Below are 71,458 nucleotides of genomic sequence, written 5' to 3'. Positions count from 1 at the left end.
CAGCCCCCATGGTCAGGGCCAGGGTCGCCCGCTCCTCTATCCAGCCACAGCCATAGGAGCCTCGCCGCCCCATCTGCTGGGAGGGCAGTGAGGACCAATCTGTCCCCGTGCCCAGGGTCTCGCCCCTCCCGATCTGCACCCCAGGACAAGCTCACCCGCTCCCATGGCTTCCTCCTCAAGAGCTTCTGCCTTCAGCCTCTGTCCCTCTCCCTGTCTCCCTAACACACGCCTGCCCTGGCTCCCTGGCCACCCTGCTCACCTACCCGGCTGCTGCATCCTTCCGGACGCCACACAGACATCCCTCTCTCAGAGGATTTTTCTGCCCCCCAATCCTGGGACAGGTGCCCCAAGTTTCCCCCTCTTCACGTCAATCCTGCTGGGCTGGCATTGCCTGCCTCCCTGGACAGAACACCGCTTGGGAGCAAGACCACTGGATGTCCTGTGCCTGGCGCATGGTAGATGCCCAGGAAATAAATGTGAAAGGAACCAACTTTCCCAGCAGAGAGCAAACGCCCAACCCCCAGGGTTAGGGACTGGTGAGGAGCCAACCGGAAGTATAGCAGTGTCTCCCAAGGGCTGCTGGGGAGAAGGCCCATCCCGCAGCCACCCCATCCCCCAGCCCCGCAGCCCCTCCCCCCAGCCCCTGCCATCCGCAGCCAGCCAAGCTCACACTCCAAGACAGAGCTGGAGGCTGGCGGCTCTGCCATCATCTGAGGCAGGCTCGTCAGCCGTTACCATGGAGACCAGCCAGCAGTCAGCTCCGTGCCCTCCTGCTGCAGGGGCCGGGCAGAGCAAAGGTAGAGCCAGCTGCACCCAGAGAGAAGCCACTGAGAGAGGGGAAGCCTGTGTCCCTGTACCCAGACAGGTCTGTGGGGACCAGTCCCCACCCACTGCTCCTCTTTCCTGTAGACGGGTGACCTCAGGCGAGTCCCTTTACCTCCCTGAGCCTCCTGGAGGGAATGCAGATGAGGCTGCCCACCTCACAGTGGCACAGGGATGAATTGACCTGTTAGGGCACCAGACTGTCACCCTGTCATCCCAGTGTGTTAAGCTCTGCTCTGCGCTCGTTTTCCAGGACTGTCATGAGGGTTTCTGTCCACAGCCCTTGTGTCCAGTTCCCCCACCCCACCCCTAACTTAGGCGGGGCTGGAGGAAGGAAGAGAGGCTCTGTCCCAAAATAGCACAAAAATATGATATTGTGTGACATCTGAAAACAAAGGACACCTACAGGGCTGCTGCTAACCAAACGACGAAGGTGGCCTGGCTCTGAGGGTCACTACCTTGCTGCCCTGGGTGCCACCCTGCCCGCTTCCTGTAATGAGCTAATCTCTAAGGGTGGCAGCCCTGCTCCTGAAGGACTTCAGGTGGCATTCCACTGGAAGAGCAGCCTTCGAGTCTCAGGGAGGTTGGGGAGGGAGGACATCCTGGCTACGGGTGGCCTTAAACAGCCACTTGTCTTGGTACCAGGGAGGACAGGTCAAGGTGCTGCAGCCAGCCCCGAGCACGAGAAAGCTGCTCTCCGGCTCTCCACAGCCACATGAATCCTGGTGTGGCGCTGCTCACCCGTGTTTCCTTCCCCCAAATGTCACCTCCGTCCAGCTCCTGGGCAGGGGGAGCTCAGCTGTGTTCCCAGTGGGAGGACCTGCAACCCGTGCAATGGTCAGCTGTTGCTGCCACCATGCTGCATAACAAGCCATCCCAGAAGCCTCCGGGGCTTGGACAACAAAGCCGACTTGTTTTTCTTATTCCCTGCTCCAGGTGCCTCTGCAGGTGGCATGGTCACACACAGCAAAGGACACAGATGTGAAAATCTATTCCAGGGAGAGATGGAAAGAAGACTAGGAGACAAGAACCCAATTTGCCACAAACTATCAAATGGAAGAAATTAAAAAGAACATGTCCCTTGCAGGGTAGAATGTCTCTAGGGACAGGTGCATCGAAGGTGTGCTGTCGACGACAAAGCACAGATAAATGCATTATCCTGTGTCTTCATGACCAAATGTCCCCTCTGCTGCGGCCACATGGAGACCATGAATGCTCTCATTCTTGCGGAAGGCAGTAGGGTGCTGGGCAGAGGGGCCCCTGAGCAACAAGTCGGGGGACCCACCTACATAGCTCCTGCAGCCCACTCCCGCCCTCAGCAGCTGCTCCTCAGAGAACCACCAACTGGGGGCCAACTGGGGGCCGGGAGAGGCCGAGGGAAGCTGGCACCAGCCCCTCCGAATCTTCTAGAATACAGGAAAATGGGGCTGGGGTACTGTAGCCCCTCAGGTTCTGGATATGGGTTTGGGGACTGGAGTCATGAGGATTCTGACTCTCCCCCCCCCACCATCCCCACTTCCCCTACCCTAGGGCTGCTGTCGGTGTCAGATGAGAGAGTGCCGGGGACAGTGACCTGAGTCGGGGACCCCCTTTGTGAGTATGTTGCTCTCGGGAAGAGGACATTCTTGCCAGCCAAGCGTGTTTTCAGAAGTTGGTCAATTTTCCAGTTTCCTTTTTTCTCCTTCCAAAGCTCTGCTCACCCGAGAGGATATCGTAAACACTTGTGACGGCATCTCAATGGCCCCAGGGACATGGATCATTACTAGGACTCCAAAAACAGCTGTTATTAATGTTCGACAGTGCGGGCACGACACACGTCCCTAAAACCTTTAACTGAGAATGCTCTTATTTCCCAAGCACCCTCTCCCCTGTTGTCTCCTGGGGAAGGACTTGTTCTCCCAATTAGGGTGATCTGAAAGCAGGGGTCAGGAAGGGTCAGACACTCACCCTGGGTGAAGGCGCAGGAGGCCGGCTCAGGCAGCCTCTGCTCCCCACTAGGCGGCTCCCACATGGGGAAAGCACTGCTTCCCTCTTGGGCTCCATCCCTTCCCTCCCATCACTGAGATGTAAGGTTCCCACCCCCTGACCTGTGTCCTGCCCACCTGTTCCCCCCGCTCTCACGCAACACCTTCTGCATCTCCTCCTGCCCCTCTGCACAGCAGCTATCCTGTCTCTATGACAGACACAACCCCAGCCCCAAACCACCAACTGCAGACAGACAAACTCCCTGCTGCCTTGGCTTAGTCCCCTCCAAAAGCAGAGTCTGGGACCAGGCTTGGGAGCAGGCACAAAGCTAAGAATCTCTAGTGGGTCAAATTGTGTCCCCAAAAGATCATGCTCAAGGTCTAACCCCTCCGACCTCAGAATGGAACCTTATTTGGGAAGAGGGTCTTTGATGAGGTCATCAAGTTGAGATGAGGTCATGTGTAGTGGGGTGGGGGACCTGATCCAATGACTGGCATTGGAAAGCGGGGCACAGTGTTGCACACGTGTAATCCCAGCTGCTCGGGAGGCTGAGGCAATAGGATCTCGGGTTCAAAGCCAGCATCAGCAAAATGAGGCCCTAAGCAACTCAATGAAATTCTGTCTCTAAATAAAATATGAACCTGGGGCTGGGGATGTGGCTCAGTGGTAGAGCACTTGCCTGGCATGTGTGAGGCACTGGGTTTGATTCTCAGCACCACATAAAATCAATCAATCAATCAAAGATATTGTGTCCATCTACAACTAAAAAAAAAATTATAAAGGGGAGGGCTGGGGATGTGGCTTGGTGGTTATGTGCCCCTCGGCTCAAAGAAGAAGAAAAGGAAGAGGAAGAGGAGGAGGAAATTTAGATACAGACACACTTAGGGAGACCAGGAAGGCCGAGTCGGAGGGACGCGGCTGAGGCTGAGGCAGGCCAAGGATTGCAGTGAGCATCAGCAGCAGGCAGAGGCAGGATCATGCTCCCCAGAGCCTCAGCAGGAAGAGCCCGACCACATCTTGCTCTCTAGACCTCTAGAATAGTCAGAGAATGAGCATCTGCGGTTTTAAGCCCCCCAGTCTGTGGGGATTTGTTACTGTAGCCACAGAAACCAAACACAGCGTCCACCTCCCGAGGCTCCCACCGTCCCCAGAAGGAAATGAGGCTATGGACACAAGCGATGAGTTTTTTCAGAAGCACCGTCAAGGGGCCAGTGTGGACCGTGGAGAAGGCACGACTTGGAGCCAGAGCCCTGCGCAGACCAGACCTCTGTCCCTCACCTGAAGGCAGATGCTCTGTGGGCTCTTCAGTGACCAAGTGGTGGTCCACCTCGCCCTGCTCGGACTTCATTAATGCCACTCCTCACCCTCCAGGACAAGTCTGGCCGTCCCGATCAGATGGGCTAACCACGGGGAGGCATCTAGAAATGTCCCTACACAGCAGGCTTCCCGATGGGGCAGCTCGGACAGCTGATGCTCTCAGACAGCTGGTGGTGCTGCGCCAGGCGACAGAGGCCACAGCCCCGGAGCACCTCCCGCCTGGTGGCCTCAGGCCCATTCTCCTGCCCCTCTTCCCCGCGAGACCCTCTCATTCCTGGTCAAGGGTCTTGTCACTCCCTCTTGACACCTGCTGCCGCTTCGCTGTCACTCTGTCCTGAGAGCCCCTTCATCTACCCCACTGTTCATTCAACAGACCCACTCTGAGGCCCTGGGCTGTGCCTGACACTGTGCCACTACGGAGCCCCAAAGTGACAAAGACGCTGACCTTGACAGCACAAAGTTTGCCCAGCACCCCTCCAAGGGACACCCAGGCCTCATCATGTCCCCAGCCCCACCTCCTTCCTGCCACCTCCCAGGGATCCCTGTGCACCTAGGTCCCTCCGACTGGGGTCCCCATGGGCCAAAGGCAAGAGGCTACCAGAGGTCCATGGTTGAGGGCGTCTTGCTGGGGTCTTCATCTTACCCAGCAAGGGAGGAGGGCGAGCTGAGTCGGTCGACTGGTAAGTGTCTAAAACCCTCCCTGTTCCGCTGAGACTTGGAGAAGGACGTTATGGGGCAGGATGGATGCAGAAGTCTCGTGAGATTTAAAGACAAGCCTCAGAGGTCACCAACTCCAGTCCTCTTCCCCTGCGAGGCCAGACCCACGGGTACCAGCTCTTCTGCTGCAGGAACACCCCGCCAAGCAGGGTGGGAAGGTCCTGGCCCCGGGGAGGGGGGGTGTGAGTTTGAAACAGGAAGGACCGGCTCGCTATGAACCTCGCCTCATGCACCAGGCTGACAGAGCACAGGACGCCAAGAATCCAAAGGCTTCCAAGGAGGACGCAGGTCAACAGAGACGTCAGTGTGAGCAAATGGCCTCTCTGATGTGAGTTCCCAGGGGGCCACTGTGGCCCTGACAACAGGGACCTTCCCAGCCACACCCTCACCATTCCCTCGCAGCCACATCCCCTCCTCAGGGTCCTGTTCCAGGCGTGGCTCTGGGTGCTGAGCATGGAAGGAGAAACGCAGTGTCTGGCCCCAGGGGAGACCCGTGGGGTGGAGGGAAGGCTACCTGCAAGAAACATCTCAGAGAATGGAGATAAATTATGGGATGGACCCGAAGAGGTCGCTAAGACAGGGATGGAGGCCCGCCGAGAGGTGACGGTCAAGGTGACATCTGATCGGGGTCTTGGTGGATGAGTAGGAGTTCTCCAAGCAAACAAAGGGAACCTGAATGAACTGGCTAGAACATGGTGGCCAAGGATGAGAGGGTCAGTCCAGGCCAGCCCCGAGCCATGGAACAGCACTAGACACTGGGCTTTGATGTGGACAAGGTGCCTCCTGCTGCCCGCCAGCTAGAGAGGGCCCCTGCCTGTTTCCACGCCCTCCTCTGGGGGCCACAGCCAAGGGCTGTGGGTGGAGAGTCAGGGCTGACCATCACCGCACAGCTCCCAGGGCGTCCTACTCCAGGGCTGCCCCTGGCACGGTCCAGCCCCCTGTTCTCTAGGCCCAACCATCCCGCAGGCTCCGTCTGCCTCCTGAGAGACCAGACCTGCCACCCACCAGGGGCCAAGGGGGGGCTGTTGTCTAGAAACCCCCACTGGAAACAAACCTGTTCCGGATTCCCAGCACAGACTTATTCTGCTCCTAACAGCCCCTCGGTGGAGAAGGAGGAGCAGGCCAGACCTCCCAGGGAGCCGCTGGGAGTTCTGGGTGCTCCGCTCCGCTCCCCGTGGTTCCCAAGCCAGGACTCTGCACACGACGGACAAGGCCTCAGGGTGGAGAAGGTGAGTCCAACAGAAGAGATTGCCATGGGAGCCTGCCTGCCTGCAAAGCCGCTTTGCTACAGTGAAGCTAAAGTCAGTCCTGGGATCCTGAGAAAAGGCACCTGGGGTCCTGAGCAAGACAGGGGGGCTCAGAATGTCTCAAAACCAAAGAGCAACGGGCTGTGAGCATGCCAACAGGTGGGACTCCAGCCCACAGCCTGCTGCCCCCTTCATCCTGCTGGCTCCAGCCACAGGCCAACCGAGCCACCTGCAGAACGGAGGCTCAGGGCAGGAGTCCCCAGCTCGCTTCCTCTCCCCAGATCCCTGCGGAGTAATCTGCCAATCTGCTGTGAGGTGCTTGAGTCTGTTAATTACACTCTCCCTCCCAAGCCCATTTCCCCTCTTTCCACACCCATCGCGTGCCTCTGTGGTTGAGCACCGCCCTAATGCCGGCTCTGGGTGCTGGGAATCGGGCCTGTCCGCTTGTTTATTACCGGGAAGCTTAGTTGCCAGGGATTTGTTAAATAAAACGCCCTGGTATTCCCTTCACTTGTTTTGACCTGCCTGACTACTTTCATTTGCAGCTTAGAGAAGGAAGCATGCCGTCCCCTGGTTTTCTACCGTGGAATGTGACAATGGCTTACAGATCCTAGTTAGTCCCTGCAGGGATCACCTGTTTCCATGACAATGTGCAGGTGAGCAAGCATTTTCCGCTTCCTGCCTCCTGCTCTTTGTCAGACCTCAGGGGACAGGAGGCCAGGGACTGGCGGAGTCTTAGGGGAGGGGGGACCAGGTGGAGCCCCACCCCCTGAGCTGGGCCTCGAGGCTCTTACCTGGGCACAGAGCAGCTTGGGAACTACAGCCAGGCAGCTGTCCTTACGGCTGGGTGGAGGCAGGGGGATGCCCCTCCCGGGGCAGCCCTGAGCTGGTGGGCGGCTGGCTAGGAGCTGAAGGAGTCTTAGGTGGTTTAAAGTAGCAGCCAGTCCCCCTGAAACCTGAGAGCAAGGCCAAGAGGAAGCGGGGAAAGTAACTGGGAATAAAACAGAGGGTCACGGGGACCAGCGGAGGGAGAGTGGGGAAGCATAGAGTGGGATAAGACAGGGAGAGCCTTCTGTGACAGGCAGGCAGAGCCGCAGGCCTGGGTACGCATCCCTCAAGTCACTGCAGGAAGGAGCAGTAGTACTGAGCAAGTAGGGACTGTAGTACTGAGCAAGTAGGGACTGTAGTACTGAGCAAGTAGGAACTGTAGTACTGAGCAAGTAGGAACTGTAGCATGAGCAAGTAGGGACTGTAGTACTGAGCAAATAGGGACTATAGTACTGAGCAAGTAGGAACTATAGTACTGAGCAAGTAGGGACTGTAGTACTGAGCAAATAGGGACTGTAGTACTGAGCAAGTAGGAACTGTAGTACTGAGCAAGTAGGGACTGTAATACTGAGCAAGTAGAGACTGTAGTACTGAGCAAGTAGGGACTGTAGTACTGAGCAAGTAGGGACTGTAGTACTGAGCAAGTAGGGACTGTAGTACTGAGCAAGTAGGAACTGTAGTACTGAGCAAGTAGGGACTGTAGTATGAGCAAGTAGGGTACAGCAAGGGAGATCCAGGCACAGCCCTCATCCAACACGGAACCTCTGCCCACCCAGCAGGCCAGGGACTAGGGACAGCAGGAAACCCCGGCCGAGGGCAGTGGCCAGGTTGACTCCCATTCCCGTGGACCTGCTGGGGCCAGCCCAGGGCAGGAGGAAGAGAAGAGCAAGGCTGGGACGTCAGCAAGGCCATGAGGCTGGGGACAGCTTAGGTGGCTTCTCACAGAGGTTTTGTGAAGGTCCCTTCTCAGTCACTCCCAGCTGTAGCCCCTCTAAACTCCGGGTGTGGGGTCTGTTCTAGGGGTTCCTAGGTACACTCGCCTTGGAGAACCAGAGGTGACCAGCCTGAGCCCCAGGGTCATATCCTGGTTCAAGCTCTTCCCTCAGGCGCTGGGTGCCCATCTGACCTGTCCACTGGCCTGAGCCTCAGTGTCCTTGTATGTAATGAGGAAGCCAAGTGATCAAGGCCACCTTAGAGACTGCTGGGGCCACTCTGAGAAGCAATGTGCCTGTGCTGGGCACCAGGCCAGACAGTGAGTGTTCTTACTAGTTACAACTCCAGTCCTGCCACACAGGAGGGCCGGGACAACACGGCCACCTTCTCTTTGTCATGCCAGAGCAGAACAGCCTGGAGGGTCACAGGTGGCCATGACTCCAGCTCCAAGGGGCCTGCAAGAGGAAGGTGAAGGAACAAGCATGATCCCGCCAAACCCAGAGACTTCCAGCCCCTGGGCCACTCCAGGGCACAGGCAGGGACCAGGCGGGGGCTGGAGGGGCCAGGACGGCAGCACTGGGTCCCACCGGAGACTTCTTTTCCTTCCCAGAGAAGAGGAAACCGCCCAGGGCCGTCTTTGGGTGTCCCTGCCCTCCTTCTCCACACCTTGGCTCTCCATCTCACCTTTTGGGGACAGAGGGAACCAACCATTGGAGGTCCTTCCCACTGTCACTTGGGCCTGTTCAGAACCAGCAGGAAGGTAGGGCCCTGCTGGTCCATCTGGCCCACAGAGGGGAGGCGGATCAGCCACCCCAGCAGCCCACCCTCCTTGCCCCGGAGAGCCCCCCCGCCTCCCCCTCTTGCTGAGATGCCCCCTCCTCCCCAGCCCTCCACCTGCAGCTCCTAGTGGCCAAGGGGACTTAGCAGGCAGCCTGCAGACTCCCCTGGCTCCTTGGCCCCCATGCCTGGCCCATCCTGGGTGCAAGGGCAGACTTGGTGGCCTTCATTATAGATTATAGCACAAAAACACAATAAAATAAAATGAATGTTTTCTCAGCGAAAATCCATTAGATGAGTTACTGTTGTAATTTAATAATGGGGTGGAAAACGACAGCAAATTACCCAAGTATATAATTAAAGGAAATCTGTTTTAAAGTACTTTATGGCTGGTGCATCTCGGATCTCACTCCCCCATTTGTCTCCATCCCCATCCTGCCCCCTGTCCCTTTGGCTGAGTGTGAGGGGTTGGGGGCTGTGGGTACCTCTGGGACAAACGCTGTGCCCAGAGCTCTCCTCTTTCCAAAGCAGGACAGGGTGCCTGGCTTGGTGGGGCAGGGTGCCCGGCTGGGCAGGGCAGGGTGCCTGGCTTGGCGGGGCAGGAAAATAACAATGCTGTGCCAACAGAGGCTAGATCCTTGGGAGGTGGGGGCTGACTTCAGACCAAAATGCAGAGGAGCCAACCAAAGTGGGGAGGGGGTGATGAAGGGGAACAGGGAGGCATCCACCCTGAGAAATCCATTCACAAAGGACAGATGCCACTGACACCCTGGACCGCAGATTTGCTAAAAAAAAAAGAAAAGAAAAGAAAAATCATCTACTTAAAAATGGTGCTGTGGTTAGGGGTGAGAGAAAGCTAAGGCTCAGAGAGGTTCGGAGCACTCCAAGGGCAACCCAGCAAGAAGTGGCAGAGCTGGGATTTCACCTCATGCACTTGGCACAGGACCAGGTACTTCCACAGAGTAATGGGATTCCTCTCTGCGGGAGGCTACAGACTGGCTGCGATGAGCCACATCAGTCATTGCTGGGTTCAAAGGATGAAGGAGCAGAGGCTCACGCCTGAGATCCCAGCCAGTGGGGAGGCTGAGCCAGGAGGATCACAAGTTCGAGGCTAGACTCAGCAACTTAGCAAGGCCCAGTCTCAAAATTAAAAAAAAAAAAATGGGGGAGTGGCTGGGGATGTGGCTCAGTGGCTAAGTGACTCTGGGTTCAATCCCCGGAACAAAGAAGGAAAGAAAGAGAAAGAGGAAGGAAGGAAGGAAGGAAGGAAGGAAGGAAGGAAGGAAGGAAGGAAGGAAGGGAGGGAGGGAAGGAGGGAAGGGAGGAGGGAAGGAAGGAAGGGTGGGTTGGAAGAGCGAGCAGATGAGAAATGCCCCAGGGCTGTTTCTTCTTTCTGGACCGGGGTTCTGAGGACTGGGAGGAGCCCTACAATTGCACCATCAAACCAAGCCCGGGGTCCCTCACATACAGATTTTCTAGGGATGAACTGCCTTCATCAGAAGGCCCAGGGCCTGGCCTGCCATAGGAAAGGGGACCCACAGACCCGCCGGCCAGGGACAAGAGTGGCTGACCAAGCGTGTGGCCACCTGAAGAGGTCTCAGTGAAGAAATTCCACGGTGCATTTGCAGAGCCCAGCCAGCTCTCGGCCTTATGGGGACCAAGACGAGACCTCCAAGACTGCAAGGGAAGCTCGAGTGCCACTGGCAGATTGTCCAGGCAGAACTGGGCCTCAGGGGATCCAACGCCACCTGGAGTCATCGCTCCACCCCAGCCGGGTGGAGGGCCTGGCCCCTGCTCATGCAGCACAGGGCCCTGCTTCTCCAAAGGGGAGAGAGTCAGGAGCCCAGCACACTGGAGGAGAAGGCAGAAGGACAGGGAGAAGAGCAGCTTTGACAGGCTGGGCATCCATGCAAATGAGATGCAAAGTGATATGCAAATCAGAGCTTCTGTTTCCAAACCTCCCAGTGTCATCTGGAGACTGAGCCACAGAAACCCTCCAGGCATTCTGAAGGCCACTCAGCCCTATGTACCTCAAGGACAGGAAGCTCCAATGATGGGACAGGTGAGCAGGGCCTTGGAAAGGGCAGGGCCAGGAACACCGCTGACCCACTGCAGGATGGCTCAGTGGCTGCCATCTCCTCGGCAGCCCTCCTTTCCAGTTCCAAGTGGCACCCCCCAAGCCCAGGGGATGCCCCAACACTCGGTGACTGCAGGGACACCATGACCCAGCCTCTCCTCAGCGGCCAAGGGTCGTGTTGCACCTGGCTGCTGAATTGGGCGTGGAATTCTCCACCAGGGTTCCCAGGCCCTGAGCCGTCCAGGGATGCTTCCTGCAAGAGTAAAGTGGGTCAAGTGCGCAGCATGCCCTTCCTGCCATCCACAACGGGGCCTCAGAGACCACCCTCGGTGCAGGCCAGGAGAGCCTGTGGGCCCCCACTGGGACGCCATCAGGTCAGGGGCACCTGGAACCTGCTTAGAAGGCACTTCTTGTGGCATCCAAGCGCCGCAGGGAAGGGTGGGGGGAGGTGAAGAAGCAGAGAAGCTACAAGAAAGACCAGGGCTGGGAGCGGAGTCCACAGAGGGAGGGCTCCGGACGAGGAAAAGCAGACTGGGGAGGACAGCCTGGAAAGGGGCACGGCGAGAGGTCCCCAAACAACCCCTGGTGGCGTGGCAGGTCCGGTGGCCCTGCCCACTAACCCTGCCAGGGCCAGACTCCTCGGGCAGGCCTCAGCCCTGGGCAGCCCTGGGCAGCTCAGGCTCCCTGTGGCTTCAATGTGAGGACTTCCCAATGAGCATGACCCAGGGCAGGAGAAAATCCCTGGGCAAGAACAGGACGGTCCTCCAACCTAAGGGGAAGCTCAGGCCTTTTACACCGAGGGCCTCAGCAAGCCCCTCTGGACACAGCTGGAGGAGAGCCAAGAGCGATGGAGCCAGGGCGTCCCCAAAATCCCTAGGTGGAAGCCCAGCCCCACAGCATGGCTGTGGGTAGGGTCAGGCCTTAGGAGGTCATTAAGGAGGGTGGGACCCTGTGCTAGGACAAGAGTCTCCAAAAGAAGAGGCACCAGAGAATTTGCTCCTTCCTGGGCACCACATGAGAACCCAGCAAGGAGGAGGCCTTCTGCCAGCGGGAAGAGGGCCCTCACCAGAACTGGCCACGCCGGTTCTCTCCTCTCAGACATCCAGACTCCAGAAAATACATGCCCAGTCTGGGCTGTTTTGTTACAGCAGCCAAGCAGACTGAGACACTTAGCTAAGGGCACTTTTAGAGCTAAGTAACAGAAATGGAAATGAGGGCTGTCCCAGAGGTCCCAAATGGATCTCCAAATCAGAGGATATAAACAAGAGTCCAATCTGCACAGGACCGGCACAAGAGATGTCCTATGCGCTGCCCAGAGCACATGCCTTCCCTGCCCCTTCCAAGTGCCCACAGCTTGGTCCTGGCTGCACTGGGGTCTGCCTGGGCCAGCAGCTGCCAGTCAGCCTGCCAGGAGCACTCCCCAAGATGAGTGTCCCTGGCCTGCACACGGGGCTCTCCTGTCCTGGACATCTCTGAGCTGTATGAGTCAGATGAAGAACCAGCGAAGGAAGCCTGCACCACACACCCAGGCCCCAAGTGCGCGCCCACCAAGGCGGCTCCTGAGCGTCCCACTGTATTGTGCCGTCATGAAGAGGCAGGCTGCAGGTACCTGCTGGAGGTGGGGTGTGGACTTTTGTTCCAGCTGGCCCTCTGACCGACCGTGTGACCCTGGACTTCCTCCCTGACCTCTTTGGACTTCTGTTGCCATCTGTAAAGTCAAGAGAAGCAAACTTTGCCGTGTCATTGACCTTGCCGCGTCATTGACCTTGCCGCGTCATTGTGTACGCTCCCATCATCACTATGTGTCTAAAACGGGGATCCACTGAGTTCCATGGACCAAGTGCCTCGTTCAGTACTCTCCCACACACTGTTTTATTTATTCGTCCTACGAGGACAGCAAGGTACCACCCCCACCTCCGTTTTATAGGTGGCAGTGGATCCTTCATCCACTATCACTAGCTAAGACACGATGGAGCTGGAGTCAACCGGGCATTTTGATTCCAGGCCCATCTCTCAGTTGTTGTCTCCTGGTATCATCCTTGCTGTTAAAACACCTGGAACAGCATCAGACACAGAGAGGGCTCTCTGTGGTGGCTGAAGGCTCACCCCATGCTTACCAGGGCACTGGGGAGATTTGGGTAAATCTCCCCAGTGAGGAAGGAGGATCACAGGTTCAAGACCAGCCTGGGTGACTTAGAGAGGCCTACAGCAACTTAATGAGACCCTGACTCAAAGTAAAAAAGGAAAGGACTGGGGGTGTAGCTCACTTGGTAGAGTGCACTTGGTTCCATCCCCAATACCACAACCCCCCCAAAAAAAAAAACAAACAAGGAAAGACATGACCAAGGTAACCCACAAACAGCAAATATCAGGCAATCAACCCTAGATGTTTGGCTCAACAGGCCAGAATAAGAGCTTTCTTGGGCTGCATCCCCAGCACCTAGCTGAGCACAGGACCACCAGGCGTCCAGTCAACATCTGCCAGATGAATCAGACAGATGGATTGATGGCGAGGGTGGCTGATGGGACTGGCTCCCACCCAAATGGTTCTTTGCAGGATGCAGGGGGGCGGGGAGGCGCACAGGGCTGTGGCCAGGCCTCAGGCAGGTGTGCACTGCCGGCCTTCCCCGCATGTCTTCTCATCACAAACAGCTGAGGGAATGAATGAGCCATTCTGGGAGCCAGATAAATCCTCCCGAGCCTCATGGGTCTGAAAACAGGTGAGCTCGGGTTAGAGAGTGCAGGTAGCGGTGGAATCTGCCCCTGGAGCCCAGGATCTCGTCCACACCACAGCCCTGGGCATTTGGAAAGAAAGAAAAAAGACTTTTGTTCTGGGAGTTCTCTGTAGCAGGCAGGAAGTGCAGTCAGAAGCCTGGGACGGTGAGGCTTCCCTAACACAAAGCAGGCCAGTGACAACGTCTAATGAAGACTTTTATGATAGGAATGTAATTGTAAAAAAAAAAAAAAAAAAAAAAAAGATTAAAAAATGGGTTTCAAGGCTTTGCAATCGAAGAGTTCATTTGTTTCCTCATTCATGCACCAAATAAGCCCCTAATTAATCTTGCACCTTGGAGAAAGAGGACTAGATTGCCATTCTCTCCACAAGGACGCACTTCACATTTTGGGAAGTGTGAAGAGGCTCTTGAGCATTTTCCTTCAGTATTTTATCAGCATTTTCATGAGACTTCATTAGGCTGCAGAGGCTGCTAATTGCATTACCATATTTTTAAGCCTCATAGGTGTGAGTCAGGTTTATCATTCTCCAAATTCTCCCATCCATCTGCCCTTTGACATGTCAGAGACAGGTGGCTTCCAGGAGGAAGGGAAGAGCCCCTGAGGAGGGGGCAAGGCAGCATCTCTTCTCAAAAGTCACCTTGGGGCTGGGAGCAGGACTGGGGGAGGGGCTCCGTGGTAAAGCACTTGCCCAGCATGCCGAGGCCCTGGGTTCCATCCCCAGACCCACACACACAAAAGTCACTGTGATGTCAACATTCCTAAGGAGGAAAAAACCGCCTACATCCGAGCCAAGGAAAGAAATTCAAAATCAGCCTGTATCCACATGTCTGTGTACAGACAGATAAATCTGTGTGCATGTATGTGTTGAGACAGACATGTGCATTTATAAATATCTATATAAGCAGCCTCATAGACATAAACACACATGCATACACATATATGTTGCCATATGTGTGCTTAGATACAAATACATATGCACATGTATGAATGTCAGTATATAGATATTTAGATATACATGAGTATCTGTACATATGTATGTTTAGATAGATACAAATATGTATGTGTTTATATATATATATAACTATTCATGCATATATATGACTATCTGCATATATTGTGTATGGACATGAATATACATCTATATGTAGGCTGATATAAAGATAAGCATATATATGTATATGTGGATAGCTATGAATATGTATATGTTTGCACAAATTTATGTGAACATTATAGATATGAATATTATGCATGTACAAGAATATATATGTATGTGCATGTAAATAGACATGAATGTATTTGTCCCTTGGTATCTCCATGGGGATTGGTTTCAGGACCCCCAACTGATACCAAGATCTGCAAATGTTCAAGTCCCTATATCAAATGAGGCAGCATTTACATATCACAATGCACATTCCCCTGTACTCTTCATCATCTTTATGTCACTTATGATAACTAATGTGATGTAAATGCTGTGTGAATATTCCTAAACTGTACTGCTTACGAAATGACAAGAAAGTCTGTACGTGCTCAGTACAGGCACAGAGATTTCCCCTGAGTTTTCAATCTGAGGTTTGTGGAACCTGTACACCCGGGACCCACACCGTGGAGGGCTGCCTGTGTGTATGTGTACCTGTGTAGACAGGCACATGTGAACACGGGAATATTTGTGCACATACATCCATACATAGATGTGGCTGCCTACATGTGTAGTCAGTGAAGATGCTGTTGTATTTGAATTTTTCCTTCTGTTTGGTGGGGAGAGGGTACTTGGGATTGAACCCAGAGGCACTTGATCACTGAGCCCCCTCCCAGCCCTATTTTGCATTTTATTTAGAGACAGGGTCTCACTGAGTTGCTTAGCGCCTTGCTATTGCTGAGGCTGGTTCGGAACACACACGATCCTCCAGCCTCAGCCTCCCGAGCTGCTGGGATTACAGGTGTGCGCCACCATGCCCGGCTGGATTTTTCCTTCTTTAAAAAACGTTTCCTTGGGAAACTCATCCCAGACCTGGGTAGCCATGTCCACTGATGGACAAGGCCAGCCCTCCACCGAGGGCTTCGCAGACACGGGCCCCTCTTGTCCTCTACGACCTCTCGAAGGGCTCACTGGTTTCCCCTTGTTTAACAGGGAGGAAGCAGCTTCTCAGAGACGGGAGCCAGAGCCCCCAGGGGAGGCCACATGTGGAACATGGTGGCAGATGGAGGCACTTCTGCCCAGAAGTCCAGAGCCCAAGCCCAGCTCTGGGCCCCACACAGGCACTTCTACCCCTCTGAGTATGCATTCCTGTCCAGCAAATGGAGTAGTGGTGTCCACCCTGCAGAGATAAGAAGATAAAATAAGATGCTGAGTCAAGACCCCTGGCCTGGCCACCAGCTGCTCATGGGGACATCGTCCTAACCATGAGCATCTCAGAGCAGATGGACACCCTACCCAAGGCAAAGACCCCACATCCTAAGTAGGCCCTGCCAACACAAAGTCCTGTGACCCACTGGCCAATGCCACCAGGAGACAGGACAGAGACTGACCCCTCTTCAGACCTGACAGACCCCCCATGCTGGGGACGGGGCTCGGTGGTAGAGAGCTTGCCTAGTAGGCACTGAGTCTGGGCTCGATCCCACCATCAAAAATACCAAGAAAGGAAAAAAAGACCCACCCAGTGTCTGCTCCCGAACCTCCTCACGCGGGTTCAGCTTCAGCTGCACGGAGGAATTCACCCCCCTCTGCCTCTTCACCTTCCTCACCCTCCTCCGTGCCCCACCCACCACCCTCAACAGGCAGGCACGAAGCGACAGAGCCAGGCCGGCAGAGCTGGCCGGGGGCAGCAGGGAAAGAAGACTGACGTCTTCTCCAGGCTGTGACCCCCTGTTCCTGGGGTCGCCACCTGAAGGGCTCTGCAGGGAAGCTGAAGGCCACCTGCTTTGTTAAAAGAGACTCCTTGACCCCAGGTTACCAGGAAGGTCACCTGCTCTGTCAAAGAAGGAAGGGGACAGCAGGTGGCCAGGGGGTATCTTGAGGGCAAGCCCAGCATGTCCTGTCCTGCTTGTGGCTGCTGCCCAGGAAGCCCTGATATGTGAGCGTGTCCCGGCCAGCTGGTCACTTCACGCGTTGGCTGAAGGGGGCCGGCTACCATGGGCTTGATGCTCTGGGACTTGGCTGCTTTCATTTTTCCTGCTGGATTGGCCAAATTTGGGAAAAGGAGAGAAAGAAAAAAAGACCCAGCCAGCTCCTGCTCCTGGATTGGGTGGAGGGTCATTCCGTTTTCTCTGTGGGATGACGTGTCCCTCGTCTTAGAAGGGAAGGCTGGCGTGCATGTGGGCTTAGGAACTTGCTTGTGCAGCGGGGGTCCTGGCGGGCAGAGGAGGGTATGGTTTCCAGCTCAGGTTCTGGAGTTGGCAGAGATGGCTCCACCACTGGTTTGGTGGCATCCCCCCCGGGTGGCCTTGAGTAAGGAAGGGACTCAGCCCCAGAAACTTGTTCCTCCACTTGCAAAGCGCAGCTACCTGCCAACAAAGAGCTATCACCTAGGTCCCAGGCAGAGGGACCCAGCAGAAGAACACGTTGGCCTGGGCAGAGGAGCGCGTCGCAAGAACCGAGGGACGCTGGGGCTTGTGCTCTCGGTGGGGGGCAGGGGCGTCCATGACTGTCCCGTTGTATACCCTGGAGCAAAGGTGCAGGCAGTGACACTCCCCTTACCTCCCAGGGGGTCTCTGGAAGAGCTGTGTCCCTGCCCCAGGGGACTTGCCAGTTGGAAAATGCCACGTTGACCCCTGGAAAGGCCGGGCACCGAGAACCACACGCCCCTCATCCTGGGCCCCATCCTCTCCAAAACCCAGGCCCCAACACTTAGGCCTCGCAGCACAGCCCAGAACTCGCTCCCTCTTCTACCGGGAAGCACTGCCTGTTCTGATTTGTCTTCTGGCTGATCTCTGCAGAAGCTCAGGCCAAGAGAATATGAGGCAGCAGAGAATCATTTTCTATTCCAGGCCGTCTCGCTCCCTCTCTCTCTCCCCCTCTCCCCGCTCCTTCTCTCTCTCCCTCATTGGTACACACACACACACAGCAGCCATAAATAAAAAGCAAGGACTGACGATTCAAAGTGACACACTTATTTCCACACCTTTGCACATCATCTCCCGTGTTCTTTCCTGCCAACGTATGATTTTTTTTTTTTTTAAACAATGGTGGCTGGCGGGGCGGCTCGGCGGTAGAGTGCTGGCCAAGTGTGCACAAGGTCATGGGTTCAGTCCTGAGCACTACAAAAATAAATAAATAAATAAATAACATACAAACCAAACAAAACCGTCCTAAAATACTCATGACACGGCTCCACGCATAGAATACTCTCTCGCAAGCATCTGCACATGCAGCTAGCCAGGCGTCATCCTCAAGGTGTAGCTGTTTTGCCCCATGAAACAGAAACTCAGGCCCAGTTACTTAGCCCAAGGCACCCTGTGGTTAGCTGGAGGGACAGGGGATTCCAACGGTGGTCCCACTCTGACGTCTCTCAGCACTGTGTCTCCCAACACGTGACCCTCTCCACCTTGTCTTAGCTCTCCAGCTGAGGGCAGGGACCGTGTTCTGTCCCTGGGACACAATCCAGGGTCTCCATGCAGCCAGTGTCCCGTCAGCTCTGCCACAAGGACATCTTCCAAAGGCCTAGATGGAAATCAAGGCATCCAGAAGGGTCCTCCCCTGCCCTGGGCCTTGTCCGCTGTGCCTGGAAGCCGCACCTCACCTGGCTCCCAATTCATCTGGATTCCTCCAGGGGGTAAAATTTCAAAACAGAAAAGTGGGGAATTGGAGGCTCAGTTGGTAGAGTGCTTGCCTCATGTGCACAAGGCCATGGGTTCGATTCCCCAGCATCAAAAAAAAAAAAAAAAGTAGGGAATCGGCACAGTGGCCCCTCAGGTTCTGAGTACAATTTGTACAGCATCTCCAACATCACCACCATTGTTTCATAAAATAAAGGGTGTTCTAGGGGCTGGGGACATAGCTCAGTTGGTGAGTGTTTGCTTCACATGCACAAGGCCCTGGGTCTAGTCCCCGGCACTGCGCGCGCACACACACACACACACACACACACACACACAGGAAAACTCACCTCTCAGCCCTGTTCCTTTCCTTTTGCCTTTGATGGCGTCCCAGCATCAGCCTGGGCCAGTGATTCAGGAGCACATGTCTAGGGACACAGGCCAGCAGCGGGGGAGACGGTCACGGGTGGGAGGAGGGAAGAGCCACTAGGTGACTGGTGGAAGCAGAAGGTGAGAGCTGGGGAGGGCGTCCTGGCCAAGGCCCCCCATGGAGGGCACTGGGCTCCAGAGCTGGGAAGCCAGCTTAGGGGGCTCAGAGGAGCAGGATCCACCCGGAAAGCTGCCTGAGAATCTGCCAGGCGGAGAGATCCCCTCTGGGCCCTGAGAACCAGTGACCAGACTGTCCCCAGGCACAGCACTAATCCACACCATCTTCGTCCTCATCTTCCATGATTGTTTTCTGTGAAGCTCACGAGTGCCCGGGCTGTGGGGATGACAAAGACAGCAAGTGCAGTGTCACCTGTCCTGCCTCCCTCCTGCCCTGCAGGCCCCTCACACCCCACAGCTCCACCCCAGCTGTGGAAGCACCAGCCAGGACGCCCAACTGGCCTCTGGCCTCCCTCCCACCAGCCACCCCCCTCCCCCCTCCCAGTCCCTGTCCCTCTGCACCCTTGGCTCACAGCCTCAAGGGCCTTTTCAGCACCAGGCACACACGACTCTCATCCCCAAAGATCCCCAGCCCGTGCTTCTTCCAGCCCTGGGAGCCCTGCCTCTCCCCTGCACCCCACCCTTCGCTCCTGTCCCTCCTGCCTGCCTGTTCTGTTGTGTGCTCTGAAAGAACCCAGGGAGATGTTCAAGCATGACTATCAGTTAGTCCCAGGGGTCTCAGCTCTGGCTACCTGCACCAATTAACGGTGAGAATCACCAGGGGCCTTAACTGCTGGTGCCCTGGCCCGGCCCTGGAGACTCTGACCTCATAGGCCCGGGGAGGCGCCTGGTCTCCCATGGTTTTAAAGGGCTCCCAGGGGTGCTGGTGCACAGCTCAGGCACCAGAAGCCAAGAGGTGCCCACGTCAGGCTACTGCTGTGACAGACTCCGGGCCTGGCACAGCCCAGAAGGGAACTCCAGGTTTTCCATGGTTTAGAGCAGAGAGGACGATACTCAGGCTTGAGATGGCAAGTGCCTCTCCCAAAGAGCAAGTCTGCCCTTCGGGTCCCACTCCAGGGTCTCCCCACCCCCGCCTCAGACTCAAGCCGGAGCAGGGCCCAGAGCCTGAGCTCTGGCGGAGCTGGGTGGAGCTCCGTGGTGGAGCACCGAGGTTTCCATCAGCGGCGCCACAGAACAAAACACAGCTCTCAAATCCAGTTCCCCCAAGGGCCAGCCCAAGGGTCTTGATGGGCAGCTGGGGACCGGGCACTCCCAGTGGCACCTGTTCCTTGTGCCAGATGCAAGGATTCGATGACACAAAATGCACGAGGCCTTTCTATTTTCTGCACGTGCACAGCACCCCTGTGGACCTGCTGAGTGGCGCCATCGGGCCAGGTCCCACAGGATTTCTCTTTTGAACTCATTGTCCCTCCTACTGGGCCCTTCACCGCCTCTTCAGCTCCTACTTCTCTGTTCCCCCATGTCCCCAGCTGCCCTGGCTGTGTCCCAGCACCTGGTCCAGAGGAATGGTGCCAGGGGAGGCTCAGTACATCTCTGTGGCACGATGAAATAAATACCTGCACGCAGGTGACTGGCACCATCCGCCTGGTGGCTCTGACCAGATACTATGGGCCCGGACCCCTGCCATAGGCTCCCCCCACTATCCAGGGCAGGGCCATCCTTCCAGAGCTGGGCACACCACCTTCCTGTCCTCTCTGCAGCTACCCCCACCTCTACTCTCCAAATTGGGCCCATCTTCACCCACTGAAAGACGTGCCATTGTAATTACTTACTAACCATTGAATTGCCCTCTTCCCAGATGGTTGGCTGTTAGGGCGTAAATGTGAACTTATTTTCCTTCTATTAAAGATGGCCTCACTCTGGGCTTGCTTTCTAGCAATCTGCTTCCATGTCCCTGGGTTGCTGGGAAAGGAGGGGTAAAATTCCACCCCTGACCTAGATGCATAAAGAGAGGTCCCCATGGCAGGGCCTATCAGGCCTATTAGGTCAGCGTCCCCAGGGCTGGGCCAGGGTACCAGCGGTTAAGGGGTATAATAGATTTTTTAAGAAAATCCTGTGATGGTCACCTGCCGGGGACCTCTCTTTATGCACCTGTTTCCTCCTCTGTAAAATGGGAGAACACCAGTACCTCCCTGGTAGGGCTGTTTATGGGGAGGATAAAGTGAGTTGCTGTTTGTAAAACTTGGAGCACAGCCTTGTTCTTTGGGTTAGATGTTATTATTGTCACCGTCGTTATTTTTTTTTCCCTGTGTGCACAAAAAGGGATGCTGAGAACCGCAGTTTCAGACTGTAAACCAGTGATAGTTGTCAAGTTGCTCAGTGGGTTTCACTTCTCTCCCCTCATAAAAATCCCTCCCTGGTTCCCCAGTGCCCTCTGGCCAAAGCCTTCGAGATCTGGCCCTACTGACTTTGGCAACCTCATTCTGCATCACACACCCCCACCCAGCCAGCAGCCCCAGCAGATATGGACCAGCCCAGGGTCAGCCCTCTGGACAGCACGTTCCTAAATCCATTCAGTGTGGCAGGTTGAGTTGGCAGCAAATGATCAGTATCCATGTCAGATGGCGTCCTCTGGTTTCAGAGCCAAATGCAAATGATAAATTCTGAAATTAACAGCAACCAAGATTGCTTTCCAGATACAGGGAGGCTCCTTCTCTCCACAGCAGCTGCCGCTGGACGGTGTCCACCGTGTTTCCCTGCCTGCCGCGGGTGTGTTATTGCAGGTGCCTTATCTCCTTCGACATTATTATTGTTTAGAGGATAAGATAGATAGCAGTGTTAGCTCTACTCAGAATTATCAGTCGACAGTTGTAGCTACCTGTGCTTTGTATTCACCGTGGAAGTGGAATAACCTTCTAAGATTTGTGAAACCGACCTGAGTTTGGGGGTGGGGACCAGAAAACCTGTGCAGGGGCCAAGGAGTAAAATACCCTGATGGAGTCCTGGGGGCGGAGTTCGTACCCCAAGGTTCAGCATGCTGGTTTCTCTTTCTTTCTTTTTGCAAATTGTGTTTTCGTGTGTTTCATGATGACTGATGTGATGTATTCTTGGCTTTCAGAGCGAGAAAAGTCATCAGGGTTTCATTTGTTATGTTTATGCCAATAGAAATAAATCTCCGCACTCAACGGAGAAGGCTGCTCGCCCTCCCAGTGCCGTCTGGGACTCCAGCCGGTCACATCCCTGGCAGAGGAGCAAAGCAGATACGGGGTAAGATACACTTTGCCCTTATTGATCACAAAGCTTCTTCATTACTTCGGTGGGGCTGCAGATCAATAGGCTCACAGAAACATAATCGATTTTTTAAGAAAATCGATTAAACAGAATATTTTTTACAGAATTGAGTTTGCCTGGCCCTTGTCACTGGTGTGCAGTTTCCCTCTATGTGCTGCGGCACGAGGAGGGGCCAGGCCTCCTTGAAAAGTTCACAGCTGCGACCAGGAGGGGTGGAGTTTGGGGAAGAAGAGAGGACTCCCAGGGAGAGCAGAGAGCCCCCGGCACGGGCCCACCGCTGCAGCCTTGCTGGATGCTCCAGGCTCTGGTCACCTCGTCCCCATTCCCGGCACGTTGTCACGTGAGCAAAATCTGTCATCAGGCCTCATCTTGTCCTCAAAACTGTGGAACCGAAACTTCCTGGAAAGCTCAGATTGATGTCTGAGTTTCCCCATTCTGAAAGCAGAAGGAAGCTCAGAGGCGGAACAATGAAACATGGCCAGGCTGTAGCCATCCAGATTGCCACCGCGCCCCGGGCCCGCAGAGGAGCAGCTGGAGGCCCCGCTGCCAGAAGTGCCCGCCCACTGGCGACACACACTGGGACTTTGGCAGCTCACAGAGCAAAAGCAGATTCCCATGGGGACACAGGGGGCGGGTGGGGTTTGGACAGAGTGCCACGTGGAAACCCACCGCGCTCCCCACCAGGGTCCTCCCGGCCAGGCTGACCAGCAGGACTCTCTTGGTTCCGGCCTCCTTGGCATTTCGTCTGTCGTGATCTTGTTGGAGGGGAAAATAGAAGGAAGAAGAAAAAAATCCTCCTCCCTCTTCTGGCAACTTCATGATAAACCTTGCAAATGGCGCAGAGCTGTGGGGCCTGGTGTGGAGCCCAGCAGGCCAGCAGCCGGAAAGTCGGCCAGCTCTGCCAAGCACCGGGAATTACATATCCCTGCTGGTGCGTGATAAGTAACAAAGCTATAACTCCACCGAGAAGCTGGTGATGACATTTAAAAATCGCCTGCAGCTTTGCTCTCCTGGTCTGTGTCATCAGAACAACCCGTTTGAATCTCAGCTGTGATTTATGTCCAGGGAGGGGGGTGCACGTTATTTAGCATCTTTTCCTTTCATCTGTCTCTGGTTGTCTCGAGTCTGTCCTTGGTAACTCAGGCGTTCTTCCTCCACACTCCACCCCGGGAGGCAGAGGGCACAGAGCTCAGAGCCATTACCACATCGCTGACGGGCATGAATCCTGGGCTTTGAGCTGCCCGGGGCTCTTCTCTGGAGACTCTCCCCATTTTGTTTTTATTTTGTTCCCTCCGAGTCGGGAAGATTATGAATTGAATCATAAAAGCTGGGGTGAAATATGAGACCCCATTCATCCCTCTCTGCAGGGCTACAGGAAATCAGCAGGACACTAGGGCCGGCTTAGGCACACCCCAGTTCTGCCTGGAGACCAGGGTTCCCAGACGCGAAGGCAGTTATCCCAGCTGAGGTGAGTGGGGAGCAGCTGCCGGCCGGGGCCTTCGCTCCCACACTCCTGCGGACCGGACCGTGGTGCTGGAGAGAGATCCCAGGCTACAGGGATGCCTGTCCCATTTAGGGAAAGAGGAACACTAGAAACAAGTGCAAACGGTGGCCTTTCCGATCCAAAGACTTGGGGGAAATCATTTCTTTTAAGTCCACGTTTCCAATCCCATTTGATTTCATGATACTTAGCATCTATCTCAGCAGAACAGCAAAGGAGCCATCCAAGGGTCAGTTTTAAACGGTCCACATTTAGTCATTCAGAAATTCAGCTTGGAGCCTGGTGTAGTGGCACACGCCTACAACCTCAGCAGTCCAGGAGGCTGAGGCAAGAGGATCGCAAGTTCAAGGCCAGCCTCAGCAAATTAGGGAGACTCTGTCTCAACTAAAAAAATAAAAAGGACTAGGAATATAGTTCAGTGGTAGAGCAACCCCGAGTTCACTACCCAGTACTAAAAAAGAAAGATTTTCGACTTGGATCCATTTTCAAAATCATTTTCCAAGATTTGAGGAAATTCTAAAGAAAAACAATAGCATCACCCCAATAAACAATATGGAAACAAACAAACAAAAAATCCTTGTATGTGACCTGTTGGGACATTTTTACTTGCAGAGTTCTAAGTTCCTACCTCTCACACAGGCACCCAACAGGACAGCCTCCAGAAGATGGAAAGGGCAAGGCCAGGGATTCTCCCCTACAGCTTCTGGTGGAGTGAGGGCTGCCAACACCTTGATTCTGGTCTGGTGAAATCCATTCAAGACTTCTGAGGGACTGGGAGCTAGCTCAGTGATAGAGCACTTGCCTAGCACGGGCAAGTCCCTGGGCTCAGTACCCAGCACCACGAACACACACACATACACACACACACACACACACACACACATTTCTGGCCTCTAAAACTATAAGTCTTTAATAAGTTAGTGTTGTATTGAGTCCCAAGATTTTGGTAATTTGTTACAGCAGCCACAAGAAACTAATACAGTTGTTCTTTTCTTGACTTGTGATTTAAAGCAGTAATTTTAATAGAGTAAGTTTTCATTTAAAAAAATCATTCAAATTTAGTGCACTGTATCATGTATGCACTAAAAATTGCATCACCAAACATAAACACTTCTTCCCACAGTCCACACTCTTTCATGGTTTCAAATCTAAACACAAATGAACACTGGATGTAGTTATGCAGAACGGCAGGGTTGACATCGGCCATGTTGTTTCTTCATCGCTGGGGTCTGGTCTATTTGTTAAGTGCAGGGGAGTATAGTCCCACAGAGATGCGGCAGGTGCACCCACCTCACTGGGAGGCACCTGGAGCCACCCTGAGCCCTAAGGAGCTCCCTCTCCAAATGAACAAGTGGCCACTCGGAGCTGGGAGGCCACAGCACATTGGGACTTTTCCAAATTAACTTCCACAAAGAACCCGCTGCTTATCAAAGGATAAGTGATACAAATGTGCTAATTTGAAGTTTACCTACATCTGAGTAAACTCCCAGGAATAGAAATTGTTTAGGATGCAAACCAACAAAAATTTTTTTTCAGGGACACTGTTTAGAATTGCTGGTGCCCACTGTGAATAAAAAACAGACCCACTTCCGGCCTGTTTTATTATTATTTTTACATTTCCTAGGGGGACTGTGTGTCCTCATTGCCACAGGACGAACAGACGGCTCCTGTGGAACCATGCTGGATCCTGTGGATCAGGAAGTTGGAAGAAGCTAACTAAGCCTTCCTCTGGCTCGCCCAGAGGGACATCGGGGCAGTGCTAAGCAGCCTACAGGTAAAGGACCAGAGGCAGGAAGGGATTTCACAAAGGCCACACACACGCACACACACACACACACACACACACGCACACGCACACGCACATGCACACGTGGAAGGAAGCTTTCCTCTGTCCCCAGGCAGGACAGCTTGCAAGGGGCCCATGGGAAGGGACCGTCCAGGCAGGTCAGTACAGACTTTGACTCTGGGGGATCTCGGTATGGCCCCTCCTGCCCAAGCCTGGAGTTCCCGAGAGCCTGGCCAGCCCTCCCCAGTCCCCGGAGCTCCCACACTGGCCTGACCCCTGAGGAACAGGCCCTCAACCAGGGCCTCATCTGCTGGGCTGATCACCAGCCAGTGACTCTTTCCATGACCAAGAGGCATCCCACGAGGCTGGCCCTGCCAACCAGGGATCTAGATGTCCCCAAGCAGGTGCCCCATGGGAGGCTCGTGAAGGTTGGCGTCACCAGAAGTGGAAATAAAGGAACAAGGAAGGAGTGAGAAAGCAGGGTCCTTCGCCAGCTGCCCTCCACCTGGCCACCACCTCTAGGCATGTGACCTGGTCACTGGTCACCACATTCTCCCCTGGTGCCTGGCGACAGATGGCCACTTCATGACAACAGGACAAGGAAGTCCCAGTGGGTGCTGGGCTAGGGGATCTGGATTCAAACCCTGCTCCTCTGAGCTGCTCGGTCGTGGGCGGGGCTCCATCCACAGACAGGGCTGGAGGGCTGAGCCTGGGCAGCAGTGGGCAGGTGCCTGCAGGGCAGGGCAGGGACTTGGACTGTGCCTAGCAGGGCACCTGGCACTGGAAGGGCAAAATTTCCTCCACTGAGGGCACATCCAGAGGGCAAGGTGGGTCTCATTTGTTTTTCGCCCCCCTCCCCTGGCCCCACAACCAGGAGGGGTTTTCTTGCCTCTTAGAAGCAACTTTGAGCATTTGACAGGAGCCTTTTGGAGACATTTTCAGCAGCCCTGCAGGAGGAATTCCAGGACTCTAGGGGACACTCCAGGGGCCGCTGGGGCAGACAGCTCCCTTCTGAGCTGGGCTGGAGTGGGGACCTGGTGGTGGAGGGGAGGGGCGGGCAGGGAAGCACTTCCACTCTGTCGGTATGCAGATCACTCACTGCTGAGATAAATGATCCGCATGATGGCAGCAGGCTTCCCAGCGGAGCCATTTGTCATTTCTACTCTGAAGAGTGAGCTCGGGAGTGTCCACCGGGGTCCTCCCTCCACCTAGGTAGCTCAGCCCGGGCACAGGTGCCTGGGACAAAGAACATCTTCCCAGCTCCACCCTCCAGTCCACAGAGGGGGCCACCCAGCACCCCACGGGGAGCAGTCCTGGGGCCCTTCGTCTCTTGGAAGGGCGATTTGAAACTGCAAGTCTCTCTCTGCTAATTGACAAGTGCTGGTCCTGTGTCTGCACGGCTAAGATTTTCCATGATGTCAGCAGAGCCCAACAATGCCTGGGAGTCGCCCAGCAGGCCTGGCACAGAGCAGGAGTGTCAGCCAGGTTATGTGCTGGCGGAAACGTGCGTCAGGCTTGGCCCCCACAGTCTCCTCTGGAAACAGCTGATGAAGGGTAGATGAATCAATCCGTTCTGGAGATTTCAAAAATTGCCAGAGATCCAATCCCCAAGCCTTCCCACCCTTTCAAATTTGGGCCCCTGGTCTCCAGGAAGAGGATGGAGAACCACACGTGGGTGGGACTCAGGCAGCCGTGATGTGCCAAGGGAGAAGAGACGCCCTTCACCAGGGCTGGCACCTGGTCGCAGCTTCAGAGCTCTGCGATGATTTCCAGAGTGGTGGTGGGCCGGTGGAGGCAGCTCCCTCTCCAGCTCAGAACCTACTCCATGAATATTTGCTGAATGAATTAAAAAGCCACCAGAGAAAACCCCTCCTCGGACCACACAGCACAGACCGAGTCCTAGAAGGAGAGAAGCCCTTGGGCAGTTAGGGGCTGAACCCCTCCAGGGCCTTCATTCACTCCTTCCTTCACCAACTCGTGTCTCCATCATCAAGAGCTGTTTATTGAGCCCACTATGCGCTCATCATTACACAATGCGTTGCCAAGGGGTAGGATCCTGAACAATGACCAGTGGGCTCCGCTGACAGTGGCCAGGAGTCCCGTAAACGCAGGCCCCTGGCTCTTGGTGAACCCCAGATGTTGCTGGGCTCTGCTGACCTTATAGAAGACCTTCAGGTCTTCACACAAGACACGCATCTGACAAGTAGCCAGGAGCTCACCAGCCACAGGAAGGTGGCCCGCGGTCTCACATAAGCCCTTCTAGAGGATGACAAGCCTTGGCCAGTGCTACCTTCTCCTGGTCAGAGCCTGCCTCATCCTGATGAGAAGAGTGAGGGGGTTCACATCTCTCATTTGAGGGCCCATGAGAACACTGTGGCCTCCCACCACCAGAAGTGGAAAAACTCCAAAAAGGCAGATTTTATTCAGTTCAACTTAACCACACATTCCTAGTCACTGCCTAGGCACAAGGACCTCTGTTTGAAGTCACCGGAGAGACCAGGATGTAAGAGACCTGGTCCCTTTTCCTCAGGGACCCATCTAGAAGAGACAGTCACAGACACAGGGGCTGTAGTTGGGGCTGTGTGGAGGGGGCCATAAACGGTGCGCGTGCGCACCAAGTGCAACCTGGGCTCCTTCCGGGCATTTTGGGGCTGGCCCCTGCACTCGGCTTCCCAGAGTGTTCCACTGACTTTCACAATAACCCGTGAGGCAGGACTCTCATTGTCTCATTTACAGATGAGGGAATCACGGCTTCCGAGGTCCAGGTCACAGGCCAGTGAATCTGTTGGCTTTAGCTAAACTCTGCTGCCTGTAAATCAAACCAGATGGTACTGTTGTCCCTGGTTTGGAATGTGGCAGGGCAGGGAGCAGGGAAAGCAGGTCAGGAGAGAGGAGGGAGCCGCCGACGGAAGAGGGACCGTGGAAGCTCGGCTTGCGTCTGTCTCGTCTGAGAGATGTGCAGTCCTTAGGGTCAGGGCTGCCATGACCAGAGTGGAGAACCGAGGGGCATGAGGACAGGGGGCGGCACCCCAAGCAAGGGGTCAGGTTGCAAAGCACAAAGATCTGGCAAGAGAGGACGAGCAGGGTGCCAGAGTCCTCGAGGCAGGGCCAGTAAATGTCAGCAAGCAGTGGATTGGTGACTTCCTCAAAGGAAGAGGGCCTGGGACCGGGGGAGGAGGCAGGGAAGCGATGCGGAGGACACGGTGTAGGTGAGGTCCGGGAGACCTCCCCTGGAGGGACACTGCCATCCAGAGTGACCTGTTCACCCCAGGAAGAGGTTCGACAGCACTGTGCAGGGAAAACGGAAGGACAGGGCCGAGGAAGGGGGTGGCAGGAGACCCAGGAGGGGAGGGTGGAAGAGACCAGGGAGGAGAAGGTGCCAAAGGAATCTTTCGAGAATAAGAACCAGACAAGGACGTCAGCTCCCTGAACGTCACACCGCGTGCAGCGGGAGGCCTGCGGAGACCAGGCCCGCACTCCAGCTTCCCTTGCTGCCTGCCCCCAGTCACGGCTCCACTGCTCCCCATCAGCCCCTGCGCGTCCCCCCATGGAGGTCTGCTGCACTGTGCTGCCCCGCCCCTCCATCGCGTTCTTACCCTCTTGGCGCCTATGTTTTACTTGGGGAGAGAAACAACAAACAAAAAAAACGAGTTTGATACGAGGTGGAGATAATAAGGGGGGGTTTGAGGGGGTGCGGTGGGAGCCGTGGGTAGGATAGAAGTGGAAACCCCCCTTTCTCCTAAAGGACATAGCCTCCGAGGGACTGGCTTTCCCGCGTCTCCTTCCACCCCTCCTGGGGACGTGTGCAGGCAGGGGCACCCCTCCACCATGAAGGGGTAGCAGGGATGGCTGGTTGCGACGGTGCCCCTGCTTACTGAGGCTGTTCAGCCCCCGCTACCACTCCGAAAGCCTGGGGTGTCTCACCCTGCCTCTCCAATCCCCTCCCATTGCCATCTTGACCCCTGTCTTATCTGAGTCTGGTCCCCCAGGTAGCACTGGGGCCAGGCAGGGTGACCTGAACACGGAGAAAGCAGTCTCCAGCCTCGCCTCCCAGTGAAGAGGGGGGGCTGGGGCAGGGCTCAGGCTTGGGGAAAAGCAACCTCAGGAAACAAGGCTCTTCCTCAGCTCCAACCCGGGAGAGGCACAGCGTCCCGACAATTCTTCCCCCAGAAATGACAGACTCCGTCTGAGCACAGAGGCCTGTCCACCGCCAAACCCCAGCTGGAGCACATCCTCAGTGGGCTGAGGTCTAGGAAGTCTGCTGCTAACTGCCCCAGGATGCTCGGATGTCCCCGCATGCGCCACAGTCTGCCCAGCTGCCCTGCCAGGGCCTCGCCAGGTCCTGAAGCTGCAGTGGGCCTGAGGGTCCGTCCTGCTGTGCCAGCCAGCTTAGGACAGGGGGCTGTGGGCTGGGACACAGGGCAGGAGTCACTTCCTGGTTGGAGGTACAGAGACCAGGAGGATAGGCTGAGAGCCCTGGGGACAGTCCAGGTACCCCCAACCCCATATCCTGCTTCCTGACAGCCCAAGTCTCTTGAGAATGTGTCACTTCACAAAGCCCCCACAGAGCCACCTAGACCTCACCTCTCTTTCCCAGCCCCCAAAGCTGCTTTCCCTCTCCCTTCCCTTAGGGCCAAGTCCTTCCTCTCACCGGGTCTCCAAATCGCCTGGATCTCCACCGAAGTCAGGTGGTCAGCAGCAACTTCCGGGTTGTAAGTGATGTGGCAGGCACTGGCGGGAGGGGCAGTGCCCTGCACAGTGGTGGGCAGCTGTGGAGCTGGCTTCCTGAGCTGGCAGGCCTCAGGCCCACCTACCTGCACGGGGCACATGCCCCCCAGGCTCCAGGCTCACAGCCCCCGTGAGCTGTGCTCACCGTCTCTGCTTGTGCTGCAGGCTGAGCAGGCCCAGGAGGCCCCCGAGCCTCCCTGTGTTACCGAGGGGTCAGTGTGATAGAGGACAGGCATGACCCCAAGCAGGAGCCAAAATCATAGCACCCAGGCAACAGAGGGGAGCCAGGGTCCAGCCTGTCCCACTTCAAAGAAGGCTCCAGACCCAGGACTGGAGGCCAGGTTGGGGGCTCTTCCCCCCCCCCTTGCTCTTCGGCCCTCTGCCCTCTCTCTGAGCCCTAACGGCCTCTTCCTGGAGCAGTGGAGCCCAAGGAGAAGGGTGAAATCCCTGCCCTGCCTCATTATCCCCTTTTGTCCCACGAACAAACTGATGGCCCAGAATGAACGATCCCTTTCCTTCTGGATTGGAATCTTCCCAGTGCACGATTCCTGTGCTGGAGAGAAGAATTGTCCCCGCATGCGCCACAGTCTGCCCAGCTGGCCCCTGGCTCCGGCTCCCACCTGCCCAGGCCCATGTGCCCAGCTCCCTCTGGGGCCTGTCCCCACTCTGTCCCCTCTGCCTGATGAAGTCTCACCTTGCTGCACATCCCATGACCGTGCTGTGGCTGGTTTGGTGGATATTATAATTACTGCATTAGCCCAGTGGCCTGAAGAAAACTCGGGGTGGGGTGGACTGAGAACGGGGGGAGGGGAGGATTCATTATTAAATGCAGATGTTGTTAAATCACTGTAATTAACTGGAATGGATACTGAGAACTGGAGGCATAAAAGCCAAATGGGCTTTTGTTTTAACTGTTTGTCATATATTTAAAGGGGTCATTGGAGAATATAACACAGAGAGATGTTCTTGCTCTCTTCCGGTTTGCTTTGGCCTGGCAAGTGTTGAGCATGTGCACGTGCAAATGAACACACACTCACACACACACTCACACACACACACACACACACACACTCACACATGTACACACCCCTCCCATCCTCACCCTCTGTCTCTCTCTGATTCACACACACCCTCTGTCCCCTCTGTCCCTGTCTCTCTCACTCTAATGCACACACTCAGTGGGGCTGGCCCAGGAGGTGGAGTCTGAAAAGGAGGAGTGGGGTTCCCAAACACAGCCCTGGGGGAGGTGGTCTCCCTGTCCTTGGAAACCTTCCTCAGAGGCTGTCCACTTGCCCGCCCCAGAGCTTGCCGGCCTCCTGTGGCTTCTCAGTAGGCACACAGAGGCCCACGCCCAGCCGCCTGCTTCTGATCACCCCTGGCCCAGGGGGCATATCCCTGGAGAGATGCTGCCTCCACTCCTTCCTGGTCTCACTTAAAAAGTTGGGGGACAGACACACCCCCATTGGGTCAGACTGTCCCTTTCTCCCCAGGAGGTCGAGACTTCTGCTTGGACACCTTCCTTCCCAAGGTCAGGGCAGTGGTCAGGAGGCAGGGTCAGCTGTGTCCATGTGGGCTCTGACAAGCCCCTCAGCCACACACCTCCTCTGGGCCCTGAGAGGAGGCAGAGGCCAGGCTTGGACCGCACAGTGTACATGACAGACAACACGAGGACAGGTGGAGGAGGCCGCAAGGTGGGGTCTTCTCTGGACTGTCTTGGGCCACTGCTCCGACCCCACCCTCAGCCTACAGAATTGCCCCTGCCGACTCCGGGCCTTTCCAGGGAAACCCACCCATTGTGTCCCGGAGCCAGTGGTTCTGCTGCCGGATGAAACCAGGGCCCGGGGCCTGCCCACCAGCTGCCCTCCCTGGACACCAGAGTGGTGTCGTCTGGCTCAGTGAAGAGTTCCTCTCTCGCCCTCTTGCTGGAGCTGAGCCTTGGAAAGCAAAAGCAGGGCAGAGAGGAAAACCAACTGGAGCAGCCTGGTGACGGGTGTCCCTGGGAGGCCCTGCCGCAGCTGAAACGGCCCCCTCCACTCTCCAGAGAACCAAGTCAAGGTGCTGGGTGCTCTGGTTCCCCTCTAGGGCTGCGACTTAGCTACCCCTGAGCCAAGCCAGGACCCCAGCCACCTTGAGAACAAAGCTTTCACAGAAAGGAGTCCCCCACATGGCCACCCTGGGCTGGCCTGTGAGCCAGGGAGCCTCATCCTTCAGGGCCTGGCCTTCTTCCTTGGTGTAGTGACAGGAGTCCCTGGATCCCCAGCACCTAACTCAACTCCCAGCTCCCCTCCTTCCGGCTCCACTCTTCAAGACGCCTCTGGGAGGACACCTTTCCTTCTGGGTTTTCAGGGCCAAGACTTACAGTAAGAGACACAGGATAGAACAGGCACCGTGGTGCACGCCTGTAATCCCAGCAGCTCGACAGGCTGAGGCACGAGGATCACGGGTTCAAGGTCAGGCTCAGCAACTTAGCGAGGCCCTAAGCAATTCAGCAAGACCCTGCCTCAAAATAAAAAATAAAAAGGGCTGGAGATGAGCCAGGCACAGTGGTGCACACCTGTAATCCCTGCAGCTCAGGAGGCTGAGACAGGAGGATTACAGGTTCAGAGCCAGCCTCAGCAACAGCGAGGCACTCAGCAACTCAGTGAGACCCTGACTCTAAATAAAATACAAAGTAGGGCTGGGGCTGGGGCTCGGTGGCCGAGGGCCCCTGACTTCAATCCCGTGAACATGTCACAGAGAAGCTCTCCCGGGCCCTGCACACTCCTATTTTATTTCTCTACATGCTCCTGCTGTTGTTTTACATTGCTGTTTCCATTCCATGACCAACTTCCCCACCACCTGATCTCACCCACTACCGAGTGTCGTCCGGCTCTCTGAAAGCCACTCTCCCTTTCCCGGTGACAGCAGGCAGCAGTGCCAGCAGCATGCCTGCTCCTACCTCTGCCATCTTACTGCTCCACGGGCCGGAGTCCCGGCACCGTTTAACCAGGTCCTTTGCATCACTGGCGGCAGCCAAGTTGTCGAGTCGGGTCACCTCTGAGACCTGGGTTTCCGTTCGGGCTCACAGGGCTGCTGACAGAATCCACAACCCCGACCCTGTAGGAGCACCTCCCTAACCTGGCTTCCAGGTGCCTTGCTGGCCTTTCTGTGGGCCTCCACTGCTGCCCGGCCTCTTCCCTGCTCCATGAAGCCTCTGTCCTTCTGGGGTCTTCCCAGTTTTCCGAACCCTGAAAAGTTTCTTTGTTGTACAGAGAACAAGACTGGGCCTCAGGCAGGGTGGGGCAGAAACCTGGCTTGTCTCCGTGTGAAGAATCCACCTGAAGCCCTGGCGTTGAACTGTTCTGCTCCTGCCGCAAGGACAGACCCTCAGTGGAGGGTGAGGGTTTGCAGGTAGGACAGCAGTCACTGCCTGCCCACCGCTCTCCTTGGAGTCTAATTGGTGTGATCTCCTGCTGTCTCCCAGGAGCCCATGAAGCAGGATTTCATTACCACTTTTCCGCAGGGAGAGGGGAAGGAAAGTCAGTTATCCCAGGCTTGTGGGAATGCTGGCGGGGTGGGGAGGGGTGAGGAGGGACGAGTCACACCTAGGCCTGTGGATATAGCAAAGTCAAGCTCTCTCTGCCAGGGAGATGGCCTCCCTGGGGCCTGGTGCTCAGATGGCAGAACAAGTCTCCCGGCCAAAGGGGATTGTTTTTGCTAAATGAATGCTGCCGCTCTTTCTGGCTCCCCACATCCCTCCCGGCTGTAAATTTCCAAGCTTAAGCCAACCATTCCCTGTACGTTCCAGAACCAAGACTGAGAGGCTGGGGAGGGAGGGAGGGGGAGAGAGGGTGAGGGGAAGAGTGAAGCAGAGCAGAGAGGAAACTAGAGAGACCCGGAGCCTAGGCGAAGCCCCGGGCTCTGTCTCTGGCACCAACAACACAGAAACAAGGAAACGGCAAGCATGCTTCTGAATGTCTATTTTTCTGTTAGAAAATAAACATTGTTTCCATACTCGAAGGTTCCTGAAATTCAGAGCATTTTATAACTGATGCCAAAGAAGCTTGCTGGTAAATGGTACACCCTAAGAGTCAAAACGATCTGGAACCGGGAGGGGGAAATGCAGGTTAAGGTCACCTGTGACAGCCTGCAGCGCCTCGCGCAGACTGTAGGTACGTCTGGACTTTGCAGGACCGTTTAAAGGCTTAGCGGAGTCTGGTTATCATGCTTTCAACTATACCGGTTTATGGGGAAGGAAACTCTGTGGTCCCGATTATTCTACTTTTATTTGCACAGTCTTGTGTGTGTTTCCCAGTGCATCTCCCCAGCGTGTTTTTTTTTTCTTTGCAGTAGCAATTAACTTAATAAACCACCTCCTCAGTGTTCCGCATGCAGATTAACCACTTCAGACAATGCCGGATAAGCATGGCGCTTTGCATCCCTGCCCCTTCTGAGAGCGGCTGCTTTTTCTGCCAGGCAGAACAATGGGGTTGTTTTAACGGCAGAATCCTAGTAATTAGCGAGAAGAGGCCCCCTCAGGTATCCGCTGAGAAAGGTCCCCTAATTTGACCCTGTTTCACACGGTCCAATTTTCAATAAAATGAGACCCTCCAGCACCGCCCCTCAGGAGCTCTCCTGGGAGTCGCAATGCCTACATCTTCCTGGGGCTCATTCAGTTGAGAGTGTCCCTTCTGATCTCTGCATCGAGCGCCAGCGGACCCCCTTCCCGCCTGGTATTTACCCAGGGACAGTTCTGTGACCCCGGCCTCCATGCCCCTTGGCAGCATCAGTCAAGTGCAGGGCTGTCTTCGTCCTCCGGTTGGGACTGCCTTTATTATTTTTGATGATCTCCTTGAACCTGCTTCCCTTTCCTACAGTCAGTGGAAGCCCAAAGCCGTGGGCGATGGTTTATTCATCATTTACTTACTTATTTATTGAGCAGCGCTTCCATTGCACATACGTTTTTACCAGAAGTAGGAAGCACACACAGACTAGCTCCTCACCCTTCAAAGTCCTCCCCTGCCGTTCTTTCCCTGTGGATCCCAAATCGTCCAAATCCACCGTAATATTTTCCCCCAGGCGCCTTGGGTTCTAGGTTTAGTTTTTGTCCCCAGATGTCTCAGCTCCATGTTTGATATCCTGGCAGCTCAGGACCATGACAGATGGGACAGTCACAATTCTTCCTTCAGGCAAAATTCTCTGCCCATGAACCATGAAGTCTTCCGTTCTTGCGCCCAGGAGGCGTGGGTCTCGCTGGACAGCCGTCTATCCCTTACCCCTCAGCGAGAGCTGCTTGGTGCCAGTCCTGCTCACTCAGACCTCGGAGTCCCTGGGTCTTGGCACCAAGAAGCACACAGAGATTCAGGGCTGGCTGTTGATGGGTCCGTCACGCTGCCCGGAACAGGGTGGCTTTCCAGGTGAGCAGGCAGGTAGCGTCTTGGGCACAGAGGAACATGTCTACATCCTGTCCTCCCCTGCTCTGCCCCAGCATCAGCTGCTAGAGCACACTCAGCGTACCAGGGAGGGCTGAGCACATTGGCATTGACATCTGTGCCTGGCCCCTATGTTCTTAAAAGACACACAGGTGAACCCCACAGAGTTAGAAACAGGAAATAAGGCTGCCCAAAGTAACCAAAATATCTCCTCCTGGGCTTTGCACAAGACAAGCAACCCAGGGTGGTGACGTGGTGTATCTGGTGTTTTCCACGCTGCTGTCATTCAACAAGTTATTTATTAGTAAAAGGAAATCATTATTATTACTATTGTTTTATGGTACTGGACATTAAACCCAAGGATGCTTTACCATGGAGCCACGTCCCCGGTACCTTTAGTTTTATTTTGAGACAGGGTCTCACCGAGTTGCTGAGGCTGGCCTTAAATTTGTGATCCTCTGGCCTCAGCCTTCTGAGTCCCTGGGATTACAGGTGTGTACCATTGTGTCTGGCTGGATTATTTCTTAATAAATGCAGTACAGAGGTGGGAAAGCTAGCTGGTGCAGTGGCACACTGCACTGTAGTCCCAGCTATTTGGGAGGCTAAGGCAGGAGGTCAATTGAGGCCTGGAGGTCAAGGCCAACCCAGGTAACAGCAAGATCCCATCTCTTAAAACACATAAATAAGCCAGGCGTGGTGCCAAAGGCCTGTCATCCCAGTGACTCTGGAGGCTGAGGCAGGAGCATGGCAAGTTTGAGGCCAGCCTCAGCAACTTAGTTAGAACCTACTCAAAATAGAAAAAAAAGAAATGGGCTGAGGATGAGGCTCTGAGACAGAGCACCCCTGGTTCCAATCCCTAGTACCAAAAAATAACTCAATTAATTCATTTCAAACAATCTTTCAAACACAGGGCCCATGGATCTAAAGGAGATAAATGGTATCTTGGTAGGCTAGGCTGGAAAAGACTAATCTGATACAAACTTTCACTTGGTGCTGGCGGCCCCCGCCCAGCCGCGCTGCAGATTTTGGTTAACGGATGCCGGCTGGAGAGATCAGAAAGGCTCCATCCTCTCTCCCTTGCCTGAAACTTTGGGCTCTCCCTGAGCCCCTCCCTCAACAATGTCCACGCCACAGGCAACCCCAGACCCCTCTAAACCAGAGGGGCAAAGCCCAGCTCTGCCAGCCTAGCCATGGGCCCATGACCACCCTCTGAGTACCTTCCCTAAGGTGGTCAGTTCCTCCTAACTGCCCGTGGCCTCTCCAACTCTCGGACTCAACGCCCCTCCCTCCTGCTGCGTGGAAACTGCCCTGGCGTGGTGGCCACCGACCCCCTACTATCTATCCAATTCCAGTCCTCTCACCATTGTGCATTTTGGGTTATTCATTCTTGGAAACTCTCTCCCTCCTTGTCTTCCCACCACACCCTCTCCTAACTCTCCCACCACCCCTTCCCTTGGGTGGTTACCTCGTCTTCCAGCCCCAGAGTTCCGCAGCCTTGGCCCTGGCCACCTCTGCTCTAAGCTTCTCCCTGGCTGACCCTCTGCTCCTGGGGTCAGACCTGCACCTTCGTGGAGGTGGTGCTCAGAGTTGCATGCCTTGCTCGGGCCCATGCCACACTCCGCCGTCTCAGGCCATCTTCATGAGAAGATTCTGCATGAGTCAGCTTTCACTTGGGCCCATGCCACACTCCGCCGTCTCAGGCCATCTTCATGAGAAGATTCTGCATGAGTCAGCTTTCACTACGGTCACAAATACCTGAGATAATCAGCTTATAAACAGAAAAGGTTTATTGGGGCTCACAGCTTCCGAGGTTTCAGTCCATGGTGGGTTGACTCGGTGGCTTTGGGGTGTGTGGCAAGGAGCACATCACGGGGAGCGGTAGGTGCAGTGCAGGGAGCTGCTCACCTCATGGTGAATGGGAAGTTAAGAGAGAGGGGAGGGACCAGGCGCCCAAGCCCTTCAAAAGCATGGCCTCCGTGACCTAAAGTCTCCCACTAGGCCCGGCCTCCGGAAGGTTCCACCACCGCCTGTCCCCTCGCCAAGCTCAGGGCCAAACCTCCAATACCCGGCACGATCCATCCCTGAGACCTGGGTCTCCCCAGTGTCAGTGATTCTTTTCTTCCATCACCAGCTATTCCCCTCAATGGTAGGAAACCCGTGGGCCTCACGTTCCTGGTACCCCAGCCTTGTGAGTTGTGATACGGTGCTCTGGGTGGAACACAAGCACACAGTGGGCTTCCCCCGTGTGCTTGGAAAGGTTCTCAGCCCCCTCTCTTCCTGGGGCTCCAGGTTGTCGGGACAGTTCCGCTGCCCTGGCACCAGTGTGGTGCTTCCTTTCTGGTAAAGAACATCCTCCACATTTCTCCCAGGACCAGGTAGAAAGGACAGTGACCTGAGAACTGCTTCATAAGCCCGTGTGAGCATGCGCTCTTTGGGGAAGGGCCGCCCAGCTTGCTGCTGGCATTACCCGGGGAATGCCTGTCCCCGCACCGCACACCACAGGCTGAACTCAGCCTCCGCACACAGCCCACTTCCTCTTCCCAATATCGCTCACTCAGGCCCCAAACCCGAAGCACCATGCGATGCCACCTCCAATCCTGCCGATTTTACATCCTGCCGATTTTCTCCAGCTTTCTCTTCCTCTCCGCTCTGGTCCAAGTCTCTATCACCTCTGCCTGAACCTCGGCCTCCTACTAGCCCCCGAGTTTGTACCTGACAGGTGTGCACATGGTCGCTCTGTGTCAGACCCTCCAGGGACTCCCAGAAGCTCACTCCACACCCAGACCACCCACCCTGCCCTGCCTCAGCCTCCAGCCTCAGCCTGTGCTGCCTCCACACTGTTACTGGAGGCTGAGAGTCAAATGTGGCATGATCCTGGTCCTCGGGTGTCATGCCTAAGATTAGGACAGTTACTTCACAGGAACGGAAGCAAGGGAGGGAGGTAATCAGGGCACTTGGGGGGCCTGGTGGCAGGGCGGCGGGGGGCCTGGTGGCGGGGCGGCGGGGGGCGGGGCGACGGGGGGCGCTGCCGACGGGGCGGCTGTCCGGGAGGCGGGGCCGTGCAGCGGTGGGGCCTGGCGGCGGCTTGGGGCCTGAGGCCAGGCGGCGGCGGCAGGGGGCCGGGCGGCGGGGGGGGGGGGGGGGGGGCGGTGCCGGGCGGCTGGGGGGGGCCAGGCAGCGGTGTGGCCCTGCGGCGGCTTGGGGCCTGGCGGCGGCTTGGGGCCTGGCGGCGGCGGGCCCCGGCTGCAGCGGCGGGGGGCCGGGCTGTGGGGGGGCGGTGCCCGGCGGCGGGGGGCCGGCAGGGGGGCGGGGCCGGGCGGCGGCGGTTCCGGTGGCGGCGGGGCGCGGGGCGGCGGGGGGCGCTGCCGTCGGGGCGGCGGTCCGGGAAGCGGGGCCGGGCGGTGGGGCCTGGCGGCGGCTTGGGGCCTGGCGGCGGCGGCGGACCCGACAGCGGCAGCGGGGGCCGGTTGCCGGGGGGCCGGTCGGAGGCGGGGGGCTGGGCGGAGGCGGAACGCCGGGTGGAGGGGGGACCAGGCTGCGGGGGGGGGGGGGGCGGTGCCCGGCGGCGGGGGGCCGCCCGGGCGGCGGGCGGGTGTGGGGGGCGGGCGGCGGTGTGGCCCTGCGGCGGCTTGGGGCCTGGCGGTGGCTTGGGGCCAGGCGGCGGGGGGCCCGGCGGCGGGGGGGCGGGGCCAGGCGGGTGTGGGGGCCGGCGCGCCCTGACCGGTCTGCGCATGCGCGAGCCCGGCCAGGCGGCGCAAGGTCACAGGTGGGCTGTTGGCGGCGTTGGCGGCTGCTAGCAGTTGGGCTGCCTTCGGGGCAGAGGTCCTGGAGGCGGCGCGGCGGGGGGGGGGCAGGCGGCGGGGGGGGGGGGGCGCGCGTGTGGCCGTGGGGGGGGGGGCGTTGCCGTTGGGGCGTCGGTCCGGGAGGCGGGGCCGCGCGGTGGTTGGGCCTGTCGGCAGCTTGGGGCCTAGTGGCCGCTTGGGGCCTGGCGGCGGCGGCGGGTGGCCAGGCTGCGGGGGGGCGGTGCCCGGCGGCGGGGGGCCGAGCTGCGGGGGGGCGGGGGGCCGGGCGGGGGGCGCTGCCGTCGGGGTGGCGGTCCGGGAGGCGGGGCCTGGCGGCCTGGCGGGCGGCTTGGGGCCTGACGGCAGCAGGCCCCGCAGCGGCAGCGGGGGGCCGGTTGGCGGGGGCCGGTTGGAGGCAGGGGCTGGGAGGCGGGGGCTGGGCGGAGGCGGAACGCCGGGTGGAGGGGGACCAGGCTGCGGGGGGGGGGGGGCGGTGCCCGGCGGCGGGGGGCCGGTCGGGTGGGGGGGGCGGGCGGCGGCGGGCCTGGGGTGGCGGGGGGGCGCTGCCGTCAGGGCGGCGGTCCAGGAGGCGGGGCCCGGCGCCGGTGGGGCCTGGTGGCGGCTAGGGGCCAGACGGCGACGGGCCCGGCGGGGGGCCGGGGGGCCCGGCGGGTGTGGGGGCCGGCGCGCCCTGATCGGTCTCCGGAGGTCCCGGAGGCGGCGGGGGGCGGGGCGGTGCCGTCGGGGCGTGTGTCCGGGAGGCGGGGCCGGGCGGCTGCAGGGGGCCGGGCGGCTGCGGGGGGGGCGGTGCCATCGGGGTGGCGGGGCGGCGGTGGGGCCTGGCGGCGGCTGGGGGGGCCAGGCGGCGGTGGCGGGGGGGGGGGCCAGGCGGCGGCGGGGGGGCCGGGCGGCGGGGGGTGCGGGGTCGGTGGCGGCTTGGGGCCTGGCGGCGGCTTGGGACCTGGCAGTGGCTTGGGGCCAGGCGGCGGGCGGGGGGGGGGGGGGGGGGGGGACAGGCAGGCGATGGGGGGCCATAGGCGGCAGGGGGGGGGCGGGGGGCGGGGCGGTGCCGTCGGGGCGTGTGTCCGGGAGGCGGGGCCGGGCGGCTGCAGGGGGCCGGGCGGCTGCGGGGGGGGGGGGGGGGGGGGGGCGGTGCCATCGGGGTGGCGGGGCGGCGGTGGGGCCTGGCGGCGGCTTGGGGGGGCCAGGCGGCGGTGGCGGGGGGGGGGGGGGGGGCCAGGCGGCGGCGGGGGGGCCGGGCGGGGGGGGTGCGGGTCCGGTGGCGGCTTGGGGCCTGGCGGCGGCTTGGGACCTGGCAGTGGCTTGGGGCCAGGCGGCGGGCGGGGGGGGGGGGGGACAGGCAGGCGATGGGGGGCCATAGGCGGCAGGGGGGGGGGCGGTGCCGTCAGGGCGGCGGTCCGGGCGGCGGCTTGGGGGGCGGCTGTCAATTTAAATAAATTAAGATAGCTAATTCTTTGTGTTCGAAACTATATTGTTTCATCCCAAACATTTTATTAAAAAATGTTTTTTTTAAATTATATTATTCCTTTTAACTTTTAACCAGAGTCTTCATTTTTCTGATGGAGAAAGACATAAAAATATAGAAATCATGATTCTTGATGATGACATTCCAGAAGGAGATGAAAAATTTCAGCTCATTTTAACAAATCCTTCTCCTGGACTGGAACTGGGGCAACAGACAATAGGTATTTGACAATTTCTTCTCCATAGCCACCTCTTTCTCATGCTTGTTTCCCTAATTTGGGGGAGAGACAGATTAGAGAGACTTCATGATTTCTACTTAGAATAAAAAAAACATTTTAAATTAGGCATCTTGGAATTCTATGTCAGTGTTTTTGAATGGGTATATTTATCTAAAGAACAAAAAAAGAGTTAGTTGGTACTAAAGATACTATTGAGTCATTTCCACAATTTAGAATGTTCAAAACATGAACAGAGACAATGCAGAAAATATGTCTCAAGTGATGGCTATAAAGGAGGAGGAGAAAAATAGGTAAAACAAAATAAAGGGAAAGAAAAAGAATGTATAAGAGAATTTGACTGTGAGAAGAAAAAAAAGGAGAGAAAGAGAAACAAGTAAAAAAAAACAAAACAAAACCAAAATTAACAAGACAAAAACACAGACCCTTAAGGGTCAATTCAAGGAAAAATAAACATGTTTAAAAAATGCTAAAACTGAGATAAAAAAAAAAAAAACAAATGTATGTATGTCTACCAACAAATCACTCCAGCAAGAATACATACACACATGCACACTTAAAGAATCATCTCCACTTAGGTGTTTCAAAGTGTTGATAAAGGTGGATGTCGGTACCTATCCTCAACTGTCATTCTGTTTCTTCTTGGGCTATGTATTGAGAGTAAGAGACACAACCTTGGTTGGGGGTTAACTCCTTCCTCTTTTTGTGTTGTTCACTAAACTGCCTACTGGGTTGGCCTAACATTGAAGTTGTTTGAAATAGCTTTCAGCTTCCCTGCTTACCATTATAAGACAGGAAGGAACGGGAAGTAGTATCAACTGCAGTTTTGTCCAGACAGATAACATTGATGCACTCCGAGTGTGGAGCTTCTGCACAGTCCTAGTAGTGATGTTCTGGTGGCTAGGGCTTAGGTCTAATCAGAGCTTAAGGACTTTGTTGAGTATTATCTTCCCTGGAGAACACACATTCCTAGTGCCAGGCTGATGGCAATCGCTGCCAGGATCTCAGGAATCTCCCTAGAATTCTATTTGTAGGACAGGAAAGCCAGTCCTCTCCACGTGTTTCACGTCTCTATAAGTCTTACACACTTATAGAGACGTGAAACACAAACATGGCCTTCCCACACTTAGTCCCTAAGTGTATTCATACCCACTTGTTCAGTTTCATGACCTCTTCAGCTGGTTATGTGAGCCACCAGACTCAAAGGGTTAGTGAGTTGCACTCCCCTCTGTATTTCTTACTTGAATCACCATGGGTACAATATTCTCCATAACTCTTGCATTTGTGTTCTACTAGGTACACGTTGGGCCACATGATGGGACATTATGGCAGTTCTTGTTTGATCTTACAGGCTTCTGCAGCAGCAAACTGCAAGGTGGCCTCCTCAAGATGACTTCCATGTCAGGTTGAGAGAAACAGATTTCACAACAAGCACATTTCAAACAAGAGCCTGTTGTGCAGCCTCTGGATAGCTAAATTATGACTTTTTATCATCCATAGGTTTTTCCATGCCAATAGGTTGTGTCTCTCTCTCTATATATTACCCCTCCCCTCTGTGGCCAATCAGTGCTGCTGCTGCTGCTGCTACCAAGTTGGCTCCAATGTACTCTTTCTTGTTCTTTGTTCAATGCATCTTCATTTCTATGTTTCTAAGAGACCATGATTGTCTAAAATTGAATTTTAGTTCCCTTTTTTTACCCACCTTGCTGAGAAGCAGTTCTCCTGCTGCTTGAGTGTGGAGTCATGGAGCAACTGGAAATGCAACCTTCCTCTATTCCACTATCTTGAATCTCTTCTAAATTTATATTTCAAACTCTTATCATATGATAATTTTTTTCTTGTACCTTGTTAGTAGACAAGCATTTCATTTAAGGATGAAAGTTCTGGACCTTCTTTTCCATTACCTTTGCCTGACGGATAGCTCCAGGACATGTTGAGCAGTAGCAGTACTGGCAGTCATCATTATCTTGTTTCTTTCTTTTTTTATTGTTATTATTAGTTGTTCAAAACATTACAAAGCTCTTGACATATCATATTTTATACATTTGATTCAAGTGGATTATGAACTCCCAATTTTACCCCATATACATATTGCAGATTCACATCGGTTACACATCCACTTTTTTACCTACTGCCATACTAGTGTATGTGGTATTCTGCTCCCTTTCCTATCCTCTACTATCCCCCCTCCCCTCCCCTCCCCTCCCATCTTTTCTCTCTACCCCATCTACTGTAATTCATTTCTCTCTCTTGTTTTTTTCCCCTTTCCCCTCACTTCCTCTTACATGTAATTTTGTATAACAATGAGGGTCTCCTTTCTTTACCATGCAATTTCCCTTCTCTCTCTCTCTTTCCCTCCACCCTCTCGTCCCTGTTTAGTGGTGATCTTCTTCTCATGCTCTTCCTCCCTATTCTGTTCTTAGTTGCTCTCCTTATATCAAAGATGACATTTGGCATTTGTGTTTTAGGGATTGGTTAACTTCTGTTTTTACTGGGAATGTTTTCACTGTTTCATCATTAAATTTGGTCTCTGCTGTTGACTTCTGAGAGGTAGCATCACATCAGGTTGACAAACCTACCTTCCATTCTAAGATTGCAGAGTATTTTCATATAATAAAGGAATATGAAATTTTATGTAATGCTTTAAAAATGACCTCTCTTTAAAAAAAAGGAAAAGGTACTCTTAAAATGATCACTTGAGGTCGAGAGTTGACCTTCTTTCCAATGAAATATCCACACTCATTTCAGCATTTATAACAGCCCTTCTTATTTTCACTTATCATTGAATATTTTTGTTTTGACAGCTGTAATTACCATCCTTGCTAATGATGATGGCCCTGGAGTTCTATCATTTAACAACAGTGAGCACTTTTTCCTGAGAGAGCCAGCAGCTCTCTATGTTCAGGAAAGCGTTGCGGTCTTGTACTTTGTTCGGGAACCTGCACGAGGACTGTTTGGAACTGTGACAGTTCAGTTCATTGTCACGGAAGTGAATTCTTCAACAGAATCCAAGGACCTGACTCCTTCCAAAGGCTATATTGTATTAGAAGAGGGTGTTCGACTCAAGGTACAGTATGCAACTTTAATGAGGATGAAGCTTATAACTCTAATATTTACAAAATATTTTTTCCTGCATCCTCAAAAGAAGAAAAAGATATTTCCAACTTAGGTGAGAAATAAAGACACGATTAGATTATTATGTGACAAGTGCTAATGTACTATATAATATGTATAGAGGGCAACTGAAGGAATTTACTATTAATAGAGAAATATGGAAATAATAAAAATACACATTTTTTTTTAATTTTAAATTCCAAACTTATTTAAATGGTATACTTCACTTTATATGTAAAGCATAAGCCAAAAAAGCTCCCAGCCTCAGTCAGTCATTTCTTTTTGCTATATTTTAATTAAGCAGCATGTAACTGCTGCTTCAAACTGTTTGAGAATAGGAATAGTGTTTTAAAGAGAAAAATCCTGGATTTGAGATTAATTATGAATGTGATCTATCCTTACATAAGTTTAGTTTCCCAACTTATTTTTCTATATATTTTCCATTCCTGTATATTGATTTTCTGTTCCTACTAAACTTTATTTTTAAAAATATAGTTGAAGTTTAAATTAGTTCATCGAATTATCTTTAGACATTTTTCAAGCTAGCTAAAATACTGCTTTAAAGAAATACATTTGGGGCTCGCCTGGCATGCGTGCGGCCCGGGTTCGATCCTCAGCACCACATACCAACAGAGATGTTGTGTCCGCCGAGAACTAAAAAATAAATATTAAAAATTCTCTCTCCCTCTCTCCCTCTCTCTCCCCTCTCTCCCCTCTCACTCTCTCTTAAAAAAAAGAAATACATTTGCAGCCCTTTCCTCTAAACTAATTCATCTAACAATCAAATAACTTTCTCAATTTTAAGTTTTTGTAAAGTTCAACATATTTTTTGTTCATTTTTTAAACGTTCTTCCAAATTTAAAATCTTTGATTTCTTCAAAGACACACTTAAATTGTGAAAAATACAAAAGTTCAAATTTGAAGTATATTAAAATTTGTCATTGCTTTATTCACATTTTTCTCTTAATAATTTTTTTGTAATTTAAAATGTTTAAAATTTTTTTACTGTAATATTTTGTGTCTTTTTCTCGGCGTGTATTTAAGTAAAACTTTTGTTCATTTGGTAAATTAAACATTAGAGAAAATTAGATTAAATATTTTTGGCTCACACAACTGTTTTTGCTCCACGTTTTTATTTTGACATATAAATAGTAAAATGCACCAATTCCAAGCATATGGATTAATGATTTTAAACATAGTATACACACATATAATGACCTGTATTAGTCAGCTTTTCATCACTATGAACAAAATACTGATAAGAACAACTTAGTGGGGAAAGATTTATTTTGGCTTAGCGTTTCAGAGGATTCAGTCTGTGTCATCGGGCTCCAAGGTAGAATCATCTTGGTGGAAGGGTGGAGTTGAGGAAAGCTGCTCAGCTTATTGCACCCGGGGAAAACAGAAAGCAAGAGGAAAGTGCCAGAGAGAACCCAGACCTTTCCAGGAAAACCTCTATCCCTTGTGACCCACTTAATACAAGTAATCCATTCAGCCATCAGTGGATTAATCTACTGATGAGATCAGAGCCATCATGATTTATCACTTTCCAAAAAGTCTACCTCTGAGCAGATGAGACTTTGGACAACATTTCATATCCAAAACATAATACCTCCACTCAGATTAAAGATATTAACACTACTATTACCCAGATGGTTCTCTTGGCATCTTGCCTTTTCAAGAGGAAACCACTTTGTAATGTTTTAATTGACTCATTTTTGCTGATTCTTGAGCTTTGTATAAATAGGGCCTTATAGTATCTATTATTTTGTGTTTAGCTTCTTTCATGCTTCTTTTGTGTGGTTGCGGACATCCGTAGCTGATCCTTTTTTATTGTTGAATAGAGTTTTGTGGAACAGATCACCATTTATTTATCCATTTTCCTGTTGATGAACATTTGGGTTGTTTTCTAATTTGTTCCTACTATGGCTTTTTTGTAATATATATATTTTAATTGTCAATGGACCTTTATTTATTTATATGTGGTGCTGAGAATTCAACCCAGTGCCTCACACATGCTAGGGAAGTGCTACCCCTGAGCCAGAACCCCAGCCCCTCTACCATGGCTTTTTAATGGTGAATCCTAGACTACAAAGACATTAATGAAGTTATATAGCCAGAGCAGGATAAAAAAGTATCCCAAAAAAGGACATGAATTTAATATTTTAATATTTTATTCTGTGTTATTTAAAAATGTCATTTATTTTTTAGACACTTCCATGTAGTGTACCACAGTGTTGAAAATCCCAAAAGTAATAACATGAAAATCCCAAAAGTAGCTATCACATTATGGGGACCATTATTAAATAAAAAAGAGGTGCTGTTTTTTGAAAGACATTATTTTGGTTTCTAAAATGTTTAGTAAATTTCTCTATGTGTTTTGCAAATATATTCTATTCTAGTAACTTTACTTTTTTATTTTGTTTTCAGGCCCTGCACATTTCTGCTGTATTAGACACAGAACCAGAAATGGATGAGCATTTTGTTTGCACCTTGTTTAATCCGACGGGAGGTGCTAGACTAGGGGCTCAGGTTCAAACCTTGATAACAGTATTACAAAATCAGGCCCCTTTGGGGCTGTTCAGTATTTCTGCTATTGAAAATAGGTATAATTTATTTATAAGAAAATGTCACTTCTGAAAATAAGGAAGAAATAATTTTTGACATAAGAAAATGCAAAAGAAAATTGAGGTGTGATTATGTAAAGTGGACTTTTAAAATGAATTCCAGACTTAACCATGGCCTGCTTAATGGTGTCATCAGAATTCTTATTTTCTCATACTTCACACTTCTAGGAAAAGGCCTGCATTATTTTGTGATTTTAGAAATAAAAAGCAAGAAAAAATATAAAATATACTTGGTCACTGAATCCAAATACATTACTCTTTAAACATATTAAAATGATTATAATTATAAAATTTCCTTTGGAAACTGACAGATATTTATATACAGTATATTAAGAGATTTAGTTTTATTCTTATACTAAGAATTTCCTGTTTTTTCCTGTCAGATGTTTTTGATTTATGTGTGAAAAAATTCAAAAAAGACAGTTTTAAAATGTGTAATGTTAAATTACTGATCTTCAGTATTTTCTGATTATAAGTGTTGCATTTGTACTTAAAAAAACTCCATAAATGAATATTTTCAAGCACACATTTGTCTTGAAAATATTCATGTATCAAATTTGTGCATGTCATTTGGGTTGTATAAATGTAGAAGCATATTAAGCATATACTGGTAATGTGACATATATTTTAAATATGTAGAAATTATATTCTTTTTCTGTTTTCCACAATTTCAGAGCCACTTCTATAGATATTGAAGAAACCAACAGAATGGTATACTTAAATGTGTCGTGTACTAATGGCATTGATTTAGCTGTGAGTGTGCAGTGGGAGACGATATCTGAAACAGCCCTTGGCATGAGTATGTTTAGTTTTTTATGAGAAAAAAATGCTGTAACTCAGAAATGTTGCATGTATAAGATTTACATTATTTCCATGAATTATAATTTATGGGTTTATTAAAAATGGGAAACAGATATTTAATTTTATTACTATATCCAAGAATATTTGAGTGCCTAGGAATGTTACTGAGCTCATGGAGCTTAGAATTTAAGGTGTACCAAAATAATAAGTAAAAATCAATGTGGAGGAATCAATTATGCAAAGAACTGGGTTGGAGGAACCTGGGAGACACGAGGGGGAAGCTTTAGAGGCAGGAAACTCAGGCATAAAAGGACATGTCATAATTGAAGAACCTCAGTGAATAGGGAGTACAGAAATAGGGGAGATGCAGAGATCATTGAAGAACTTGAGAAAAATTTTATGGATGTCAATCTTTTATCCCAGAGTTAATGGAAAACCTTTGAGTGGTTTAGGCATGGGGAAGATGGTATGGTATGATCATGTTTGCATTTTTAAGTGTTATTCATAGGACCGTGTAAAGAATTGGTTGGTATAGCAGAGAAGAGAGGATGCATGGAGATGAGCAAAAGGGCAACAGATGATGGAAGTTTAGAGCAGGTGATGAACTGGGTGCAAGGGTGAGGGTGAGACCCAGATGACTCCTAGTTCCTCAGCTTGTGTGGTAGGATAGAGTGTCTTGCCACTGACTAAGAGATGTGTGAAAGAAGGCTAGGTGGTGTTTTGGTGAGGGAATTAAAATAAATCTGTTTTAGCACATTTTAAGTTTGAGTTCCTTTTGAGAAGGCGTTTATACTCAAAGGAAGGTCTCTGCTGCAAGATAGACTTAGGGATCTGACATGTGTTACTGTTTTTAAAGTCATGGACATTGATTTAACAATCTGAGAAGAGGAGCTGTAGACAGAGAAGGGAAGAAGACCCAGCCTGAAAATTGAAAAGCATCAGATTGAATGGCTAGGGATAGCAGAGTGATCTCACGAAGGGGATTTGGAGACCTGGTGAGAAATACAGGAGAAAACAGTAGATTGCAGATACTAGAAGAGTGTGTTAAAGGGTGGGAGATGGGCTGGGGCTATTGCTCAATGTCAGAGTGCTTGCCTAGCATGCCCAGGGTCCTGAGTCCAAACCCCAGTGCTGGAAAAAAGAAAAGAAAGAAATAAAACATGTTTTAGCATATTTCCCTTTAAAATTACAGTTAGCAAGTATTTATATTTAAATAGACCTTGGGAAAGTTCATATGGCTATAGAGTGAAGTATTAGTACTCCTTTTGTTATCCATAATTGTTATTTTAAGTTACTATTTTTAAGTTTTCTAGCCTCTTTCTCTCTCTCTCTCTCTCTCTCTCTCTCTCTCTCTGTCCCTGTGTCTCTCTCTCTCTCTCTCTCTCTCTCTCTCTCTCTCTCTCTCTCTCTCTCACACACACACACACACACACACACACACACACACACACACCATGGGGAATTCATTTGTATTGAAGTCATTAGTCTCAATGTTTAAATAACAAATTAGAGCAGATAAGTTTGAGAAGGAATTATGCACTGGTAAATAATGATTTATGTTTTTTAGGGGGAATGGATGTTGTCTTTTCCATATTTCAAAGTTTTTTTGGACAAGCCAGTTTCTGGCTGGTGTTTCTTTACTTTGGAAGATTCAGTATATGGTATAATGTTAAGAAAATCATCATGTACTATTTACCGATGGCAAGGGATTTTTATTCCAGTAAAGGTAAACATTGCTTATTTTTTTCCACAGTGCACAAAATAATATATACAAGTAAATGTGAGATACATTATGAGTTAACTGTTTTTTGTAATTCTCATTTTCTAGGATTTAATGATACAAAATCCTAAAACTTGTGAGGCCTTTAATATTGGTCTTTCCCCCTACTTTGTAATTACTCATAAAGAAAGAAATGAAGAGAAGTCTTCTGTTAACAGTGTGTATACCTTCACATCTGGATTCCAGTTATTCCTGGTAAAAACAAAATCTTCATTTTATATTGCTTTACCTAAAAGAAATTCAGATTTGTAAGACTGATCTAAATGGATGACAATGTATATTCTATGTTAATGAGTAACAGAACTTTTTGCAAGTTGATACAAATTGTAGCATGTATCTTAAACGGGGGCTATTTTTGTTGGCTTGAAATGATGTATGCTTATGATATATGCATACCTAGTGATCAGAATAGTTTTAAACATCGAGTCTTAAACATCAAATACTAACTCATTAGTATAATATTTAGTGCCTTTCTGAGTTAAACTCTTTAAATTTTTATTCCCACTTTTCTGTCTTCCTTGCAGGTGCAAACAATCATTATTTCTGAGAGTTCCCAAGTAAGATATTTTACTTCAGACAGTCAAGATTATTTAATTGTTGCAAGTCAAAGAGAGGATTCCGAATTAACTCAGGTTTGAATCTTTGAAAATGAAGATCTCCCCAACTTTTAAAAAAATACTGTAATTGAAAGTTATGAGGTAGGGTCTAGAGATTTGGTATAAAAGAAAACCATAGTTTGTGGTAAAGTAGTAAAGGAGAATATGAATATTTATTGGTCCCAATTAACTTTTAAACAACAGTTATGAATATTATATGTTCTTCAAGAGCCAAAGCAAATGTAATCATAAACATGAACATTTAATAAGAATTTAATTGAGTTGGAAAACATTATGGAGGAAAATCACACAGCTAGATAGATGGTATCACTAAAAATTCATGATTAACATTACCAATTGGGCACTCAGCATCACCCCAGAAATTTCACATTTTTCTAGCACACTACATCTTATAATCTCCTTAATGCTTAATTGATAATTTTTGTCTCTGGTGCTTCTGTACATGCTTCTTATCGCCTCATTTTCAACTAATGACCTCAGTGAAATGAAAGTCACTAGAGGGAGATTACTTATTTTCCCAACACCAAATTCAAAATTCCACTTAAAAGCCAGTGTTGCCCCTCCCTCCTGCTGCAGCGGAGGAGTGTCCTTCTGGAGAAGCCCTTCCTTTCACATGGCTGCCCCTCAGCCTTCATAAGGTTTAGTTATTCCCTCCATAGCTGGCATTTCTTTCTCCACGAAATTATTACAGTTGGCATAAATAGTTGAGAATTGTTCAGTTTACAACGAAATCCCTTGATCTCTTCCCTTTCTGATTTCTTTTTTTTCATTTATTTTCTCTCCTTTTCGGTAGGACGTTGTGAGAGAAGTGTCAGCTAGCTTTGTCTACTTCTCATGCTCACCCATGGCGACTGGGTTGCCAAATCTAGTGGATATGTTTATCACTGTCATATACAACTTCCCACCAGCATGAGACTTAGTCATACCCAAATCTCATCCTCCTCTACTCTTGCTTTGTGATACCACAAGGCTTTCCTTCTTAAGAACTCTGTCTGCTCAGTCTCCATTGCTGGATCCTCCTCCCTTTTCTGAATCAATATGTCTTAGAGTATTCCATAATTCAGTTTTAGTTCATATTTCTTCTTTCTTTTCACGTACTATGGGAAATTTCATCAGTTCTGTAGCTCTTCATAGGAACATTAGGCTAGCTTTACATATCAGCTGTAGGCTAATGTCTTTCAAATCATATCTGCAACCTTTCCTCTGTAGTCCAGACTTGAATGTCTAACTGCCTATTGATGCATCCACTTAAATATATTTTAGGAGTGTGTTATAATGTATATCAAGCTGAACTGTAATTAATTTTCTCTATGAAACTGTGCTTGAGTATTTGCTTTTATCTCGGGAAGTAGTAACCTCAGAAATGCAAGTGCTCAAGGGAGAATTCTGTGATATATTTTGTTGAATTACCCCCTTTTTTTTCTTTCACATCTAATTGATCATTAAGTGTTTTTGAATCTGTGTCTCCATAATATTTTTGAGTGTAGACATTTCTTCCCACCTCAGCTCATCTCCATCTAAGCGTAGTTCTTATCTTTTCTTACCTGAACTGCTAGTCTCCAAGCAAGTCTCTGAAGTTCTCTGATCTCAGATTCATTCTCTATTGGTAGCGAGAGTAATCTTTTAAAAATATTGATTCATGTTACTCATTTAAAAAATTTAGTGATTCCCAATGATAATAAATTTAGCATTAGTTAGTATACTATATATGTAGGATAACCATATTTCTTCTAGCCCAGGATAGCACTGGATCATGCCATGTCCTTGTATAATTATTATTAATATTTCAATCTCTAAAGAACCCCTACATGAATGGTAATTGTATGGTCACCCAAGAAAGGATACTTCATGACCTCCCCTTTCCTGTCTTGACTGTTCAACCCCTTAGCACTGTCAGCTTTCTGGGCTAGTTTTTATTCAGAGCACCATAACCATCTGTATCTTAGAAACTGTCATGTCATTCCTTCTAACTTCATTCCCCTAATACATACATTTCTTTCATCATATCATCCTGACTTTTGGCTTCAGTACCAGTTTTAATTTATGGTCATCATTTGTTCAGTTATTGCTATGTGAGTTTTTGCCTTTTCCTCATCGTTAATAAGAGTGATAAAGGAGGAGGTCAGTGTACCCAGGCTCCTAGCTTAATGCTTGTCTCAAAAGTCCTAACTGTTGACTGCATAATTATTAATTTTTCTTTTTTAAATTAGAGCTTTATAGTTATACATAGTAGTTGCATTCATCCTGAAAAACTCATACATGCATGGAAATCTATTTTAGTTCATGATATCCATTTTTCCCTCCTCTTTTTCCCTTCCATCCTCCTTCCCCTCTCCATCCCTTTCCTCCACTCTGCTAGACTTCCTTTCACTTGTCTATTATTTAATATTTGATTCATTTGTATTATCCTTTCCTTACCTCCTCCTTTCCTTATTTTACTCTAGCTTCTGCATATAAACTTTGAGTTTCTGAGTTTGGCTAATTTCACTTAACATGATATTTTCCATTTTCATCCATTTACCAGCAAGTACCATCATTTCATTCTTTTTTATGGCTGAGTAAAACTCCATTGTGTGTGTGTATGTATCATAATTGTGATACATATTAAGAATATATATATGTATATGTATATGTGTGTGTGTGTGTGTGTGTGTGTGTGTGTATATATATATATATATATATATATATATATATATATATATATTTCATTCTATTCCAGTCATCTATTTATTGGCATCTGGGTTGATTCCATAAGTTACCTATTGAAATTTTGCTGCTATACACTTTGAGGTGGCTATATCCCTGCAGTGTGTCAATCTTATGTCTCTCTGGAAAAATACCAAGGAGTGGGATAGCTAGGTCATAGGGTGGTTCCATCTCTAGGTTTTTGAGGAATCTCCATACTGCTCTTCAGAGTGGTTTAGTAGTCACACCAACCATGTTCAATTGTACCTTTCCCCCCCCAACATCGCCAGCAATTATTATTCATATTCTTGAGCAGTGCCATTCTGACTGGGTTGAGATTACATTGTATTGTAATTTTGATTTATATTTTCCTGATTGCTGTTGAACATTTCTTTCGTATATTTGTTGGCCATTTGTGTTACATCTTTTGAGAAGTTTCTGTTTAGATCTTTTGCCCATTTATTGATTGCATCATTATTATTATTATTATATTATATTTGGTGCTAAGCTTTTTTTAATCTTCTGGATATTAATCCCCTATCAGAAGAATAGGTGGCCAAGATTCTTTCCCTTTCTGTCATCTCTCTCTTCATGTTCTTAATTGTTTCCTTTGCTGTAGACAAGCTTTTTAGTTTTATGGCATTCATTTATTCTTCATTTTATTTCTTGCACTTTGGGGGTCTTGTCAGTATCTATATGATGGACTATGGAGCCTATGTTTTCTTCTAGTAGTTGTAAAGTTTTTGGTCTAATTCCCGAGTCTTTGATCCATGTTGATTGGGATTTGTATAGGGTGAAATAGAGGGGTCTGTTTTATTTTTGTATACATAGCTATCCAGTTTCCTAGCACCATTTGTTAAAAAGGCTGTCTTTTGTCTGTCTAAAATATAGTTTTGACAGATTTTTCAAATGTCAGATGGCTGTAAGTATGTGGATTTGTCTCTGCATCTTCTCGCTGTGGCTGCTGCTTCCTTCTTGCTGCGAGGTAAGGAAGAGGGAGGGTGTGGGTCTTCGTGGGGGTGGCAGCCAGGGGGGCGGGGGCGACTTCAGTGGCCTGCCGCCGCCGCCTCTGCCGCCTGGGTCTCAGTCCTGCCAGGACCACCACCGCCTCGGGGTCTCGGTCCTGCCGCCTCCTCCTGCCGCCGCCTCGCTGCGGCGGCGGCTGCTTCCTTCTTTCCTCGGAGGTAAGGAAGAGGGAGGGTGGGGGTCAGCCTGGGGGGTCAGCTTGGGGGTGGCAGCCAGGGGGGCGGGGAGGGGACGACTTCAGTGGCCTCGCCTTCCAGCCACCTCCGCCTCCTTCCTGCCGCCGCCGCAGCCTCCTTCCTGCCGCCTCCTCCACCTCGTTCCCGTTCCTTCCGGCGCCGCCGCCTCGTTCTCCTTCCTGCCGCCACGATTGAGGTCGGCTTTGGGGGCAGCTAGGGCTGTGGTAGCGGCGGCGGCAGCTTCCTTCCCGCCAGGAAGTAGGGCAGCGGGGATGGGAACCTTGTTAACTTTAGCCAGGGCGGTGGCGGCGGCAGCTTCTTTCCCGCTGCAGGTAAGGCGGCGGGGCTGGGGTCCACGTGCGGGGCAGTAGGGGCGGCGGCAGCTTCCTTCCAGCGGCAAGGTAGGGCGATGGGGCTGGGGTCCTGGGGGGTGGGCAGTTAGGGCGGCGGTGGCGGCAGTTACCTTGACGCCAGGAAGTAGAGCAGCGGGGATGGTGTCCCCGTGGGCTTTGGCTGGGGCGGTGGCGGCGGCAGCTATTCCCGCTGCAGGTAAGGCGGCGGGGCTGGGGTCCACGTGGGGGGCAGTAGGGGTGGCGGCAGCTTCCTTCAGGCAGCAAGGTAGGGCGGCGGGGCTGGGGTCCTGGGGGGTGGGCAGTTAGGGCAGCGGCGGCCATAGTTACATTCACGCCAGGAAGTAGGGCAGCGGGGATGGTGTCCCCATGGGCTTAGGCTGGGGAGGTGGCGGCGGCAGCTTCATTCCCGCCGCGAGGTAAGGCAGGGTCCTGGGGTCCGCATCGGGGCAGTAGGGGCGGCGGCAACTTCCTTCAGGCGGCAAGGTAGGGCGGCGGGGCGGGGGTCCTGGGGGGTGGGCAGTTAGGGCGGCGGCAGCAGCTAGGTTCACGCCAGGCGTCCACGCCACCGGTGTCCCCGAGCTGCGGGGCCTTTTGGCTGCTCCTATTACTTGCCCGCTGGGGCTGCGAGCTGTCGGTGGGTGACCTTCCCCACAAAGGGCCGCGGAGCTGCGTGGACGCTGGCAGCAGCAGCGACAGCGGCAGTGGCTCGCCTATGAGGGCAGACATTTGTTGCAGTTCTTGGGGCTTTGTTGTTTTCCTTGGGCTTTTACCCTTCTTTTGGTTAATTTTGGATAAAATGTCCCCCGTGATGTAAATATTGAGCAAGGAACCTTGGTGACGTGGGGAGCTTTGCCGAAAGTGCAGTTTGGATTCTGCTTTTCCCATGGTGGCGGCTGGATGAATCTTCACTGCTGGCTGTGGAAAAGGCTAGGGAAGCTTGTTAGTTGAGTTTTAAATTTCCCAGTGTTGTGTTTAAAGGTTTTACGTGCATAGAAGAGGAATGTTCACCTTAAATAAGCATATGAGCGGTTGACAGGGAATGTTTTCCTCTGGGAAAGGGAATTTGGTAGCTCTGACCCATGTCAGTCTGTGAATATTTAGACGTGTAGTGACTTTTTAACATTTTTCATAAAAACCTGTTATTTACAGTTATGTTGTTAATACTCCTTGCCTTAAGTTCCCCGGCAAATCTTTTTCATGCCTTCTGAGAAAGTAGACAATTCATAGATTATCCAAGGAATGGAAAAAAATGTGAGTGGGTGATTTCGGACAATCCCTGAGAGCTGGCATTGTAAGATTCATCCTATCCCCAGTAACATTTTCATACAATAAATGTGAACACTTTTGAAGCCTTTTTATAAAGATACAATTTGGGAATGATATTAAGATAAGGAAAAGCTGTTGATTGATTTCTTAGATTAACATTTCTTCCCTCTTCTCTTTCCTCTTTAAAAAAGTTTTTCAAGTGATAACTTCATCAAATGGCCAGTGATAAGCAAATGTCCGATGATGACAGCCCCAGCACCAGCAGTGGCAGTTCAGATTCGACCAGCAACACCCTGCTGCTCCAGAGCCTGAAGATCATGAAGAAAGAACCTTCTGCCACCCAGGGGAAGAAGAGCACCAAACTCTCTCGCAAAACCACTGCTAAGTTATCCACTAGTGCTAAAAGGTAACATTGTCAGGTTGTCTTTCAAGCAATTGGATGCTTTTATTTTTACATCAAGAACAATACTCCAGAAATACTTCATGACCAATTTTATTTGTACTTGAATGAATTGTCATCCTTTAGGGAGCATGAAAATATCCTCACTAAAATTATGCTTCTAAGCAAACTTATTCTGTACTTTGGTAATTTCAGCAAGAGTCCTAGAGACTGAATTCTCATCCTGACAGTTTAAGGAGTTGGCAAGGAAAATTTGTGAAACTGAATTAGATGGTACATTGGGGATGTTTCCTTTTGTGAGTTATACTCTTGAGTGAAATTAGCGTGTGTCCATGTGGGTGTCAGTCCAGGCATCTGTGGTGGCAACTTCATAAAAGGAAATATGTCACTTTTCATGAAAGGAAATGATCAAAAAAGTTTATATTTGCTAAAAAATGTTGAATGTCAGGCCTTGGCTTTTTTTGAAAGCAGATTTTAAATTTGCTTAGTTTTACAAACAAGTCTTTAAATCCTGCATAATAGGTATAATTTTTTTTGTAGTTATAGTTATCCCTGTTTGTTCTTGTGAGAACAAATAAAATGGAAAAGTAGCCATTAACAATCTCAGGTGTCACTTTGCTGTTAAAACTTTGCACATCTTTAAAACTCCTGGATGTTCTTGACATAGTAGTGAAAATCAACAGCAGGAAAAAAAACATTTTGTTGGTTATAAGTGAAAGATTATTTGTTTCCTGCTGACTTTTATTTTCTATTATGGCAAAAAAAATCCATCAATGGGACTCCATCAGTGATAGTGGTTGTGTTGAGTAGAACTCTTGTATCAAACATAAAGTGTACCTATAGCATTACCTAATGTTGATGTTTTGTGGTTTTTCATTGATCACAACTAAAAGAAAAAGGAAATATAAAAACTGATCAATTATTGCATTTTATAGTGATTCATGTTCTTATTTTTCTATACATTTTCACAGTCATTGCACCATTAATCAAACACTAATGAACTTGAGAATATTGTATTGAATAGCAGCAGTCTTTGAAATAATTTAAAATTCTTCTCAGTATGTTGTAATCTTGTGGAGAGAACATTAAACAACTTTTGAAAACATTTTAAATTTCAAGAAAATCAGAGAAATGCTCTTTTTCCCCTTACCTTAAGGCCCTCTTTCCTCCAAGAGTATGAAATTTAAATTTGCGTGCTGTACCTAAGATCAGAGAAAAGAAATGGTTAAGTAAGATTGCTAAAATAGTCCTTGGAAGTTTTTCATTGGTAAAGGTATTTGTAAATTTTAAACTTTTTTTAAACAGATAAAATATTGACAAAACTATTAATGTGCTCTTGCAATAGCTTTCTAATTTTTACCACAGTAAAAGTGGATTGAAGTCATTGTCAAAAATATTCTAGTGCTTTTCCTCCTTCTGTTTTGTCTCATTTGCATATAAGCTTGAAAAGAGAATTTCTTTGGTAAAAAGAGTTTTAAAATAGATTTTACATCGTTTTGTTGAGTAGTAGTGGAGGACTTTCTCAAATCAGGTGTAAATGACTTACCTATTTACAGTACCAAGTGAGAAAAAAGCTGCAATTTTCTGTTAAGGAGTTTGGGTTATGCCTCTGAGAACAAAGAGGAAGCAGCCATGTTAGCATTACTGAAGGCAAAACCAGCCTTGCAGTTACCTGCATGATGGTAGAGGGCATTCTGATTTTCTGGTTATTCTGTAGACTGTCTCAAATCCTTTTTGTCTGTTCCCATTTCACTAATAGAATTCAGAAGGAGCTAGCTGAAATAACCCTTAACCCTCTCCTAACTACAGGTAAGAAACAAATTTTGTTATTTTGATTTCTAAATTGTGGAATGATATCAGGAGATGAATGTATTATCCTTGTATGTATGTGCAGCAGAAGAGGCTAGCTAGCTATGTTTGCTTCCTTAAAACTTTGCAAGTGCTTTAAACAAAAATTTCCTAGGTGAATTAAATTAAATTAGGGGAAAAACACTGTTTAGCATGTATCATATATTCTGTACTTATGAATATACTGATCTTGTGCTTCTTGCTGAGATTTGTTTGAGTGGTGTTGATTTTTCTGTTGTTTTTCTGTGGAATACATTTATTCACAAGTATTTTGTAGAAACCTGTAAGGTTTTAAGTTTTAAAGTTAATGTTTGAGTGCAATCTGAACTGATTTTCCAAATTTAGAAATTGTTGAATATGGTGTTACAAAATGTGAAAGCATTAAACAGGAGTATAGTTGTTTTTGTTTGATTTATTCAGTAACTTGCCTAAAGGACAAATTTTATGTGCTAAGCTATGGTTGTAGTTGTTATTTTCTAGAAAACACATTGTTGGAATTATTTACATTTTAAACAAATATCCTAATGACTTGGGAAAATTCTTAGAAGTAAATTAATTGGAATTGTGAGAAGAATCAAATTCAGTGGAACTCAGACTTTAAGATTGGTTGACAAATTGTATTAAAAGTAGCTGGTTGATTTTTTTCATTTGTGTCTTATATAGTGTTCTGTTTATTTTTGAATGGTGACTGTATGGTTTACAAAATTTATCAAATTTAGAGAGCAATATTATAAATAAATTGCATAGAAATATGTGCTCAAGAATGAGAGGGGAAGGGATGCTAGAATTAAGGCAGTGTTATGATTTGATATAAAAATGTTTTGGTGTTTAACCTGTGTTTTTGCTACAAATTGTGTTTGCTCATGTTGATCAGCACCATCTCTGAAGTCTACTTGAGACATAATAAAGAAAAATCCATTTGCTACTTATTGTGTGTGTTAACCAGATTCCCAGATAAGGGGGATCTGATCCTGATTTATCCAGTGAATTAACAGTTTTGCTTATATTTGTAGTCACAGCCATTTCAGTTTAAAAAGCAGACATGAATGTGAACTAATTATAAACAGAGTGGTATGTCAGATCTCAAAATATTACTTAAAAAGTATACTCCTCAATAGTGTAGCCACTAGCCACATTCTGATTATGGACCAGGTTGTTGTGGTTAGTTGAAAATGTGATATGCTGTAAGTGTGAAATGCATACTGGATTTTTACATCTTGAAATAATATTTGGCATGTTTAGTAAGTGTTTTAAAAATTGTATTTTTATCATCTTCGCATAGTTATTAGAAAATTCAAAATTACATGTGTAACTTGTATTATAATTTTGTTGAACAGTATTGCTTTAGAGAAGAAGTAAATCAGTATTTCTTTTACCCTTCTAAATGGTGTGTCAAATCTGTACCATTTAGGAGGTCAAGTTAAATTTGCTCTGTGGAAGAATCACTTAACTTTCAGAATATATTCTGATAATTTCTGTTGATTTTCTGCAAATGGCTTAAACCAGTGTATGAATTTACATCTAGAGAACATAGTAGACATATTGAATACTTTCAGAGCAGTAATTTACTAGTACATTTGGTAAAGGAATGTACTTTAAGTGTTTAACCCAGGACTGTTTCCACAAGGTCACAGGATTATTTTAGATGAAGTAAAATAATCTAAAATAATAATAATATTTCTGTGAAATAGAAAGTAAGTTTCACTTATCGCATATTTTTTTCTCTTTATATACCAGATTTCATTTAGGTTCATGAAATAATGCTTAACATTTAGTGATTTAACTATTGAAGCAGTAAAACTTTGGGCTTGCTTGTGCACAGTAACATGGAATACTTATATCTATTTTCTTTTGTCACAGTCTTTGGTGACTGTTGGCTATTGAAAAGGACATCTTTTAACTTCTCTAGTTCTTTAATATCTGAGTTTCTTTGTGGCTGTGTAAGTGATTCAGGAAAAAAAAAACAAATGTAAAATACAAGTTTCTTAGGAAATTAGAAGTTGTTTCTTACTACTTTGGGGAGAGACTTTTTTCCATACACCTCATATGTAAAATAATGCAGATACTTTTGTGTGTCTTTGGATTCTTCTGGGTAGAAGGTTAGTTCTTGTAATTTTGATAGAAAAGCCTACATTTGTATTGTGTTTTTGCTTTCATGCCAGAAAATGCAATAGATTGTGGTATTATATTTCTTTTAACTCATAGCTGCATAAATGAGAATTTTAGCTTTATGGTAATTGTATTATTTAGATTTGTTAATTTATGTTGTAATTAAAAATGGGATTCCACAGTCATAAGTATATTTAGAATTTGTGTGTTAATATTGCATGAGACCTTTGAAACCTTATGCTTGCTACTTCCAGGTGCAATTATTTAATTATGGCTTTTGGTAAGGTGTGTGTGTGTGTGTGTGTGTGTGTGTGTGTGTAAACTTGTCAAAGTATGTGGCAGTTAATTATCCCTCAGGGAAGAAATGTTAAGTGTATCTGGGTACATTCAGGAAAATGTTGAATGAGATATAGGAAAACCAGAATTACTTGTACTAGGGAGATTTGTCTTAAATCCCATCTTTTGTTTTAATTAATAAGTTATTATTTAGTTACATAATTAGGTCTAATATACACATCCAGGATGGCCTTTGAAAGATATCATTGTCAAATTAAATGCATGACTTTAAAAGTGTTTGATTATATGTCAATAGGAATACTTCTTTTTCTTTTAGTAAACAAGGTTGATAAAGATTTAATTTCTAATGATTTGATGGTATTTTAGGTTTTAAGTATTGAAGGCCTGTGGGCCAATGCATTTTAAACACAGGGAAATAATATATGTTTTTTGGTTTACTTTTATACTTTTTACATTCTATATTTTAGATTACGGTATAAAAATCAATTCACCAGTGAGCATGAAGGGAAATTATTATGAACATCCCTTTGTTTTACAGAAAGTTATGGACGAGAGTTGTTTAGTAATGTGTTGACATTTACGTTCTGTTTATCAAAGGATGTGCTTCCTTTTCCACTTAGAGTTAGCACTTGTGTAAACAGCAAAAGTTTGGAAAGGTGCTGGATTTCTAAGTTAACCTTGAATTTCTTTTCCTGTATAGAGGGTACAAACATGTACTCCTAAATATTAATGGGTTTGGACTGAATCTATGTTAAAGAAGATATTTAAGAGTAATTGTAAATCCTTTTTGGATGAATGGAAGGCCTTATGGGGGGTAGATATTACAGTTTCAAGTTTATATTAATCATATGTTGACTATCAAAACCTGAAATTAGCTACTATAATACTTGTAAATACTATAATACTTGCAAATTTTGTTAACTTCCCTTTTTTAAAGAGAGAGAGAGAGAAAGAGAGAGAGAATTTTTTAATATTTATTTTTTAGTTATCGGCGGACACAACATCTTTGTTTGTATGTGGTGCTGAGGATCGAACCGGGGCGCACGCATGCCAGGCGAGCGCACTACCACTTGAGCCACATCCCCAGCCCTTAACTTCCCTTTTTAAAAGAAAGAAAAAGAAGTAGCATAAGTTCTAAATCAGAAGTTGGCAATTTGCACGTAAGAGTAATTTTCTGAGTATAAACTGTGTTTCTGATGGTTGCCATATCTCTCACTATTGTCCAGTGTAGATTAGAACTTTGCTAATTAAAGGGTGATCTTCAGACTAGCAACATCTGTATCACAGGTGTGATTGTTAAAAATCAGAATATTGTTTTCCCCTAACCAGAAGTACTGAGTCCGAATCTGAATTTAATAAGATTGCTAACTGAATTGTGTGTCTATTGAGGTTGGAAAAATCCTGCTACTGAAGCCAGACTGTTCAGATCCATGCTGTGCCACTATTGGCATGCCACTTTATATAAGTTACGGGATATTTTTGTTCTTCAGTTTTCCAAGTTGTAAAATGAAGATTAAGTTGATCTCCCCATTGTATAATTATTGTGAGGATGAAATGAATTTGTTGAAAGTTTTGTTTACCACATAAATTGGATCCCTAAAGTGGATACAGCATGATAAAAGTAGGTGAGACAGTTTAGCAGCATGCCCTCACTCTTGCTGGTGTTTGCTCCAGTGCATCCACATCCTACTTATTGGAAAAATTACATCTTAATTCATCATCTAATTATTGAGTACATATCAAGCAGTTTGTTTTTAATGTGAATAAAAGCAGGTTTTTTTTTAAAACTTGAGTTAAAACAGAAAATTAGCCTAAAAGTGTTGATCATAGATGAACAAATACTCAATCCCTTCCAAAAAATATGTGTAAACTTAATGATACTTTAAAAGAATGCCTGGGATTGGGGCTGAAGCTACTGGCAGAATGCTTGCCTAACATGTGTGAGGCACTGGGTTTGATCCTGAGCACCATATAAAAAAAACATAAAATATATGCATTCTGTCCATCTACAACTACAAAAAAATGTTTTAAAAAATATTTATAAGAATGCCATGACTATGACTGCCCAGTAAAGTATAATAAATTTTTTAGATAGTTGTATTAGTTACTATTTTCCCCTCTTTAAATATCCCATTTTAAGAGTTTGTGATTTTATTCAGAATGCAGTAATTTCAATATTTGTAAAATTTACACTCATAATAGTATAGTTTACCAATTACTTCAACATAATGTAGTGTAATTCCAGGCAAAACAGTGAGTTGGAATTTGAAAGAAAATATTAAATAACTCATATTCTTTACTTTTTTCATAATTGTGATATTTAATATTATTCACTTAAAGATTATTTAGCTATCATTTCTATTTGCTTATAGAAAGTAGTTGATAATTACAGTAATTCTAATTGTGTCCAACTACAACTAAAAATTAAATTTTAAAAAAAGAATTCTGTTTGGGCATTTCATTAGAATTTAAAAGATGAAATATCTTTAAACATTTAATGTTTCTTTTGCATCTGGATCACGGAAGTTTTTGCCTCTTCCCCATATTCATAGTCTAGGAGATAGTTGACAATACCTGGAGACATTTTGCTTTTCAAAACTTGGGGAAAAAGGCTCTAGCATACAACAAAGAATTGTCTCCCTTCAGGAGATCTTAATGAAATAAAACATATATATGTTTCTGTTATGTTTTACTAGGAATATTGAAGTAACTTGTGACTACAGAATGGGAGTCACCTTTGTATTGTCTTAGTGATGAAAATAAAAACCAAATGAAGAGCATGGCTTTCTCACCAGTGTGTAATTTAGTGTCAAAATCTAATATAATGTAATCATAACTTTCTGCAATCATAGAAAGTAATGTAATTGCCTCTTCGGAAAAATGTGAGAAGAGAGTATCAATATCAAATTTTGAGAAATGTTAAGAATAAGGGAAGCATCTGGAAGAGATGGGAAGGATCAGTCTCTAACCACAAATTTTGCACACCTCTAGTTCTCCCACCTCCTACCACATATCTGGCTTTGTAAAACTTTACTTTTTATTTTTTGCCTTAGATAACTTAGCTAAAAATTATTCCAAAATTATGTAAAATAAATGTAATTTTCCATTATTAAACTTTTGTTTTCCATAACACATTAAAAGGAAAATTAAATAATAAAAACAGACATAATAAATTCTTGTTTGATATAATCATTTAAATATCTTTTTTAGACAGCAGTAATTCAAACAAAAAATACTTCCCTTACTTAAAATGTAACATTTTATATTAATGAATCAGGAGGCTAAAACACTAAAATTGTCAGACTCAGTAAATCCTTCAAATATTTCATCTATAGAGGCACAGTAAACACTTAGTGTAAATTATAAAAGGTTTTTTAAAATATATAAATTCCAGGTCAAAATATATCAAATCAAACATATATCAACTTTACTTCTCAATTTACTTCTCTATGTAATCATATTTTGTTGACTCTAAATAACATTGTCTGGTAACTGATAATGACATTAAAATTTGTATCATCTCTCTGCTAAAATATAGTAAACTCTACTCTGAGCCCCTCATTCATAGGTCTTACATCTGTTATCCCATCGTCAGCAATAAAGCCAATGAGATTATTCTAAAATATAAATGTCCCCATGTTATTCTTGTCTTTGCTTTTTAAAGGACCAAGCAATGTACTCTCTAATTTCTCTTTTGCCTATTTTCCCTTTGTTGTAGAATTATATTGTGCATTTCAATCAAATTAAAGTCTTTCAGTTCCCTTAACTGTCTAATATATTTCTAGTTAGGCAGATGATGATGCACCTCCTGAAATCCTATTTTCTTTTCACAGACCTCTCAGTCTCACTCTGCTCCATCTGGAAATATCCAACTCCTCTTTGGGATCCTTATAAAATCTCCCTTTTGTGAACATACACTTTATACAGTCTCCTTGATGACTTGCTGCTTCCCGTCAGTTCTATTTTGGAAATATTTGCAAAACTGCATTTATTACCTCATATCACAGTTATTCATTCACATCACTATTTCCATTTGCTGACTATGAAAGAAAACCTTTCTGGTTTTGGCATCTGCCTTGGCAGCAGCAGTCGGAGAAGACAGCCTGGAAGACCTCCTCTTAGGCTTCTTCTTAGCCTCACTTTCTTCAGAGCTGACCTTCCTCTGGAGCTTCCTGGCTGAGAGCACAAGGCTCATGCAGGTGCTGCAGGCAGTGGCTCTCAGGAACCTTCTGAAACTGTGCTGCCTGGCCACTGCTGCTGTTCCCACCACATGAGTTGCTGTGACACACCAAGTATTCAATTATTTTAATTCAGTTTTTACCATAATTGAGACATAACTATAGGCAATTTTAAATCTCTAAATTTTGTGATTTTAGCTACAACAAACCAAATAAAAATCAAATCCTTACTATTATGTTTTGTTTATTCTGCTTTCTAAATAAGTTCTCATTTTGTCATTATTGCCAGTGCTTACAACCCTCCTTTCTCTTATCTCTGGCCTAGAGAACAGTGACCTGCCCCTGGTTACTCTTCCTGTCATGAGCCTCTCTCAAGTGTGCCATTCTCCCCTCTCACAAGCATTAGTTTCTAAAATAAACATTTAACCATGCCATACCCACAAAAGTAAGAAAGTATTCTATTATTTATGCAATAAACTCAATATTTATTCATATGTCCCCCAGCTCTTCCAAGCATGATCACAAATAGTCTTCCAAATTCCCTGTAGGAACAAACTCAGCCCCACTAATACTTGTTCACATCATTCCTTCGCTTCACACAATTCCTACCTCTTCTGATTTTTATTGCTTCTCTGTCTCTATTTATGCTTAACATTTGCCAACATAGCCTCCATTGCCTCTAGCTCCTTAAGTTCCACATTGAATTCTCTTTTTTTCATGCCCCAAAGAATTTCTGCTGCACCATCATTACTTTCCCATCCTAATAGAAGTGAGAGCTTATTAATCTAATTTCCATATACTTTTTCAAAAGCTTTAATCATAACATTAAGTGTGCTTTGTCTGTTTTTACAAATAAATATCTTCTCCATTATGATGCAAATTCTTTCAGGATTGATATTATATTGTATCATTTTTTATATCATCAACATCTAGTATATAAAAGGAAGAATGAAAGAATAATCTAAATATAAAATATATCTAAAGTTTCTAGTTACTGTGTATTATATCCAATATTCAGAGCTATAATATTAATTCTATATTTTGTGACAAGGAACTTCTTGTAATAATTCTACAGTGCAGGTGGACATAAACTTTAAAGCCCAAATGAAAGCCCCACACCACTTACTTTCCCCAGTAATAAATGCTACTTTTGGATTATGCTAATAAAATCTAACCTTCCATTAGATAGATGATTTCTGAATATTCTTGAATAAATTACCTCTTAAACAGAATAAAATTAGAATGGCATTCACTTTATTAATTAGCAATTTTTAAGACAGGCAGAGATACAATTTACATACTTAAATATGCCCATCTATTATACATATATATTATATATACATATATTTTTGTCAGGCCTACTATTTCTCTATCCTCTAATAGATAATGAAACAAAGGTACTTGTGTTTATCAAGTGTAAAATAATGCTTCTGTGGATGTGGGGAGTAGTTTTTAATTGCCTGCTATTACCTATGGAATAAATTTAAGAGTTAAGTTTGATCACTTAGAAATGCTTGGTTTTAATGCTTATAAAAATTGAACTTACACATATTCTGAAAAATACATTTTTTAAATCAAACTTAAGCTCATTTCACTTTCTCTCTTTAATATGTCATCAACACAAAAGCTTTTATCTCTTCCAATCTAAAAAAGAGTATGTTATTGTGGATAAGTGAAGGAAACAGCAAAAATATAAAAATTAAATATTTTGTGTCACAAGTCTTTTATGAGGAATAACATTTGTTTGATTTTTATTTTTTGAAAGCTAAATATGTAAATGCTAATTCTTTAAAATTGGAATGGAACTTATTGATGTCTATTACCAGTATCCTTTTTTTCACTGTGTCACAAAGGGGAAATTGGGCGCATCAGGCCAAGAAACTACTCCAACATATTACACAGGAGAACTTTAAAAAATCTAAGGGAAATTGGACAGTGGCATTTGCAAAATCAAGCAGCATGATACAAAAATTTGAGATCTATCTAAGTCAATAGGATGATTTTATTCAAAGAGAAAAAGTCTCCACTGTCTCTCAGATTGGCAAAATCAGTTTCCTTTGTCATAAAATTGCTTAAAATTCCAAAAGGTAACATTTCATATGTCAGTGACTTGTTCAAATGGCTATCCCCTACCTTACCTAAGCCAATTAACATCACTATAAATTTTGTTCATATTGATTTGCCTTTCTTAAAGTATAAGCAGGAAAAATTCCTCACTGTCTCAAAACCTGCTATTTTTTCTCAATTATTTTGTGACTTCCTGGCTATTAAGTAGATGGAATAATATTTAATGCTCACACAACTGGGGCATCTGAAAATGAAGGGAAGTCCATCTTCCTTAGCCACTCTGTCCTGGGGGATAACTCCAGGTTCCAGTGCCAAAACAAATCAGGAGAAAAACTTTGTCTCAGAAGTATTTTATTGTGTGTTAAAATGGCAAAAATAACAAACTGAGGTGGGTGTTTGTTTTTTAGAATCCAACTCAATTATAAAATGTACTAAATTAATTTTCCAAAATAGTCTAATAATCTCTCTCAGAAATTACAGTGATGCAGTGGTTATTTGCATTTTCCTGATTATATTCTATTTTTTCCTCAGAGGGGGACCTATGTCCAAAGGGAACAAGTCCTATCAATTGAGTGTCATAGCAATCATGCAGAAGCTTCAGCATATCAAAATGTCAGAAATCAGACAACAGAGAGAGAAGATGAACGTTTAAATAATAGAAAACTCTTCAGTAGCGCTGAAGTTTGGTAAAGAAAGAAAAAGGGAGGTGGGAAGAAACTAAAGAGTTAATGAGGAAATAATTTATGAAGAATTTTATAATGCTTTCCATCCCTTGTACTAAGTAATTGAAGTTTTAAGTATAAAATACAGGCTCTTTTTACATTTTGGACAGACTGGCTCTGCTATAGTGTGGAAATTTGTCTTGGATGGGAGCCAGAGCAACAGTGAGAGATCATTCATTCATCCTGTTGTTTCAGGTATCTACTTACCAGTTAATGATGTCTTGATCTCAGGCAGTTTCTGGACCTCAGCATTATGATGGTTCTGCATTGCAGAATTCTGTGCTGTTGGGGGTTTTGCTGTAAAAATGTAGTAGTTTATCAGTAACCAAGGCTTCTACTCACTAGATGTCAGTAATATTTCCCTCACCTCCAGTATAACAATATCTCAATATCTTTAGGCATTTTCAGATGTTCTCAGGGGAGTCTCCCACCCCAGAACACTGATTTGTGGTAATAACAAAGAGGATAGAAGAAGGAGAATTGGAGAATATTTAACTTGTTAACAACAAAATGATGATGTATTGAAAGTAACATTTGAGGGAAAGGGGTAAATTGTAGATGCAAAATTTAAAGTGTGTCTGCTTTTGCTTTTTACTGGGAACAGTTACGGTGCTTATATAGGGAGGTGCTGATATCAGACATATGAGCTTAAAGAGTAAATTGAAAAATACACACACACACACACACACACACACACAGGAGAGTCAGAATATTATTATAGTATTCCAACATAAAATTAAGGGGAACTCAACTAAAAATGATAATTAAAGTAGAAGAAACCAAGGCGAACAATTTTCAACCCCTACTCAATCTCTCCAGTTTGAACACCTATGCCCATCATATTAGCCATTTTAGAATATGAAAATACAAAGAAGTAATAGTAGCTATTTTAGAATATGAGAATATAAAGAAGTACCAGATTTTAACATTCAGAGTTCAGAAAATATTTATCTTAGCTACTTATTATTTGGAATGTTCATAAAACACAATGTAATGTCTTTTCGAAGTGTCTGTGATTTTAGGGATATAATATGGAAAATCAAAGACAACAATATTCTATTACAAAAATGTGTTTCATATTTGATGTTAGAATACAACACATTTGTTTTCTAAGTTAGATTCAATAAAGATGAGGAGCTTAAAGTTATCTGGACAGAAGAAGAGAAAGGAATCAGTCATCAGTTAGAATGAAAGAAACCCATGATTGCACTTGAAAGGGTGTTAGCAGAAGCTGTCCAATAAATTCACAGAAGATGCTTCTGCTTTAATAAATTGTTGTGCTATCAGCCAGGCACGGTGGTGCACAACTGTAATCCCAGTGGCTTAGAGGCGCATGAGTTCAAAGGCAGCCTTAGCAACAGCAAGGCGCTAGGCAACTCAGTGAGACCATCTCTAAATAAGAATACAAAATATGAGGGCTGGGGTTGTGGCTCATAATATAGTGTTTGCCTAGCATGTGTGAGGCCCTGTGTTTTATTCTCAGCACCACATATAAATAAATAATAAATAAAGGTCCATCAACAACTAAAAAATATCTAAAAAATGCAAAATAGAGCTGGGATGTGGCTCAGTAGTCCAGGGCCTCTGAGTTCAATCACTGGTACCAAAACAAACAAAGAAACAAACTGTTGTACTATCAAATCCTTTTGTAGCACTTGAGCTTCACTTTCTCTACTTGTACTGACGGATCAAGGTTTTGTTTGTCCCAAATCTATAATTTGGTGCCAATTGTCTGTTTATCTTCTGAGCATGAAAGGGAAATCTCAGCCTTGAAAAATTTTTTATTATTAGTGTTATTATTATTGGCCTGGTAAGAACCACAATAGTGCTTTTATGAAGCATAAGAAAATTTAGGGGTTCTAAAACTTTATTCTGAAAAAAAGTAATTTTATAAATATTATTTCATGTTCAAAGTATATTCATATACAGCCTTACATTTTCAAATGACCAAAGAATGAGGAACACTTAAAAATAATGTGTTTCATTATTCACATAGGTGGAAATAAAGTTGTAGGTTAAATTTTAGCATTAGTACTCATTCTCTGATTTTGTGTTATTTCTACCTATTGTCAAACATCTAACAATACTTTAGGAATAGGATGTCAATTTTTTATGTTCATAAAGTTCAGTGTAAAATAAAAAAGAATTATCTTGATTATGGCTAATATTTTCTGTATAATCTTATGAATCATTACTACTGGATTAGCATTTTTCAAAACCAGGATCAAACATGTGTTTTTCAACTTTATTACCTTTTTATACCTATTATTAGAGTAAATAAATTGGCATCATAATTTTAAGTTAATACTTTTTTTTCACATAATGGATATGCTAAAATTAAATCCATTCCTTTATATAGACTTGTAGAATCTACACCCAATTTTCAGATGCTATAAAAAATGTCACAGTAATCTTCATATATAAGTAGATATATATATATATATATATATATATATATATATATATATATATATATATATATATATATATGATACTTGTTATATTTTGGAAGAATATTCATGAGCTAAAAGGTGTTCATATTTTTTAGTATTTTTTAAAATCAGAAAATACATTAATTTGCTCTTTGATTAGTCCAAATGCAGCTTAAACTTTTCCCATTGTCCTCCATCTTTTACAACACAGTTGTTTTCAGCTATTTAATTGTGGAAACAATAAAGACATTACTCTGAAACAACTCTTAGTAGGCAAAAAATTTTAAAAAAATGTTATCACTAAGAGATAATCTATTAATCTCTTTGTGACACTTGGTTTAATTCTCAGCTTCAAACTCAATAAAATTCCAGGCATTTGCATAAGTTGTATATTATCTAATAAAGTAACACTGTTCTTCATTTTTCTAATCTAAGGTAATATATTACCTTTGTAATATATGGTGGTAATAAATTTATCTTTTTTCACCATAAGTAGTGGACTTTAAATCCAGTAAATTTGATCATTCTGTTGCACATTGGTGTTTTTTATTTGGGTTTTTTTTTTTTTTTTTTTTTTTGGTTTTTCATTGCATTGACTGATTTGAGTGATTTTCATATTGATTACTCTTCCTTTTCCTTTTTTTCTCTCTTCCTTTCAACATATTTAAAACCTGGAATTCCCTTTTCTTTCTTTCAAAGCAATTTTTTTCTTTTACAAATATTTTTAGATTTTTTAGAAAAATCTTGCCCATCTCCAAATTCTAAAATGATTTTTCACCTTAAAAATTTTACATATTATTTAGTATGTATTTCAGCATTTCTTATATGTTAATGCTGCCTCTGTATTTCTTATTTAGTAAGGTATGTGCCCTGTCTCTTCCTAATTGTAGAAGCATTATTTTTTTTTCAATTGATAATATCACTTTTTCATGTAAATTTTTACTATTTGATAGATATAATACTAATTTTATCTGCAATTTATGGATTCTTTTTTTGTGAAGTCATTTAAAATAATTTTGCAGTCAAATCTCTCATTACCTTTTCTTACGTTAGCCTTTTCTACATAAAGCCAATTCAATGTAAAATTAAAAATTGTCTCATTAAATTTTTCACACAGTTATGATTTTGTATTTAATATTTTAAACAATAATATATTTGGTTTTCAGCCTGAGAAGAACTGGGTTAAAATGCCCATTTTCTCCATTAATATTTCAAAACTTGGAAAAGTCAGGGATCTTTGAGCATCTTTAAATGGAGCCTATTAGGAACCATAGGGGTTAAATTAGATAATGTGTGTAAACTCTTAACAGATGTCTTGCTGGTAGTAAATAATAAATGATGCAGAAAGTTATTTATGGCTTTATACATAATGAGGTGTTTTAATTTATTATTTACCAAATACATATTTATCGTAGAAGTTTAGGCTAAATATGTCTTTGGTAAATAATAAATTATTTTTATTAGTTTTGACTTATCTCTTGAAGTTGGGACATTCAAAAGATAAGTCAAAACTTAATGAATATAGACCTGAAAGTAATATGAGAGTTTTTCCAATTATAGTTGAAATATAATGAAAAATTAAAAAGTAGTCATGGATATAGGACACATAGAGAAACTTCCTGTTCAGGAACATCACTTTGGTCTTTGGAGATTTATGTCTTCATTCTCTGACTCTTTAAATGGAACAGTACAATAAATAGTTAATGTCTTAAGAGTGATTGCAGATCAACAAGCAAAGATAAATACAAAAATGTTACAGGACACAGTGTTCCTATTCAATATCCTTGAAGTAGTTTCAGATTTAGATTGATTCTAGGCACCCAGGCCTCTTAGACATCATCAGGAACATCTAAATTGCTTTCTCACAACTTCTACAATGTTGGGGACCACAAATCAAGTCAAGATGGCATCTGGCAGTTTGCCAGGAGGAGTGGTTTGTGAGGCAAGGCCACTGAGCCATTAAGATGATAAGGATTCCTTATTGGCTGACTGCTGTATCTAGATAATGCTAATTGAGTCAAGCTGTGTGTAATCAGTTAGGTATATATTCCTCTGCTGTTCCGCAATAAAGTGGTGCCTGCTACCTTGGGTACCCACTACCTTGAGTTCGTGCTCAGTTCCCTCTGAGTTTCTCCTCAATAAAGCAGTTCCTGCTTCAACCTTCAAGTTGTTTATCACCTCC

At 47.5% G+C, this 71,458-nt stretch overlaps 1 protein-coding gene across 1 annotated transcript; it reads left to right on the top strand.

The window, feature by feature from the left end:
• Positions 1 to 43,839: 43,839 nt before the first annotated feature.
• Positions 43,840 to 64,281, top strand: LOC144252708 (adhesion G-protein coupled receptor V1-like). The gene is made up of 8 exons (XM_077794852.1): positions 43,840 to 43,845; positions 46,323 to 46,498; positions 47,194 to 47,272; positions 48,888 to 49,046; positions 49,149 to 49,295; positions 49,625 to 49,732; positions 57,383 to 57,432; positions 63,711 to 64,281. Exons 2-7 carry the CDS (start codon positions 46,362 to 46,364, stop codon positions 57,401 to 57,403), a joined length of 651 nt encoding a protein of 216 aa, XP_077650978.1. The 5' UTR covers positions 43,840 to 43,845; positions 46,323 to 46,361; the 3' UTR covers positions 57,404 to 57,432; positions 63,711 to 64,281.
• Positions 64,282 to 71,458: the final 7,177 nt, after the last annotated feature.

This window comes from Urocitellus parryii, unplaced genomic scaffold, assembly GCF_045843805.1.
Source record: "Urocitellus parryii isolate mUroPar1 unplaced genomic scaffold, mUroPar1.hap1 Scaffold_53, whole genome shotgun sequence".
NCBI classification, from domain to species: domain Eukaryota; kingdom Metazoa; phylum Chordata; class Mammalia; order Rodentia; family Sciuridae; genus Urocitellus; species Urocitellus parryii.
This window is presented reverse-complemented; position numbering and strand designations above follow the sequence as displayed.

Bases quoted from the DNA above. Each gene is read 5' to 3' on its own strand.
- LOC144252708 (XM_077794852.1), top strand. From the start codon at position 46,362: ATGGATGAGCATTTTGTTTGCACCTTGTTTAATCCGACGGGAGGTGCT. The intron at 49,047-49,148 runs GTAAACATTGCT...CTCATTTTCTAG, and splicing joins GGATTTTTATTCCAGTAAAG to GATTTAATGATACAAAATCC. The intron at 49,296-49,624 runs GTAAAAACAAAA...TCTTCCTTGCAG, and splicing joins CTGGATTCCAGTTATTCCTG to GTGCAAACAATCATTATTTC.